Source organism: Pteronotus mesoamericanus, unplaced genomic scaffold (assembly GCF_021234165.1).
Source record: "Pteronotus mesoamericanus isolate MK-2021 breed Mesoamerican mustached bat unplaced genomic scaffold, CSHL_Meso_final contig_221, whole genome shotgun sequence".
Classification (NCBI taxonomy): domain Eukaryota; kingdom Metazoa; phylum Chordata; class Mammalia; order Chiroptera; family Mormoopidae; genus Pteronotus; species Pteronotus mesoamericanus.
The window spans coordinates 1,161,090-1,224,911 of NW_026555092.1; the positions used below are offsets into that span (position 1 = coordinate 1,161,090).

The following is a 63,822-nucleotide window of genomic DNA, read 5'->3' on the forward strand; positions in this document are numbered from 1 at the left end:
TTCAACAAGATGTGCAGAAAGGGAAGGGGGACCTGCTGGTGTCTGAAGAAGCTTCCCGGCTGAGGGAGGAGCCAGTGTGAGGACTCGCAGGCGGGAGTGGGCCTGGCCTTAGAGCAACGCCAAGAAGGCCAAGGTGGCACAACCGCATCAGAAGGGGAATAGCAGGGGGCGAGGTCGGGCGGAGGAGCAGCTCCTGTGAGGCCTGGCAGGCCACGGGGAATGCTGCAGACTGAACGTTCGTGTCCCCCACAAGTCACATGTTAAAACGGAAGCTCCAATGTGGTGGGGCCTCTGGGGGTGATTAGGTCATGAGAGTGAGCCCTCATGAATGGGATTATCGCCTTTATGAAGCAGACCCCAACTCGCTCCTTCTGCCACATAAGGACGCAGCGAGAAGATGACCATTTATGAACAAGGAAGCAGGTTCTTACCAGGCACTGAGCCTGCCGGTGCCTTGATCTTGGACCTCCCAGCCTCCAGAAGCGTGAGAAATAAATTTCTGTTATTTATAAGCCACCCAGTCAATGGGATGTTGTTATAGCAGCCCGAACAGAGAGCAGCCACTGAAAGGTTTTGAGTAGGGGAGAGACGTGATTGGACTTACCTTCTCAAAGGGGCCCTGTCATGAAAGCGGACTGAGCAGGACCCAGGGCACACGTCGGGGGAGCAGTGAGGAAGCCACTGTATCAATTCAGGGCAGAGTGGTTGGACCGGGGCAGGAGCTGTGACCTTGGCCCTAGATATACTCTCAGGTGGAGCTGATATGAAGGGGTTCGGATTGGTTAAGGGTGTAAGGAAAATAGAGGAGTCGAGATGAATGCTAACGTTCTTGGCCTGAGTAACTGGAAGGCTGGCATGGCCCTCCCTGGTTTGGTCATTTTCATTTTGAGAAGTTCATCTGACCTCCAAGTGGAAGGTAGGAAAGAGTCTGGCATTCAGAGGAGAGATCATCTACAGACGGCCTTGGGAGGCTGTTTGTTTATAAGATGGTATTTCAAGCTAAGAACCTGCGTGAGCTCGCCCATGGAGCGTGGGGCACGCCAACAGCTCCAGGTCAAGGAGCACTCGGCAAAGGAGCTTGAGATGAGTGGTCACTGGGGAGAAGGACACCAAGTGAGGACATAAAGGAAGTGTGTTCAGAAGAAAGGGGCGGTCGGCTGTACAAAATGCTGGTGGGAACGCCGGGAGGTGAGCACTGAGCATCTCCCAAGGGAGGCAGCGGCTTGGAGGTCACTGGTGACCTTGAGAAGCACAGTGGGAGCCAAGCGCGGATGTGAGTAGATGAGAGAGAGAGAAGGTATTGGACCCAAGGAGCAGAGAACACTTTTTCAAGGTTTGCTATAAAGAAAAGCAGAGAAATAAGCATTGGCTGAAGCAAGGATGTAAGGTCAAGAGGTTTTATTTTGGTTTTCGTTTGTTTTGGTCTTGTATGATGGAAGAAATCACAGCGTGTTTACATGCTGAGGATCCAAAAGAGAAGAGAGGGCAACTGACAACCCAGAAGAAGTGCCGGAGCCCTCTGGGGTGAGACCTTGGGGAAGGGCCCAGGGGTGCGCTCCGGGCTCCCATGGAGGGGCTGGCTGCGGGCCGCCGGTCCCTAACGGGGACAGGGAGGCCGCGTGTGAGCCCTGACGCACGTGGGCAGTGGCTGCGCTGCTGAGGCTGGGGAAGTTCTCTCCTGTTGCCCCAGTTTTCCTGGGGGAGTAGGAAGCAAGAGCATGAGCTGAGAATAAGGGCAAGGATGGAGGCATGGGGGTCTGAAGAGAGAGGAGGAGGTGTGAGGTCAGCACGTGGGAGGGAGGGAGGGTGAATGGCCTGGGGATGGATGGTAGACACGCCTGGTAGTGCAGGGGTTTGCTGGAGGCAAGCGGCTGTGAATGGAGACCGACCCGTGGCTTCTATGTTTCCGCAGCCAGACTGAGCTGCACGGTGCCGGCAGGGGGAGCGGGAGGGGAGCAACTGGGTGAAACGGGATCTGGGGTTTTGCTCAGGTTGGTAAAATAAACGGGGGGAAAAGCAGTGCACTTCAGGGGTTTGTGAGAGGTGGAATAATGGTGCCCCCAAAGACATCTACAGCCTAATCCCTGGGATCCCTGCATATATTACATTACATGGAAAACAGGAATGAGAATTACGGTTGCAGGTGGAATTAAGGTTGGTAATCGGTTAACCATTAAATGGGCAGATTATCCTGTAACGTCCAGATACATCAATGTCGTCCTGGGGGTCCTTGTAAGCGGCAGAGGAAGAGAGAAAAGACAGAAGCAGAGAAATGGCAGCATGAGAAAGCCTCAGCCCAGCATCGCTGACTTGAAAGTGGAGAAGAGTCGATGAGTCAAGGAATGTGGGGCGGCTCTCAGAGCTGGAAAGGCAAGGACGCAGACGTCCCCCTAGAGCATCAAGAAGGTACAGGGCCCTACTGACAGCTTGATGTCAGCCCAGCGAGACCCATTTCCAACTTTGACCTCCAGAACTGGAAGAGAGTAAATTTGTGTTGTTTTAAGCCATTACGTTTGTGGCCGTGTGTTATAGCAGCAAAGAGAAACTAACAGGGATGTGCAAGGAGGTCCTGGATTGGGGAAGGAGCCTGAGAAGGATGAAAAGGTAGTCAGACCCGTGAATTGGAGGACCAGGTAGGGTCAAAGTGTTGCTGTACATGGGACACACCGGAAGGTGAATTCTTATCCCGTGGGGTGCCTTAAGCTGACATTACGAAGGGGCTGCAGTTATTGGTAATGGCAAGGTCAAGGGGATGAGGGTGGGAACGCATGCTGAGATGCGGTGAAGGACAGGATTCTCGGAGAATGAAGTAGGGGCCTGGAATGTGGAAGGATTGTTTTTATGGATACTGAAGTCAGCAAGAATGAAGGAGGAGTGGAACAGCAGGGCCAGCAGTTAGATCTTTAGGAGAGGGGGCCCCAGACACTGGGAGGCGACCGCAGCAGAGAGGAGTGGGTGGCACGGGACATGGGGAATTTAGGGAGGAAAATAAGATTTTGGTTTGTGAGCTGTAAAGGGCAATGGCAAGGATGTCCGCCCCACTGCAGACGCAGCGGTTTAAGGGGTGTGGGTCAACAGGAACCAGCCGTCCGGTGAGAAGGCTGCAGGAAAACAGCGCATGGAAGGGCCGTCATTTGACCCCTACTGAGCCATGCTGTTAACCAGCCTCCCAATGCCGCTCAATGACCCCAGCGACCAGCACTCACAGCCTCCCACACAGGCTGGATCAGGGCTGGCTCCATGGGACCCATACAATGTGGCAGAGAAACACACTGAGACTTGGCTCGCTCACTCAGGGGAAAATCAGCTGCCATGCCACAAGGACACTCAAGCAGTCTCGCAAAAAGAAACCAAGGCCCCAGCCGATAGCCAGCGCCATGCAGGCATGTGCGTGAGTCACACCCGGGTGGACCCTCCAGCCCCACTTGACCCTTCAGATGACCCAGCCCCAGCCAGCACCTGCCTGAAACCTCATGAGAGACCCCAGAACTGCCCAGCTGAGTTGATCCCCAATTCCTGACCCACGGAAACCATGAGAGGCAATTAAACAATTGTCGTTTGGGGATGATTTGTTACACGTGGATAGCTATGACACTAGATCTTTATTTCATAGTCCCTCCCCCGGCAATGCCTCTAAGTTTCAAACAAAATGACTTCCTCAGGCAGGTGGCCTCTGATCCCCTTGACTAAATTAGGAGCACCACACACATCATTAAATAATCATTTGCCTAATAGTTTAATTGTTTCATGTACATTCCTGTGACACATAACTCTCTCCTAAACAAGACCGCAAGCCCCAGAGTAGGGGGACCTCACACACCTTGCTCTCCTCTGCACTCTGTGCCTGCTGCATCTCCAGAGCCCAGAAATCATCTGTTGAATGGCTGCCTGAATGAATGAAGAGTGACCATAGGCGGTTACATTCCAGGCTCAGGTGCAGGGATTCCTGCTGGGATCAGGGTCAGCACAAGAGGGAGGCAACCCGGAAACCCCCTCCGCTGGCCCTGTCTTTGCTCCCCCTGCCCTGGCCCAGACCTGGTGGGCAGCCGGATGTCCTCTTGCCTGTCCCATTACTGACACCCAGCAGTATCCTGACGCTGGCCTTGGTTTAGGCTGTTCTGCTTGTTATACAAACATGATTTTGCTTTGAACCGGACTGTGATTTGATGGATGTACCAAGGGCTTATCTGTCAAGTACAGGCACACTGAAAATAACATTTTCATCCATCACCTTTGCTCATCTTTTACATTCAAACCTTTCAGTGACTGGGAATCTGATTGTAGACTAATACTATTCTGAAGTCTCTTTATGCTTAAAATACTTCAGAATGAGTAATCATTTTTGTCACATTCCCCCTTTTTTTTTTTCCTTAGTCATGAAGACACAGTTTTTCCAAAGGTCAAGAGCATGCCAAACTGATTTTAGCTGCTGTTCTGCCAGTTGCTAGCTGTGTGGCCTTAGGGAAGTTATTTAACCTCTCTGAGCCTCCTCTCAGTCCCCACACCTGTAAAATAGGAATCATACTAGTTCCTACCTTGCAAAGGTAATTGTGAGGACTGGCTACAAATAAAGGGAAAGGTTTTGCATAATTCCTGGCATATAGCAACTTTTAAGTAAATACCAGTTTGTTATTGTTAGAAATGAATAGAACCAAATGAATTAGAAGTGAATACAGCTTCAAACAAACCTGCAGCAGAATTGTGGGTTCATGAGCATTCTAGAGCACACAGACTCTTCTTTAAAAAAAAAAAAAATATATGCACAGCCCTGGCTGGGTAACTAAGTTGGTTAGAGCATCATCCCAATAAGCCAAGGATATGGGTTTGTTCCCCGGGGTGGGGTGGGGGGCACACATAAGAATCAACCGATGAATGCATGAATGGGTGGAACAACAAGTCAATGTTTCTCTCTTTCTCTCTCTCTCTCTCTCAAAACTAATAAATTTTTAAAATTTTGAATATGCACACACAAAGTATACCAATCTAGCACCAAAAGGCATACATATACACCTATAACTAATACATACCCTCACAGTAAATCATAGTTCATTTCTAGTCATCACTTATATAATTACTTACAACCACCTGGATATTAAGAAAATTGTACTTTAAGAGCAGTGAAAATCTTGCCAAAATCTTTCTAAAAGAAACAGTCCCCAGCCTCCAAGAGAAGCATTGTACCACTTGCTATCTACATTTTTCAGAGAGGACAGGCAGGCAGCCCAAATGAGTCACTGTCGGAAGCGAGACTTTTTTCAAAAAATAAGAGTGTATGTGCTGTCCTTTAAGAATAATGTACTGACCTGCCGTCAATTAGGGGCTTACTTCAAGCTGCTTGCCTGTGGTGGAAAGGATGAAGACGGAGTCAGGAGGCGGAAACACAGCTCAATCAGCTACTCGGCAAAGCTCTGAGCACCGACTGGGTTCCAGATGTTGTCCAAGGCGTGCGGACTCGACAGTGTAAAAGACAGATGCATCCCCTGCCCTCAGAGTGCTTGGGGCTCGGGAGCAGAGGACACAGGCACTAAATCAATGTTTACACAAATAATGAATTGACTACAATTCTGATGCTGCTGTGAAGGGCAGAACCCAGGGAAGTCGGGAGAGGTCAGGGAGCCAGCTCCCTAGAGCAGAGGCAGTTAAGCACTGGCTTGAAAGACGAATAGGCTAGAAGAGGCAGGGTGGGGACAAGAGGGAACAGCATGTGGAAAGGAGCAGAGGCAGGAAGGTGCCCAGTGGCTGGAGGGACTGGAAGGGGGGACAGGGTGCGGGCCATACAGAGCTCTGGGGGCCGGAGTGACAGATTAGGAGTTGTATCAGTTACCTAATACAAATTCTTCCAAAGCTTGGTGACTTGAGACAACAGTAAACATTTACCATCTCACAGTTTCTGTGAGGCAGGAATTTGGGAGCAGCTTGGGTCTCTCATGAGGCTGCTGTGGAAGCGCCGGCGGGAGCCATAGTCACCTGAAGGCCTGAGTAGGTCAAGCTGGGGTTGGAGGGCCCACTTCCACGATGCCTCCCTCACATGGATGGTAACTGGGTGCTGGCTGCAGGTGGGAGGCCTCAGCTCCCTGCCATGTGGGCCTCTCCACACGGCTCGAGTGTCCTCTGGATATGGCAGTTGGTTCCTGCCATAGCGAGTGACCACGAGAGAACAAGGCAGAAGCCCCAATGTCTTTCATGGCCTAGCCTCACAATTCACATGATGTCATTTTCACACTATCTTACTCATTACTTAGCTCAGCTGTATTCAGTGTGGGAGGGGGCTATACACAGGCAGGAACACCGGGAGGTGAGGACCACTGGGCGCCATCTTGGAGGCTGCCTGCAACGGGAATGCCTTCCACCTCACTCTGTCCCCACAGGGTCCGGTTTTGAACTCAGCACCCACTTAATTAAATGGCTCAAACCAGAAGGGATGAAGGCAAATTAGCCCAACTTCCTCATTTGTCAGAAAAAATTTACTGAATAAATGCATGGATAAATATGCATTAATTTATCCATTGATATGCATTGAAGTACATTTACATTCCCAAGAACAAGTGATAATGAGACCATGTGAACATGATATATGAATCTTGAGCACAATTATCAGTCATTGGAAAAGCACCGAGGAGAGATTTCTGTTAGACGTGGAAAATTAAGATAAACTCCACATCCCTTCCCCAAGCCTCACTAAAATGACAGCAAAGGAATAGAGGTGGCATAAACTGACAGGGGAGAGAGAGAGGAGAGACGATGACAGCAGCTGAGAGGTGTTAAAAACATTTTGGAGGATGAAGGGCACATAGAAGAGATGGAAACCCAATGAGAAGCAAGCCACAGCATGCTGGGAAGCCCCGGGGAACCCAGGAATTCCAGGCCCCAGGCATCTCTGATTATAAGGGTGCAGGTGGTACATACACATGGAAGGTCGAATGAGACTTGCAGTGAGGCTCCCAGATATCCTCCCCTCTCCTCAGCACCATGAAGATACCCTCCCCACCCCTTGCACCCCCGGACTGAAGCTTTACTCTGTGGGAAAACTGACCCAAAGCACCTCTGGACTGAGGACCCCAGGCACCACCCAGGGTGAGGGAGACCCCAGCTGAGCACAGAGTGGCAGCCGGCACACTGATCCGTGAGACAGGAAGTCCCGTCTCCACCCACTCCCGGAACGCTGGCACCAAGACCTGCATGGCCCTGTCCTCATGGGCAGGAGGCATAAAAACAGCCCTGGCTAGTGTGCCTCATGGACTGAGCGCCAGCCTGCTAAATGAAAGGTTCCTGGTTCAATTCCCAGTCAGGGCGCATGCCTGAGTGATGGTCCATGTCCTCAGCTGGGGGGCATGTAAGAGGCGACCACACATTGATGTTCTCTCTCTCCCTCTTTCTCCCTTCCTTTCCCTCTCTCTAAAAATAAATAAATAAATAAAGTGTTTTAAATAAAATCTAAAAACAAAAAACAAAACAAAATAACAAGTGCTGGCAAGGGCATACAGACATTGGAACCCCTGTGCAATGTAACATAATGCAGCAGCTGTGGAAAACAGTATGGTGAGTCCTCAAAAAATCAAAAACAGAATTACTATATGATCCCGCTATTCCACTTGTGGTTCTATATCAAAAAAGAATTGAAATCAGGGTCTCGAAGGGATACTTGTACACCCATGTTCATCACAGCATTATTCACAATAGACAAAGGTGGAAACAACCCACGTGTCCATCAACAGATGAATGGACAAACAAAATATGTTTTATATATACATACAATGTATTATTATTCAGCCTTAACAAGGAAAGAAACTCTGACACATGCCACAGCATGCAGAAACGCTGAGGACATTGCGCTAAGTGAAATGGGCCAGCTACAAAAGGACAAATATTGTGTGATTCCACTTATATGAGATGGCTACAGTGGTTAAATTCATGGAGACAGAGGGTTGAATGGAAGTTGCCAGAAACTAGGGAGAGGGAGAAGTGGGGAGTTGTTGTTTAATGGACGTAGAGTTTTGATTTTGCAAGATGCAAAAGTTCTGAAGGTGGGTTGCAGAACAATGTGAATATACTTAATAATAGGAACTGTATGATTAAGAAGAGTTAAGATGGAAACTTTTATTTGTGTATTTTACCACCATTAAAATTAAAGCCACTATAGCCCTGACCGGTGTGGCTCAGTTGGCTGGGCATCATTCCACAAAGTGAAAGGTCGCTGGTTCAGCTTCCGGTCAGGGCACACGCCTGGGTTGCAGGTTTGGTCTCTGGTCGGGGTGCATACAAGAGGCAACCGATCAATGTTTCTCGCTCGCTTCAATGTTTCTCTCCCTCCCTTTCTCCCTACCATCTCCTCTCTCTAAAAATAAATAAATAAATGAAATCTTTAAAAAAAATTAAAGCAACTATAATTAACATTCTTAGAGATATTGGAGATAGTATCGTGTCTGTGAATAAGATCAGGATGCTACAAAAAAAGAACAAGAAATTGCTTTTAAAAGTGAAAATTTATTAGTTGAGACATTAAAAAAAAAGTCTAATAGAAAAATTGGAAGGTTAAGTTGAGATTATATCCCAGAAAATAGAACAAACATTTTTAAAAATTAAAAATTGGAAAAAACATTTAAAAAAATTAAAAGATCACTCCAAGAGCCCCAATAGTCAACTAAAATAGAAAAAAAACAAAACCTGAAAACATAATGGAGGAAATGTCCCCAAAATTGATTTCCAGCTTAAAAGATCTACCAAGTGCCCAGAGTAAATGTACATCATATTGAAACTTTAGACCTCTGGAAAAGTCTAGAAACTGCCAGGGAGAAAAATCGGCCCACACGTACAAGATTAGGTATCAGAATGCCATTCGACTTTTCAACGGCAACCGTAAATCATGTCCTCACGATTCTGAGGACACTTTATTTCCAATCTAGAATTCTACACCCAGCAGAGCCATCAATCAAAGCTACTGGACTATATGCTCTGCCAAAACAAGGAAATAAATCAAGGGGGGGGGTGGGGGCAAGGGATCCAGAAAACTGGCTCCAACGCAGGAAAGAGGCCAAAGGAAATTCCTAAGATCGTGGTAGAGCAAAGTCCCGGGACAACAGCTGTGCAGGTCTGTAGGGTAGGCAGTCAGATCGGAGCCCAGGGTGGAGGCTTCCAAGAGGGCAGGGGGTGGGGGATTGTTTTCCTAAAGGTAGACCTAAGAGATAACCTGGTGTGTCTTAGGGGATGAATTAGTAATGAGTATGTCAGGAAGGTTTTTGGTTTCTTTTATCAATGAGGTAATTCATATTTCTGGAAAAGCACAAAGGTTGTCCAATAAGGGAAGCAGAATCGCAGCACACTTCAAGGCCAGTCTTTGAATATTTGCACAGTCATGACAATTGAACAGCGAATACTGATGGCACAGCAACGAAACAGTCTACCTGAACGGGGGAGAGGAGGGAAAACGTGTGCGATAAAAGAGGTTAGGCGGAACGGCAGTAAGTCTTCATCTTCCATAGCAGGGAGGTGACAGATAATGTCTTAAAAAGTAGGAAATCTGGATTAGAAGTGTTATTTAAAAATAAGGAGACATATGACAAACGTGCCATCTGAAATGTGCAAAAGAGTGGGTGTCTTTGGAAGTGAGAACTGAGACCAGGGAGGGGCGGGGCAGAGGATTGATACACCATATTTTACATGATGTCTCCTGCAAGCCAGCTATTTGACTTTTTAAATAATACAAGTACAATAGAAATAAAAATTAAGTTGAAAAAAGAAAAAATCCAACTGCATGCCAGCCTACAAAGTGGAGGTGATGGAAGCCAAGTTGGGTTCCTTTCCTGGACTGGAATAAAGGGAAGGGAGGCTGAGAGCGGAAGACGGCCTTGAATTCTGCCTGGATGAGTGGGACAAAGCAGGCTTTTCTAGGCAGCTGAGCAGGAGAAGAGCAGCAGGCCATGCCCAGGGTGTGTGAGGAAGTCTGCAAAGTGAGGCGGGGTCCCGGCGCTGGGAGGGGGTCTGGGAATCCCTGCTAAGGAAGCCAAAGTGAGTGGCGAATAATGTCAAATATGGCTTTGAGGTCCAGGGCAGTTAACATAAAAATAGACTATTGCACACTGTGATCTGACACAGTCCTGGGTGACCTCCCCTCTGCCCCCTAAAAAGGATCTTCCAAAAGCAACGGGAACAGCACAGAACCAGGACTAGGGGAGCGAGCCTCAGGAGGCGCTCAAGCGCAACACCCGTCTGTCTGTGGCTTCTTGTTTTTTCTTATTCTCTGGTAGGCAGGAGACTTCGTTACCAGATAAAATATGTGCAATACTTGGGACATACCTAAACTGTTGTTTATCTGAAACTCAAATGTAACTGGGTGCCCTGTGTCTTTATATGTCAACTCTAGCGACCTCGGGAGGCTAGTCTTGGACAAAAGTTTGGAGCTATCTCAACCTTGCAAATTGGGACTTTGCTGTGGGCTACTCCCACCAGCCCCCTGCCATTTGTGGGGGAGGGGAACCCCAAGGTAGTAAGGTCCAGAGGGTGAATCTAGGCAACCCAAGGCAAGAGACAGCAGGATTTTTCAATGAATTGTCCTTCGTGTCAAAAAACGCCCCACCTCCTTTCTGTAAAGGGAGCTGGTTGAGTTATGTCTTCATGAGCCCCCAGAGGCAAACCTGGCACCATGAAAAGCACTCAAATGATCACTGTGCTTCTCAGAGCCTGTTCTCTTGTGGACAAGTGAGGTCACGTCTACACCTGCGGGGTGAGAGCCGAGGGAGGCTTCCATGTCCTTCTTGTGCGATTGTTACCACAAGCACATATCACTTTTAGAATCAGCAAAAGGCACTAAAGACATTTCCTATATTGGAAATAAAGGAAGGCTGCAGTGGGCCAGAAATCTGTGTGGCCCTTCCAAAGATAAGACTCTGTAATTCTATGTCATTTCTTGCTCTTTATTTGCACGTCATTTCAGAAGCATTCAGTTATGCAGCTTTTTTGTGGGCTTTTTGTTTTTGCTGCCCAGGGACTGAGCCTCGCTGCTCACTCACTGCTCAGGCCCTCTGCTCTGACCGTTTGCTCTGCCCCACTGTGAAGCACAGCCCTGCCCCCCTCTCCCGGGGCATTTGCTTTGATGTGGCCAGGTCCACGACTCTAGGACCGACCACTCCTGGCCTGGGGGCTCCACAGATGACCTGTTCTGAAGCCAAGGAAAGGGCTTAGGTGAGAGCTCACTGCGGTGACTCCTGGGCCCCCAGCAGAGCGGACCTTAACAAATCCTACAAGGGGGAGGTGTGTCCCCACACTCAGGGACAACTGTCTCTTTCCAAGCACTCTAGACCCTCTCCCTAACAAGAGCACCTCATTGGGAGGTTCCCAGGGAGGACGGATAATGCCCCATCCACATGCAGCATAAGGTGGAATCCCAGGAGAGAGAGGGCCCACCCCTGGGTCACCCAAGTCTACTAGGAGCCCTCGTACTACCTCCAACCAGCCTTGGGACCTTGGGCAAGTCACTTAACTGAGGCCAGGCTGTCCTGAGGATTAAATGAGATAATGTCCTCTGGAGAATGGACAGAAACGAGCTTTATGGAAATTTTCTTTCTTCCTTTCTTTATTTTTAGAGAAGGAGAGAAACACCAAGGCCTGAGAGATACATCAGTCGGTTGCCTCTCTGAGGCACCCAGCTGAGGTCGTGTGCCCTGACTGGGAATCGAACCAGCAACCTTTCAGTAGGCAGGCCAGAACTCAACTCACTGGGCCACATCACCCAGGGCGAAAGGAGGAGCTTTCATCTGCTATGCTCACAGACCCCTTGAAGTGCTGTGGAAGTCTCCCCACCCTCAAAGGATACCCTCCCTGCTTGGTGTCAGGCAAGGAGTATTACCAACTGCTGGAGCAGTGACTTGGCCTCCCAGCTCAGGCAAAGCTGCCTGGCCCACGACCTTGGAAGAACCTGGGAGAAAGCTTCACCAGGCGACAGTACTTTTCCACTGCATTGCTCAGGCCACCTCAGCTGGCTTTCTGCTGTGCAGACAAGAGGCAAAATGAGCCAGGCTGGCCCCATCAGGAACCCACCCAAAATCACTCTTAGAAATGGGGTAAGGACATATCGTGCTGAGTGGCAAGGTGGAATCCTAGAAAGAGAGGAGAGGGGTCCCTACTGTGGCGAGGGGAGATTGGAGACCACCGGTGAGGCCAGAGAAATTTGCATTGGCAAAGCCCTCCGTAGATTTCAGGAGATTCCTATCTTCGCCGCCCCTTCCACCCCCACAACTCCAATAATAATGATTAAACCCGTTCTACCGCGCCTGTGCTAGGTCTTGGGCAAGGAGCAGCGCTAGCCTGCGAGGGGGAGGAGGGAGAGGACGACAAGGGGAGGGGACAAGAGAGCTAGCGGTCCCGCCCGGTGATGCAGGCAGCTCTGGGAGGTGGAGCCGCGACGCCTGAAGGAGTCCCCACCGCAGTCGCGCTCTCTGACTACCCCACGGAGCAGCCACCCGCCAGCCCCGGCTCCGGAGACCTCCCTGACGCCTCGATTTGGGCGGCGGGGGCCGCGGGATCCCCTCTCTTCAGGCCTGGGGGCGCCTCCACCACGCCCAGCCCCTGCCCCTCCTTGCTTCCCGGACGGCTGAGCGACTCCCTGGGGAAGCTGTTCCTGGACTCTCGGCCGCCGCCCGAACATCTCGGCTGCCAACCCGGCTGGGCGCAGGGCATCAGTGAAGCTAGCCGGCACTGGCATCTCCGCGCACTGACTGTCTCCGGCGCCGCCCAGCTTCTCGCGACCCCGGAGCCGTGGACTTCTTGCCCTCCCCTCCCCCGGCCGCTGGCCAGGACGCCCGTGAGCTCCCGGTGCCCCCAGCCTCTTTGGCCGCTGCCGCTATGCTGCCTTGGAGACGTGACAAATTCGTGCTGGTGGAAGATGAGGCCAAGTGCAAGGCGAAGAGCCTGAGTCCGGGGCTCACCTACACGTCGCTGCTCTCCAGCTTCCTGCGCTCCTGCCCGGATCTGCTGCCCGACTGGCCCCTGGAGCGCCTTGGCCGAGTGTTCCGCAGCCGGCGCCAGAAAGTGGAGCTCAACAAGGAGGACCCGACATACACCGTGTGGTACCTGGGCAACGCCGTCACCCTGCACGCCAAGGGCGACGGTTGCACCGACGACGCCGTGGGCAAGATCTGGGCGCGCTGTGGGCCGGGCGGGGGCACCAAGATGAAGCTGACGCTGGGGCCGCACGGCATCCGCATGCAGCCGTGCGAGCGCGGCGCAGCCGGGGGATCGGGGGGCCGCAGGCCGACGCACGCCTACCTGCTGCCGCGCATCACCTACTGCACGGCGGACGGGCGCCACCCACGCGTCTTCGCCTGGGTCTATCGCCACCAGGCCCGCCACAAGGCCGTGGTGCTGCGCTGCCACGCCGTGCTGCTGGCGCGAGCGCACAAGGCGCGCGCCCTAGCCCGCCTGCTCCGCCAGACCGCGCTGGCGGCCTTCAGCGACTTCAAACGCCTGCAGCGCCAGAGCGACGCGCGCCACGTGCGCCAGCAGCTCCTCCGCGCCGGGGGCGCCGCTGCCTCGGTGCCCCGCGCCCCGCTACGCCGGCTGCTCAACGCCAAGTGCGCCTACCGACCACCGCCAGCCGAGCGCGGCCGTGGGGTCCCGCGCCTCAGCAGCATCCAGGAGGAGGACGAGGAGGAGGATCTGGACACGGAGGAGCGCCAGGAAGGAGCCCCCCAGTCCGAGCGGCCCGAGGTGCTCAGCCTGACCCGGGAGCTGAGGACGTGCAGCCTGCGGGGCGCTCCAGCGCCTCCTCTGCCCGCACAGCCCCGCCGCTGGAAGGCCGGCCCGAGGGAGCGGGCAGGCCAGGCGCGCTGAGAGCGGACGCCCAGGACTCGCGGCCCCAGATCCGGCCGGCCTGACTTACAGCCTCCAACCCCGGCCCTGCCCGCTTGGCTCCTCCCCGGTCCCCCGGCCCCTGCCTCCCTTGTGGTCTCTGTCGTTGTCTGCTCTGCGCCTCATCCTGGCTCAGGGTGATGCCTGATATGCCCTTGATTATTGGGGGACAAATTGGGGGGAGGAGTATACAGTGTTCGCCTCTCCCACCCAAATCCGGAGTTTCTGGGCGCCCTCCGTTGTGGAACCGCCTCCTACGCTTTACACCAAGTCTCTTTGATAGACCCAAAACATCCTCTCAGAAGAAGGGGGGAGGTTTCCAGAAACCCAACAGGGTGGCCTTGGACCTTGGCCAGGTGGAACAGTGGCCCTGCGCTTGGCCAGTCTAGCCTTTCTCCCTGGGATGAGACCGACCCTGGCGTGGCCTTCTTGTAGGGGGAGAACAGTGGCCCTCGAGAACTGAGGCCAGGCTCAGGGGGGAAACGGAGTCTGCTGCCACACAGTAAGGAAGAATTCTCAGGCCCTATGCCTGGCCCCTCTAGCCCTTGGAGGACTTCTGGGACTCTATTGTTCGGCCTCTGGAGACGATTAGGATGGTCCTACCAACCCAAACAGCAGGTTAGGCCAGGTAACAGTTCTTTGCATCAAGCCTGTGCCCTGGCACCTGGCAACCCCACAGGACTCCTCATCCACCCCCTCTCTCTGCAGGCAGGTGTGTGTGTTTTCCCTCTCGGTGCCCCACAGCCAGGACCGGGACAGGGCCTCCAGAGGAGGTAAGGAAGAGCCTTTGGCAGGTGCTTGGGGACACTGGCTACCCAGAAAGTGGACACAGGAGGGATGGCCCCACGTCAAGGTTTGTCAGAGCAGGAGGGTCCCAACAGCAGCTGGATTCTCAAAGCAGGATGAGGAAGGAGGGCACATTATCCCAACAGAGGGAGCGGGCCCCTGCCCAGGTGTCTATCAACAAGGCCACAAAAAGCCCAAAGATCTATGTGTCACCAACTGATCATTGTAAATAAAGTGGACCTGCTTTTTCAGCCTTGTCATCATTCCTGTGTTGTGTTTGATGCCAGGCCTACTGGGGGTGAAGAGATTATCATCAGGACCCTAAAGGGAAGGAGGAGACCCCAGGGAGAGGCCCCTTTAGCAGCTGGCATTGGATCCCAGGGTTGGGGAGGTAGGGGGGCTGCCACCAGGAAGCTGTTCCCTTGATGTCAGGAAACGGGACAGTAGCAGGCGCCTTGTCTGCAGATCACATGTGTCAAGCCCTGGAGGGGTGCGACTGTCTGTCTCAGTCTCCCAGGATGTCTCTCCTCCTGGCCACTCAGATGCAAGTGTCTCTGGGACATTTGGCAGAAGAGAGCGCTGGGCAGGGGGCTTCTCATCGGCTCTGCATCTTTGAGAAGATTCCTGCGTGTAGCAAATCCTGTGTTATATGGTGTGTCTCCTCGGGCCTGACAGGAAACAGAGTGTATAACACGTATTCTTTTTCAGAGGAGCTGGAGAAATCTGTCCAGACCTTTGGGACAGTGTGCATCTTGAGCTTGGATATCTTCTTTATTCTGGTGCTGAGCTGGGCACTGATCCCAGAGTTATCTGGAGCCCAGACGAGTGGCCTCTGCAATCACCAGTGATGACGATTGTCCTGTCTCCGGGAGGTGCTGGAACAGAGGGTGCCACTGCGCCTTCACCTGCTGGAACCCAGGCAGGGTCAGGGGACTTGGAAGGGAAAAGCTGGGCTTGACTCCACATGCCCAGGGTGGGGAGGGGAGGCAAGGACCCACCGCACAGGATGCCCTGCACGGTCCTGGCTCCCCTTTACTTGCTGACAGGGGTTCTGTCGGTGCTTCTCCACATTTGCAGGAGAAAAGGAAGTGGTGAGATGTCAGACCCAAGAGGGGAGGATGGGCTGTGGGCAAGCCAGCCATGGTGTCTGAAACAACCTCGCCCAGAAACAAGGTCACAAGCATGCTCTCGTTAATCAGGCTTGTGCCGCAGATACTTAGGAGGTGCCTGCCTTGGGACAGGCACTGAGGTAGGCACGGGGCCAGGGGTCCCTTCCTTGTGGCTCCTACAGTCTCAAGTGACATGCATATGATTAAAGGAGCAGTTCCGTCAGATCATTCCCAGCCGTGCTCCCAGCCCCAGCTCCTGCTCTCCACTTTTCTCTGGCGGCCTCCCCAAACACACACACAGCTACACACACACACAGCCACTTCCCTCCTTCTCTCACTCACCCAATGCTCCATAGTCCCCAAGTTAGAAGGCTCGGGTGAGAGGATTGTCCGCCTCCTGCCACCTGTGTGACATTGAGCAACTCACTCAGTCTCTCTGAGCCTCACCTTTATCAATGGTAAAATGGGGAGAATGTCCGCCTTGCAGACTGATTGTAAAAATTAGACCAAATTAGCCTTTGAAAATGCTTTGGTAAATAATAAAATGCCCAGCACACGTGGAGAACAACCCTTTTACCCAGAGAGCCCTTCTCTGTAGATTAGAATTTTATGGTGCCTTCTCCGGACTCCCCGCTCCCTGGTAGCAGGGGACCTGGTCCAGCTTCCCTCCCCCAGTGGATTGAGAGTGAGATAAGCCACCGGTGAGCCAGCACAGTGCCAACCGCCACCAGGCCACAGAGCGGGGTGTTTGGGGCTGCTTCATCCACCAGGCCCTGGGCACCATTGCTACCAAGAGAGGGGGGACCGAAGCCGGGAAACCATGCCCACCACGATCTCCACCCTTAGTCTGGTTTTCTTCCCTGATCTTAGACCAAAATCAAGAGCCCTGAACCATTGGTCAGGAAGTCTGGTCCTCTTTTGTCTCTTCTCCTGGCTTCGGATTCCCCACCTGTAAAAGGAAAACTGGGGGGAGGTGGACCAGTGGTTTTCAAACTGTGTTCCTATGCATCCGAGATTCCCCAGGTGCCCTTGGAGCTGCTGTGGGAGCGATGGGCGGTGGAATGAGGGCCCCTCAGCCTGCTTTCAGTGCAGCAGCTTCTCCGTTTACTCTTTGGGGTTCCTGTAATTCTCTTTAAATAATGGGATCCTACAGATATGTCTTTTCTTTTAAATTTTTTTAAAGCTTCATTTGTGTGTGTGTGTGTGTGTGTGTGTGTGGTTTTATTTATTTAGTTTTAGAGGAGAAGGGAGGGAGAAAGAGAGGGAGAGAAACATCAATCCGTGATTGCTTCTTGTGTGCCTGCTAACATGGGAACCTGGCGTGCAACCCAGGCATGTGCCCTGACTGGGAACCAAACCGGCAACCCTTTGATTCGCAGGCCGGCACTCCATCCACTGAGCCACACCAGCCAGGACTAATTTTTTATTTTACTTTTTAGAGAGACGGGAGAGGAGGGAGAAAGGAAGAGAAATGTCAATACACTAGAGAAACATCAACCGGTTGACTTCTGTAGGCACCCCAACCAGCGACCGAACCCGCCACCCAGGCATGTGCCCTGACCAGAAATCTAACTTTTGGTTTGCGGGACAGTGCTCGATCAACTGAGCCCCACCGGCCAGGCCAGATATTCCTTTTTAAGTTTTAATCACTGGGTGGCGCGCTCTCTAAACCTCCCCTCCAGCCCTGATGCCATTTGTGTTTAGGTTCATCGGGCTGACGGCCTGAGATAGAATGTTGGAGGGTGTAACCATGGCAATGGAGGGCTTACCAAGAACAGTGGGCAGTGCAGGACAATGCGGGAAGTGTGTCCCTGACTAGGCCAGGCACTTGGGGTCAAGACTCTTCCCCGGACCTCTGGGGCCAATTTTCAGGTTTCTTGATCCGACTCCAGAAGGGCTAGGCTGTGGCTGGTGCAACCTGAGCTGCAGCGCACAGCTCACAGATAAAACCGGCTGGCCCGCCCCCCAGCGCCATCCTGGCTCCCACTGCTTCCCTTCACACGGGGACCTGCTCCCAGTTCCCCAGACAGTGCTGTGTGCTCCGCTGCTGGGCTTGTGCTATTCGATGACCTGCAATGTCCTTCGCTTTGGCTATGCATTGTCAAACCCAACCCTCTCTTCAAGGCCCAGCTCAAATTCCGCCTCTGAATCTTTCCTTAATGCATCCCCCTTCTCACTCCTGCCAAATTGGGGGATGACCCCTCCTCCCAGACTCACACAAGATGTGGCCTGTGCTTCCCCCGTGGTCCTCATGTTTCACCTGGGATGACCGTTTTTATGTAAGTGTTTCGCCTCTCATACTGATCCGTCTTCATTTTCCTACCCCCTCCAGTACCTTGACCAAGGCAGGGCAGAGAGTCGGTGCTCAATAATTTGTTGAATGAATATGTGAATGAATGAGCCAGATGGAAGGGCCGTGATGAAACAGGAAAGTAAGTGGGTGGAGGAGCATTCCCTCTGCCAAGCTTCTGCCTGGAGATGCTGAAGAGCTATCCTCAGACGCCCTGTTCAGAGGGAGGGCTATTCTTAGGGAGAAAAACCTATGACCTAAGAGACGAGGCCGGGGAGGAAACTGAGGCCTCTGTCCGCAGGGTCGGTTTGGGCATTCCAAAGCCCCAGGACAGGGCCTTCCCACTCTCTGAACTTGTCCAGCCCCCAGCACAGGGCTGATACTCAAAGTACAGAGCAGCTCCTGGCAGTGACCACCCTCCAGATGCACAGCCAGGCAGCAGCAGGGCCGCCCGACAGCTGCAGCCTCTAACCCTCAGGCGGTCTGACCTGGCTGGGCTTGGGCCTCAGACAGACCTGAATGCCGGTCCCAGCGCTGCCACTTGATGGCTGTGTAACTTTGAACAGGCTTCTGAAGGCCTTGATTTTCCAACTGTAAAAACAGGGAGAGATGAGTCTAGACCTTACACAGTTATTTGGGAGAATAAAGTAAGGCAATGCATTTGGATAACTGATTTAGCCCAGTGCTTGATGCACCCTGTAGGGGACAGCTGCTACTGTTGTGTTTGTCATTATCATTTTACCGAGAGCTCCCCTAACTGACAGCTCTGGGATGGCAAGATCGGGTGCCTGGTCTCTGAGACGCTAAATATGTTGCTTGTTCCTGCCCCAGGGTGGCCATGTGCCTGAAGTGCCATTCATGCTCTAAATCACGGTCATAGATGCAACTACGGGTTGTCTTATTTTTGTCTCTAGTTGGTCAACTGACCTAAGCCTGATCACCTTAACACTACATTAGACCCAATATCTTATGCTTTTTGTACATCCTTTGCATTTTAGCACCCAGCACAATGCCTGGCACATAGTAAAGCACCCAGAGGTGAATGAATGAATGAATGAATGAATGGCTGCAATGTTGGCATATCGCCTCCCCAGCCCAGGTCTTCAGAAACCTGGGATGCCATTCCTTTGTGAATGATGGATCTGCTTCCCCCTCGCCCCTAGCCCTGCCTGCCTTTAGCTATAAGCTATGGAGACAAGGAAGATGCTGCTGGCTTAGGGACCAGCTGGTCCCCAGTGAAGGACAGCTGAAAAGGATTGAGGGGGCTGACATACAAATCTGGCGAGTCTCAGAGCCAGAACTGTCCTCTCTCTCCTTCTGTGCCACTTCCGGCCTGTCCATAAAGCACATATAGGTTTGTTGACTGAGCAAGAATAACTGAGTTTCATCACCACTCAACTAAAGAGTGGGAGGGACATTGGGTGGGTGCGGGATTTAAGGGGAAGCTGGAGCTCAAGCCATCAAAGAGGAGACCTCAGCTGGGAAGACTGGGTCGGCACTGCTCGTGCTGGAACCCTTGACAAGAAAGCTAAAGGGGCTGAGCTGGTCTGGGATGCTCAGGTAGACCTTGTTTTTGCCTGTCCAGCACCCATTCCTCCTCCCCCCACTTCAAGGTAGAGATTGCTTCCTCTTCCTCCTAAGCACACAACTCAACTCTCCCAATCCCCCCCCCCGCACCCCGGCACTGAGGTGTGGTTGTGTGACTGGCATTCCCAGGCTGGAGCACACAAAGCATAGCCTTCGTTTTATTCTCCTGCCTACCTTCTAAACATCCTTGGAAGCTTCGCATTGAAGAGGGCAACGCCTCCACCCGTCTGGGTCCCTGAATGGCCACAGGAAGTAGAACCCCACCCCTGCCACGAAAGGGAGCAAGAAATAAAATGTTATTGTGTTAACCACTGACAGGGCTGTTTGCAGCAGCCCATGGCTTACGCTGGCCAACACACTCTCCTTGTGACCCACTGCCCTGGTGCTCCTGGTGAAACCACTGTTCCCCACTCTTGGTTCCTGAGATTCTAGCAGAGATGACGTGACATACATGGACTGCAAGGGAGGACATGTGATCCAGGCCTGACCAACCCCATCTCCTCAGCCCCAGAGCTTGGTTCCAGGATGAGCACACAAGGTGATGTGAGCCAGTGGAACCTAATTCTGGGACTTTGCTGAAATTCTTGGGAAGAGAGACACTTACTTTCTGCTGAAGTTGCTGAGAGGTGGGGAGTACGTCTGCCGTCACTGGCAGCCATCTTGCCGCCATGAGGAAAGGGGGTCTCAGAGGCCAGCACAGTGAAAAGCAGAGCAGGATGTAGAGAGAGCAAGACAAAGTCCTATGACGTTGCTTGAGCCCTTGGATGCCATCAGGTCTGCCCAAATCTGCCCCTGAAGTTTTCAGGTCATTGAACAATAAATTGTAGCTTTTACTTAAGTCAGTGTGAGTTGGGCTTCTGTCCACTGAAACTGAGGAAGCCCTGGCCCTGCTGTCGCTGCAGCCCCCAGCTCTGGAAAACGTGGGGGAGTCCTTGAAAAGCTTCAGGGTCTGTTACAGGGCCCGACTGTGGGACATCCAGCCTGCTCATGGGATCCAAAAGTCTCCAGGTCCTCTCCCTCCCTGGGCTACCCGGCCTTCTACCCTAGCTGCCTCTCGCACACCTCCCTCCCAGTCTCCTGTCAGTGGAGTGGCTCCCTGCCCTGTTCACAGCACCTGTCCCTGTGCGCCTTCGATCAGCATGTGGCTCTGTGCCCAACTCCACACGCTTCTTCAGTCTAACCGAAGCCTCTGGCCTTCGTTCAAGAGCTAGAGCCCAAGGCCGATCAGTGTGGCCCAGCCTCTGGGTGCTCACCCCAGACCACGAGTCCACCTCGGTCACTCAGCTGCAGTTGAGAGTGGGCCCACTAGATGAACTATGGTCTCCTAAGCCCATTTCTTGGGAGACCTTCAGTGGGGAGGGGGCGCTTCTGACAATGGATCATGGGCTGAGTCGGCTTATCTTGGAGGCAAAGGCCTGGAACCACCTTTTCTTTATTCTGGGATGCTGGCGCGTCACTCACCTCCTCCAAATCTCCATTTTCTCTGCTAGATGGATGTAATATGCCCAGCATTCCCCCCTCAGGGGGCTATTCTAACGGGCTGTTCAAATGGAATGATATTCGAGAGGGCTTTGAGAAGCCTCAAAAACGATGCAAAAGCCAGGGTCCAACTGCTTCCTTATTGACACTAAGACAAGAAAGCTGGAGGGAGGTGGCTCAACACCATCCAGGTCCCGGGGCTCCTGTGTGGAGAAAGGAGCCCACTGCCCAGGAAATGAGCACAGACAGCACTAGCGAGGCTCTAAATAGACCTCTGCGGGGATTTCCTGGAGGAGAGAATGACAGGACCAGGAAACAGCTTGTGCTGCTCAAACAATGAGCCCCCCACACACACACCGCCCCCAGGGTGGGCCTGAGGGATGAGCGGTGCATCTCGTCTGCAGTCAGAGACAGGGCCCGGATACCCCAGGACCTTGCAGCCGCAGCAGCCCTGAAGCTACAGCAGGCCTGGGAAGAGCAGGCTGGAGCAGGCCTGGGAAGAGCAGGCTGGAGCAGCTGCTCCTTGCACTGGGATTGTGCGTGCGGTGTCGTAGGCACAGGCCCCCGACAGCTCCAGTGCATCTCCAGCCACCGAAGCTGGCCTCAGAGGTGACCGTTTGGCAGCCTTTGGAAACAGGAAGGACTGTCCAATAAGATCAAAGTGGGCACTCACTCACTCAGTCTCCAAAGGGCCGAAGACTCGGGGGCCTGAATCGCGCCCACCACTCTGCCTAATTCCACTGACTTGCAGGCCAGGGTGGCAGTGTGACCCCAGGGAAGGCTCCTGCTGTCCTTAGGGGAAGCACAGCCGGGGCTGACTTGCCGCGGCGTCGAGCAGTCCCCACGGAGCTGGGCCCGTTGTCCGTGGAAGGAGGTGTCTGCAAGGACGGGTGGCCTAGCAGTCTGGCTTCTTAGAGATGTATTAAATTCTTCTTCCAGGGTCATAAAAGCAACACATTTTTATTTGCAACCAGTGAAACAACAAAGATATAAGAAAAAATTAATACTCTTCCCTAGTACCCCTCTGTTCTCCCGTCACCTCAGCACGCACACACTTCTGGGTAACTAGTGTTACAGACTGGGGTTCGGTCTCTCCCTCCTGTTGCCTTACTTGTGAAATAAACCAACCCGCATACACACATACAGAGATTTTGTCGTTTGGTTTCACAAAAATGGAGTCATTCTCAATTAGCAATAATCGCGCCTCGGATAAACCTTATTGGCTACGATACTGCCACTGCGCAAAGCTAAAGTGGAATCATTCTCAAACCCACTCTGCACCTGGCTTTATTCTCACTTACATCGCATGCTTCCCTCCCGCTCAGTAGACGTAAACCTAACTCATTCTTCTTTTAACAGCTGCATGATGTATATGACCATCCTCTGTTAATGTATGTTTGGGTTGTCTTGTAATTTTTATAAAGATTTGTTTAATTTACTTTTGAGAGAGAGGGGAAGGGAGGGTGAAAGAGAGGGAGAGCAATTTGATGTTGGAGAGAAACATCTGTCAGTTGCCTCTCGCACGCCCCCAGCTGGGGACCTGGCCCACAACCCGGGCATGTGCCCCGACTGGAAATTGAAGTGGTGACCTTTCAATTCGCCAGTCGGCGCTCTATCCACTGAGTCACACCAGCCAGGTCTGTCTTGTGTCTTTAAAAGCATCTGATAGATGCTTGCTTTACACAGATCTCCAGGCCACACCGCCTGGAAGAAAAAGCAGAGGTATGCTGAGCTTATCCACATGTGGGCTGAAAACAACAGGCTCGAGAGGAGCTGCATGAATTCCTGGTGCTGGGATGTCTCAGCAGGAAACCCGCTGAGACTTGTGGTCCAGTCCCCTGGTTTACAGATAAGAAGGGGGATTTGTCCAAGGTCATACAGCTTGTTACTGGAAAACCTAGGGCCATAGTTTAGGTCTTCTCATACCCAGGACAATGTCCTCTCCTTTCTACAAAAGCTGTTAAATAGCAATAGATTCAAGAAATGTTTATTTAAACTCAGAGATGCCCAAAATTTGGGGATGAAACAAGGAGATGAGATGTATTCAAATCCCAGAGAGAATTAAAGGCAAAGGGAAGGAGGCTCATTTTACATCCTGCCTCCTGCCCTGGGGCTCCCCAAACACTCCAATCTCATGTCTGCCTCAGGGCCTTTGCACCTGCCATTTCCTACACAAGAATCTCGCTCCTGTCAGATTTTTGCATGGCTGCCTCCTTCTCACACACAGATCTCAGCTCAGATGTCATCTCTTCAGAGAGTCCCCCCTTGTTTCCTCACCCGCCCCCCCAATTCAAACTAATGTCATCTGTCCCACTGCTCTGTCTGTTCCCTTCACAGTGCTTGTCATTATCTGAAGAGACTCTGATCGTGTGATTGTTTACTTCTTCAATAGCAATCTCCCCCATTAGACTAGAAGCTCCCTTCCAAAGGGTCGAGACAAACCCTTTGCCTGCTGAGGGCAGTGCCGGGCATGTAGTAGGTGCTTAGTAAAGATTTTATTTCATGGAGCCCTGGCTGGTGAGGCTCAGTGGATTGAGCTCAGCCTGTAGACCGAAAGGTCACCAGTTTGGTTCCTGGTCAGGGCCCCATACCTGGGTTGCAGGCTGGGTCCTTAGTTGGGGGCATATGAGAGGCAACTGATTGATGATTCTCTCCCTCTCTATCTCCCTCCCTTCTCATCTCTCTAAAAATAAGTAAATAAATAAATAAGATTTTCCTTGATGTAGCCCAGGTCCCCTGACCACCGGTCCACTGATTGCAGCATCCACACCAGTCGGTACCTCTGCTACATCGGGGCCGCAGAGGCTGGTGGCCCTGGATCCCGAAGAGAGGCCGGCTGCCAGCTTCCCAGAGGTCGGGGAGAGGGTTGGGGTCCTGTAAGAATTGAAACGACTCAGGTGTGACAAGTTAGGATGTTCTTTTTTCACCCTCAAAGGCAGGACCAGAGCCCTTCTCTGGACGCTCTCCCAGACCCCTCAGGCCACCGCCACCTCTCCCTGCCGCCTCCACCTTCCCTCCGCTTGACCCCCACTGCATGTTTCCAGCTGGAGCTCAGAGTGTCCCTCCTCCTGGACCCTCCGCCCTGCCCCAAGTCACCTCTTCTCAGCAACTTGTGCCCTGGCTGCCCACTCTCCTACCCACGGGCACTCCTGGTGCCTGGGATGTGGAGCCCTGGCCGGAAGTCCTGGGTCGTCGGAACACTGCGCAACCTTGGCCAAGGCTCTACCCCTTTGGGCTTTGTCTTCTCCTCTCAGCAACGAGGTATGAGAAGGCTACGGAAGGCGGACGGTCCTACAGTGGGCACATTCGGAAGTCGTTACCTGACAATTGTGTGTGCCCCTCAAAATTGGGAACAAAGAGCGAGGCTCCCTTCTGTGTTTTTACGTGAAAAACAACCAAGTCCTGTGTGGGAAAATGGACTGGGGCAGGCTGCCCTGGGCATGAGGCCAGCACAGGGCACAGGTGACAAGGCCACGATGGCCTCTTGTCCAGGGGAAATCACCTTCTTGGCTGCAGTGGAGTCAGGGCCTCATCCAGCTGAGTCAAGAATTAGGAGCAAAGAAAACGGTTGCTCTTTTAAACCACTCAGTTTAAGGTGGCCTGTAACGCAGCAATAAGTAACAGATGCGATGACCTCAAGGGGTGTTTCTGAGGACTGAATGAGAAAATGCACAGTAAGCATTTAGCATCTTGTTTGGCTCAAAATAACAGCGCAAGAGAATCTGGTCATTATATTATTATCATATAATTTGTAGCCAAGTTTCTTTGTTGTGGGAGCCCTTCCTTTTGGTTTCTGTAGCTACTCAAGTGTGAAGTGAATTGATATGAAAGAATTCTGTGAGGTCGCCTTAAATCTGCCTGCAGTGGCTGCATGCAGCCCCGGGGAGGGGGAGGGCCGCCTTGGGGCGACTTTCTGCAGACTACCTTAAAATGGGGAGGAAAGGAATGTCAGAGAGCTCAGGTGACCCCAATGGGGAGTTATTTAATGTCAGGCATCCAAGAGGGCAACTCTGTTAGGGGTCTCGGTCAGGTCTCTTCTGGAGCCCCTGAGTTTTCCCTGAACTATACCTTGAGGGCTCCAACCCACCCTTCCACGTGTGTTTTATTGATCCTCTGCTGTGTGCTGGGCACTCATCTAGGAGCCCAAGATACAAGGTAGACATCCACCTGCCACTCTAGACAGACAGACAGGAAAATGGTAACTAATGTCATCAGATAGTGATAAGGGCTCTGAGGGGAGTGAGCAGGGTGAGGGGAGAGAGTGCTGTGCAGATGCAGGCAGGAAAGGCTCTCAAAGGAGGTGCCACTTGAGGGCCCCAGGGAAGAGAGGCCCAGGAGCAGAACAGCCTGTGCGAAGATCCACTGGTGAGAACAAGCTTGGCAGGTTTGATGGGGAGGGCGGGTGACAGGACACTGGCAGGGCAGGAGGCCAGCGAGGTGGGCAGGGCCATCTAAGTCCTGGTGGAGACTTTGGCTTCCATCTTAAGTGATGGAAACTTCTGGAATGCTGGTGTTTTCGGAAGCTCACTCAGGCCACCCTTGAAAGGATAGAATTGGAAGAGGAGAAGAAGGAGAACTAGTTAGAGGTCCAGCTAGGGACTGGTGGTTTCTTGGCAAAGAGTTTTAGTGGTGAAGGTGGGGAGAAGTGGCTGAATTCAAGAAGTTTTAAGTATTTTAACGGTATCGCAGAGCATGGTGACAGAGCGAATGGGCGGATGCAGGAAAGCCAGGCCTCGTGAGCGCGTAGATGCAGAGAACAGACTGGGGAGTGCCAGGTATGGGGGCAAGGGTGGAGCAGGGCAAAATGGGCAAAGGGAATCAAAAGGTACACACTCCAACTCTAAAATAAGTTCTGGGCCCTGGCTGGTCACACTCAGCGGATTGAGTGTCAGCCTGTGAATCAAGGGTTCTCCAGTTGAATTTCCTTTGGGGTTCCTGCCTGGGTTGTGGGTCGGGTCCCCAGTGTGGGCCCTTGAGAGGCAACCACACACTAATGTTTCTCTCCCTCTCTTTCTACTTCCCTTCCCCTCTCTCTCAAAGTGAATAAATAAAATCTTTTTTAAAAAAGCCCTAGGGGCATAATGTGCAGCATGGTGGCTGTGGTTAATACTATATTGCATTTTTGAAAGTTCCTAAGAGAAAGATCTTAAAAGTTCTCACCACACAAAAGAAAAAAGTGTAATTATGTGTGGTGAGGGATGTCAACTAGATTTATTGTGGTGATCATTTCGCAATATATACAAAATCAAATCATTATGTCATATATCTGAAACTAAGAGAACACTCTATGTTGAGTACATCTCAGTTTTATAAAGAGTGGGGAAAGACAACAAAATAAAGTACAACAAATTAGTCAGGGTTCCATTGCAGACAAAATATCCCACCTGGCAGATTTAAAAGGTAAATCGGTAGGTTTCCGACTCTTTAGGAGGGATGAGAAGCAGGTTCTATTCCAGTAATAACCCCCCAAAGTCCAGGAATAGCCCCTCAATGTCATTGCGAAACTTGCCTAAAGAGAAACTTCTGCCACAGTTTCCACCCCTGCTGACTCAGGAGCCTCCCTGTCCAACTTGCAGTCAGGAAAGGTGCCAAAGTAGGAAGCGGCTGACATTCCTCCTCAGCACCAACAAACTCAGAAAGGATCTGGCACTAGGGCTTCCACCACAGCTGCCTGAGAGAACCGAAACACCTCCACCAGAGTGCTTCCAGAAGAACCATAAAACCACCTCCTCCCCGCGCTCCGTTCTACCTGCCATTGCTGGTTCAGTTGCACATTCCTGGCAGAAGCCAGGTGGCATGGAAATCCTAGCTGCAAGAGAGTCTAGCCATCTAACTTCTAAAGTAGAAGCAGTTATGATGGAAGGGGGTTTGGAGGGGTGCTGAATAGGCTTGGCCTTCAGTATTTGCCACAGTTCACTCCTTAGTTCCTCAACATACATGCCCATCCTACGTTCCATCTTAAACTTCCAAAAGCAACCACAACATGTTATTGCCCATCCTAATGCAAATGTATCTCAATCAAATAAGAATGTTCTCATCCTTTTCTTGAAAACAAAAAACCCAAAGCCCCACAGTTAACTTCATTCAGCTCTTACCCCTGGGAGTCTGGCTGATGGTCACTTCTGTAATCACAATCCCATCTTGATATTCTGTAATCCAGGTACTAAAATTGTAAAGATTACCAGAAACACACTACCCTATACAAGTGGTAGAGGAAGAAAGAGGAAGAGCCAACACCATCAATATATGTATGCATGATGTAGCAAGATGAGCACTAGAATTCTCATTTCTGCCACAGGACATGAGGCATTTATAAGAGCTTTCTTCTACTAGCCATTCCATTTTCCCTTTTCCTTTAGCAAGAACCTCACATGGCCAGAGGCTTCAACCCAGTGGGATCACCTGAGCTTCCTTCAGAGGAAGCTGAACCCATGGTTGTCCTGCTCATACTGGGTTGCCATGAAATTAGAAAGTAGCCCAGAGGATTTCATGGGATCCAGAGACACGCTCCTCCCCATTCCCATTGTGCAAGTGTACTTTCCCCTCAATAACCAGAATCGCTCACTCCAGCCAGCTCAGAACCACCCCCAGCTCCTTTTTTCCTGTTAGTCCAGGGCATGGGGAGCCTGCAATGGCCAAATGTCTATCTCAGTTTCCTTATCAGTGGGACCTCTGTGTGAGCCCTGGTAGAAACAGTCTTCCTTTACATACTAAGACCTCTAAATTAGCAGAACCCAAAGTCTTGGGTAGAAGAGCAAAAATTCTGTAAGCTCTACAGCCCAAGATTCCCTGATCCATTGATTCTGGAGAAGAGAAACATCACTTTGCATTGGTTTCTGATTCAGAGCATAAGCCAAGTTTAAGGCCAACACTTCAGATTCACACAAGGTTGGCTTCTAGATGATACTGAGTCCCAGTAGGCCATGTCGCCAACCCATACAGACAGATGATTCTGGTAATAAGAGTATGTGGCAAGACCAGTAACTCTCATGCTCACCTGCTAATTTATTTACTTCTTTGGCTGAGAAATGAAGTCTCTGGTCAGAAGCAATGCTATTTGGACTACCACGGCTATGAATAAGACACTCAGTAAGTTCACTGGTGATGTCGCGGGGAGAAGCGTGGCAGTGAGAGAATGCAAACCCATAGCCAGGAGAAAAATGTCTGCTCCAGGGAGGACAAACTTAGGCTGCCTCCACAATAAAAGGAAGCCAATGTAACCAACCTGCCACCAGATGGCAGGCTCGTCCTCTCCAGATCAGGTACCATGTTGAAGGCTCAGAGCCACCATTTCTAACAGCTAGGCACTTAGCTGCGATGGGAAGACTAAAACGAAGACTGCTAATAGCCATTCAAAATTCATTGTCCTTTGCTTACTTATTAAAATGACCTTGATTTTATTCAGGCCATGGATGTACCAGGCTGAAAGAAAACATTTCCCAGCTTCCTTTGCCACTTGGTGAGACCACATAATTGAGCTCTAACTATTGAAATGTCAGTGGAGGCACACCCTTCATATGCTTCCATCATTCTTAAATCTTGCTGTTTAAGACGAATTTGTGAAGGCGAGAGCTCCCACAGCCATCCAGGAGCACGAGATGGACTTGAAGATGGTAGTTATGAGCTAAAGAGGTAGAAACGGGGTCCCTAATGATGGTGGAGTCCTAGACTAAAAGAGAAATAGATCTTATTTAAACCCACTACAATCTGGAGTTTTCTATAAGTCAAACCTAACTCTAACTGATATAGTGATAAATCAGGTTGCAGGGTAAAATCTAAAATATAGCAATAATTATAAAAAGTATAAATGGGACACTACTACAATAAGTGTTAAAGACAAAGACTCTCAGAATAGATTTTTTACCCAGTAATATGTAATTTATAACTGGCTCACTTACAACAAAAGAACAAAAGATTAAAAATAAGACAAGGGCTCTTGTCTTGAGTCTTTGGATACAATTCAGCATGTTCATGAACTTAGAAGGAAAAAATATGTCTTTATTTTCACTATAGAATTAAAATATAGCATTCCTGTCATTTATAAAGGTTGGCAAGTCACAGAAATATAAGAGGAACCTGTGACTTTGTCACCTGTAAAAATTATAAATATTTTCTCATCACCATGTTGCATTATCCCAAAATATCTTTCACTCCTATCACTACTTCAAAATCACAGCAGTCCTATTAGGCTTACTGTTAGATCTTATTATTTAATCCATTAATTTAGAAGTACATATAAAATAATATCACAAATATTTTAACTATTCTCATAACTATTTCAATATAATTGGTTTGCTTTATAACTCTATGCATTTGAAAACATTGTTCTGAAAAGTGGTTCATAGGCCTCATCAGGCCATCAAAGAGGTCTATGGGCCAATAAAGGCTAAGAATTCCTCAAATAAAGGGATCCATGGGCTATAAACATTAATCCCAGAAAAAAATACAAGTTTTTTAATCATGAGAAACAAAAAGGAAAATTATATATTAAAACAATAAACAATAAATCAAAATATGAGGTCTGTCTGGAAAGTCCAGCCATTGTTAATATAACGAGAATGGTTGGTGTGACATCAATGTAACCTGGCAGCCAAGGAGAGTGGACCAGAATGTGCATGCATGAACAATGATGACTTCACTGTCCTAATCATTGAGGGCGGTAGATGCCATTGAGTGAACATGTGTACTGTGTAGCCATTGCATTCAAAATAAGGGAGTAGAGGAACGAATCTGCATCAAATTTTGTGTTAAACTTGAACATTCCTCCGCACAAACTATTCAAGTGATTCAGAAGGCCACCACAGCTACGAGCAACTGGTGATTGGCAGCTTTATCATGACAACGCACCCACTCAGGCATCACGTCTCATGCATTACGTCTCATGCAGAATTCTTTGGCAAAACATCAAATCATCCAGGCGACTCAGCCCTCTTACAGCCCAGATTTGGCACCCTGCAATTTCTGACTTTTCCCAAAACTAAAATCACAGTAGAAAGGGAAGAGATTTCAGACTATTGATGAGACTCAGGAAAATACCACAGGGCAGCTGATAACAACTGGGAGAACTGTGTGAGGTCCCAAGGCACGAACGTTGAAGAGGACTGAGACATCATTGTTCTATGTACAATGTTTCTTGTATCTTGTATCTTCTTCAATAAATGTCTCTATTTTTCATATTACATGGCTGGATACCTTCTGGACAGACTGCAATATATAATGATGGCAAACTTATTTGCATCTAACAATTTAGCTTTAAAAATATAAAGCAACAGCTGATAATAATACATGAAAAATATATATGTAATACACACATATATAAAATGAACAGTTGAATTGAAGATTTTAACCAACCTCTCCCAGAAATGAATAAACACAAATAAGAAAGTCAATGTTTTTGAAGAGCATGATTAATAAGTTCTATATATCATATAGAACTTAATGCTTAACGAATCTAAAATACACAAATTTTTCTGAACCTATGGAACATACACAAAGATCAACCATATGCTAAGTCACAAAGGTTGATATATCAGGTTTTTCAAATATAATAATAGAATACCTTATATAACTTTATGTCAACAGTTTTGAAAATGTAGATGAAACTAACAAATTTATAGACACACACACAACTCATTTACTAAAATTAGCTCAGAAGCAATAGAAAACCTGAAAACCTGAATAGTTTTATAATATTTAAAGAAATTAAATTGATAATTTAATATTTTTCTTAAAGGAAAACACAGGCTTGGGATGATTTTTCAGGAAATTTCTTCCAAAACATCAAGGAATAGATTATTCCAACCTCATATAATTCCTACAGAGGCTAGATAAGAGAGTTTTCAGAGGATATTGAAAAACTGATCCTAAAATGTGTATACAAGATCAAAGGCCAAAGAGGGATGGGGGAAGGGTGAGGGTATTTGGACTAAAAAAATCAATACTTATTATGAAGTTATGATAATAAAGACAGGTGCGGTGTGGGTGTAGAAATGGAAAAAAAAATCACCAGTGGAATATAACAAAGAGTCCAAAATCCTACTTGTATATAAATGTAAAATTCAACACAGCTGGCATTGTGAATAGCTAAAGAAAGGAAGGGATATTTGACTGGATGCTTGGACATCCATAGGGATTCCTGCCTCACACCAGCATTGATAAAATTCCAGATGAATAAGAGATTTAAAAGTGAAAAGAAAAAAAAAACTTTTCAGAAAATAACATCATATGAATCCTCTTACAGATACGCGTGAGAGTATCTCTGTTTATCTAGATCACTGGATCACTAGGTACAGGGACGTCTAATTTCTCCAAGTCCTACAGCATTGCTCTCCAGAAGGCTCTACTAGTTTGACATCCCATCAGCAGTACATGAGGTTTCCACTCTCCCCTTGCCTTTACCAACTCCTATCATCATTCTTTTTCCTTTTTACCCTTCTGATAGGTACAGTGAAATATCTTGTTTTAAGTTCATTTCCGTGACTGTAAGAAGGTTGGGCAAATACTTCCTGGCAATTTCTGTTTCCCCTTCTATAAAGTGCCTGTTCATATCCTTTGTCCATCTCCCTGTAGAGTTTACTGACTTTTTCTTGTTAATTTGCCATGAGTTCTCTGCATAGTCAATATACTATTCATTTGCAATTGTTCCAGCCATTAAAAAGATTTTTTTCTTTCAGTCTTTTAACTTTCTGCTGATTTTGTCTACAAAGTTCTTACGTGAACAGAACTCTTTAATTTTTGTGTGGCCAAGTTTGGAGACTTGAATATTTGTAGAGAAGTTCTTCCTACCCCCATTTCTTCTGTAAAATACCTGTTCTAGTCTTTTGCCCACTATCCTGTTAAGATGCTTGTCTTGCCCTGACTCCTGTGGCTCAGTTGGTTGAGCATCAGCCTGCAAAGTGATGAAGGGTCACTGGTTTGATTCCCGGTCAGAGCACATGCCTGAGTTGTAGGCCCGGTACCCAGTAGGGGTGTGTGCAAGAGGCAACTGATCAATGTTTCTCTCACATTGATGTTTCTCTCCCTTTCTTTCTCCCTCCATCCCCTCTTTCTAAAAATAAATAAATAAATGAAACATGCTTGTCTTATTCTTCATGATTTTAAAAATTCTTGATATATTATGGATCTGAATCCCTCTAGGGGCTGATAACTCCCCAGCATTTCTAGCCCACCCTCTGCATGGGCTGAGCACACTCTTGTGCCAAGGGTAAGCTTACGGTAGAAAAGCCATGGGTATGTCCAGGATCTATCCACTAAAGCTGGAGGTGACCTCTGGGTGGCTCCCTGTGTAGGGGAGACACGGACAGTATTTACTATACCCACTGTATTCATTTCTTATGCTACTGCTATAGCAAACTGGGTGGCTTAAAACAATAGAAATTTATTTTCTCAGAGACAGAGGTTGAAAGTCCAAAGTCAATGGGTCAGCAGGGTTGATTTCTTTTGAGGGCCATGAAGGAGAATCTGTTCCATGCCTGTCAGCTACCATCTAGTTATAGCCAGCAAGCCTTGACGTCCCTTGGCTGGTAGATGCATTACTCCACCTTCGCATGCCATTCTCCCTGCATCTCTGTGTCTTCTCGTGACCACCTTCTTACATGGACACCAGTCATATCGGATTAGGGGCCCACTCCATTCTAGCCTGGCCTCATCTTTTTTTTATTTTTTAAAATGTCTTATTTATTTATTTTTTTAGAGAGGGGAAGGGAGGGAGAAAGAGAGGGAGAGAAACATCAATGTGTGGTTGCATTTCGCACCCCTTGCTGGGCACCTGGCCTGCAACCCAGGCATGTGCCCTGACTGGGAATCAAACCGGTGACCCTTTGGTTTGCAGGCCAGAGCTCAACGAACTGAGCCACACCAGCCAGGGCATCATCTTAACTAATTACGTTGAAAATGGCCCTATTTCTAAGTTAGGTCACATCCTGAGATTAAGGCTTCAACTTTTTTTTTTTTTTTTTTTTTTTAGATTTTATCTATTGATTTTAGAGAGAGGGGAAGGAAAGGAGAATGAGAGGGAGAGAAACATCAATGTGAGAAAGAAACATCAATCAGTTACCAACGGGGGACCTGGCCCACAACCCAGGTATGGGCCTTGACCAGGAATTGAACTGGTGACCTTTTGGTCCACAGGCCGGCACTCAATCCACTGAGCCACACCACTCAGAGCAAGAGTTCAACATTTCTTTTGGGGCAGAGACACAATTCAATCTATAACACCCACCTTACTCACTATGAACATCATTTAAGACTTGTGAGGGAGGAAAAAATATTCCTCTATCTTTCTAGTTTCTTCCAGCTAGTCTAATAATTAAATCAACATGAGACAGGTTAACAAGAGAAAAATAACCAAATTTAATTACGTATATACCTATGGGAATCCCACATGTATGACAGAGTCAGAGACCCAACATACATGAGAAGTTCAAAAACAGACAGGAAAATGAGATATATATGACATCTTGAGTTAAGGACTAAAGTTTGGCACGTGTGTCTTCAGAAGGGAGGAGGGTCATTCACAGATGGATAAGAAGAGCAGATGTTCAGTGATTAGATGTTTGCCTTGCCTTAGAGACAGGTCATAAAAAGTTATTTCTGGTGATAACTTTTATTGTGGACAAGGTCCCGCATTTGAATTCTTAAAGGGAAAGGTTCAAGTCTCCCTGGAGCTCACAGGGTCTTAATTGCCTTCAGCTAAAAATAATCCACGTGCCAAAGCAGCACATCTTGGGGAGGCCTATGCTGAACCCCTTCAGACTCCTCTCAGCCTCCTGCAATCTGGGAAGTTTTCCCAACGACCAACCCATCACTCCCTCCAGACGATTAGTTTTCAGTATTGCCGTGGGACCCAATACCTCATCCTGTGTCATGGTTATTTTCTACTTGTCTATTGACTTGTCTGTCTAGTTTGAGTTTCTCAAAGGCAGTTACCAAGTCTCATTCTCCTCTGATTCACCAGTATCCCATGTAGGACCTGGCACAGAGTATTCATTATAACAAGAGCGTTAGCACGTGTTGAACATTTATCACGTGCCAGTCCCTGTGAGCTTTACATATGTTATCTCAGTAGATTTTGACAACTATCCTTGGAGGTAGTGTGTTCATCTAGATGCCACAGAAACAAAATTCAAACAAGTTTAAGCACGAAGTGAATGTATTGGCTCAGTTAAAGGAAAGTCTAGAAGTGTGCCTTCAGGGATGGCCAGATCCAGATGCTCAGAGAGAAATCAGGGTTCTTTAACCTCTCATCTACGCTTCTCTCTACGTGGCTTCATTTTGCAAGCTGGGTCCCTCTACCCAGAGCACAAGCTAGCTGTCAGCAATAGTCACATTCTCTTAGCTTAGCAGCCACAATGGGGAAAACCAACACTCTCACCAACTCAGCAGACAAGTGAGGTCTCTGACTGGCCATTTTGTGCCAGTGTCTCAACCCAACAAGGAGTGAAAGCACAGTGATTGGCAGCCCACCAGAAGGTCTCCTCTAAAGAAGACAAAAGAAAGGAAATGGGAAACCTTCCTGAGCAGAATAAACTCTGGTCATCATGAGCCACTATGATTGGGTTAGTGCTGTCCATTATACAAATGAGGAACAGGGGGCACAGAGTGATGTGCTAACTTGCCTAGGCACCCAGCTGGTAACAAGAGGGATTACACTGCTTGGTCTGTGCCAAGGCCTGCATCCCTGCATGTCCATTCTATCAGCTCCCCGTGCGTTCTGGGATGGGCGAGAGCCTGGGGTTCCGATGGAGGCAGACAGCTCGGGTCTGAGATCTACTTCTGATTGCCATGAGCCCACGTGTTCTCATCAGTAAAATATGGTGATATTGCCAGTATCTCCCTTAGGGTGAAGATTACATGAAATAATTCGAAAGATGCATTTAGCACAGTCCCTGCACGTGGAAAGATCTAAATAAGAGTGAGCTATTATGAGTAATAGTTCATTGAATGAGAAAGCAAATGAGTGGTGTCTGAGCTCCAACACGGGGACTCTGGGTCGTCCTCCTCACAGAGGAAAGGCCTGGGGTGGGGATGAGGAGGGCTTTGTGGCCTTGACGATCTCCACCACCACTCAAAACACCTTCCTTGAATATTCCTGTTCTTTGAGCTGGTCAATGAATTTCTTAATTTTCTGCAGAGTGGAGATTAAAGCATGTTCAGAAAGTGTTGTTACTGTTACTGATTGATAACTTAGCTTTAAGCAAGTTTCCAGGCCCACTCTCCCCTTCCCTCCTGATGGCCCAAGCCCCTTCTATGAGGATTCTGGAACCACTGCTATCTCTCAAGCTCCATCCTGCTGGGTTGGCAATGGTGATGTCCCGTTTGTGACCATGTGCAGGGAAAGAGCTCTGAAGATGCCAAGGGCCATCATTAGCCTGAAAGTGACTCAAGTTCTCCAGGCGCTATGGAGCCAAGGAGTTCAGCGCCAGGCCTGGGCAGGGCCGGCTGAGTCAAGGCAGGGTGGGGACAGGAACAGGACAAGCCTGGCCAACCAGCAGGGCCCTAGAACCCTCTTCCCAGTTGTCATTATACTTGGTGCCCAAAAGTTTTAGAATTATTCCCATGTCAAGTGGGCACATATTGTCCCAGGACAGCCTTCACTTTTTCTCCTGGAGCCTCAGGGGAGAGGCCTGTGGGATACCTGGGCAGTGCAGGGCGGGGGGTAATCCCCCTGGTTTCTCTGCCAGCCCTGCCTCAGATCCAGGGAACTGGTCTAGATGCCGAAGGTACAGGTACAGGAAGAAAATGCAAGAGCAGGGGGAACCACAGTGAGATTCCACTTTGCACCAGTCAGAATGGCCATCGTAAACAAATCAAGAAACAACAAGTGCTGGGGAGGTTGTGGGGGAAGGGGAACCCTAGTGCACTGTTGGTGGGAATGCAGGCTGGTGCAGCCACTGCGGAAGACAGCATGGAATTTCCTCAAAAAACTAAAGATGGAACTGCCTTTGGGCCCAGCAATTCCACTGCTGGGATTACACCCTAAGAATCCCAAAACACCAATTCAAAAGGACCTATGCATGCAAATGTTCATAGCAGCACAATTTCTAATAGCCAAGTTTGGAAGCAACCTAAGTGTCCATCAATAAATGTGTGGATCAAAAACTATGGTACATTTACACAATGGAATACTATGCAACAGAAAGAAAGAAGGAACTCCTACCCTTCGCGACAGTATGGATGGAACTGGAGAGCATTATGCTAAGTGAAATAAGCCAGGGGGTGAAAGACAAATACCATATGATCTCACCTATAAGTGGAACCTAATCAATGAAAAAAACAAGCAAGAAAAATATAACCAGCAACACTGAAAGAATAAAACAAACCAGCAGTAACCAGAGGGGAGGAGGGAGGTGGGTAATGGGAAAAACAAGGGGAAGGCTCAAGTCAAGGAACATATATAAAGGACCCATAGACAAAGCCAAAGTGGGGGAGGATTGAGGCTGGAAGGTGGGGGTGGGTGGGGCAGGAGAGAGTGGTGGCAGGAAAATGGAGACAAATATATTTGAACAATAAAATAAATAAATAAATAAATAAAATTTAAAGAAAAGAAAATGCAATAACAAGGGGAGCACCAGCTTTCTTCAAACCCCCAGGATGTGAAAAAAAGAAGGGGGTAGGACTGGGAGGGGAGGAGAAAATGAGAGCAACTCGTCCAAGTGCGCAGAGCCCCAGCTGAGCCTCTACATGGCTGAGAGCTCCAGGCCCGGAGCACGGATGGCAGCATACAGGACGCGGGGATGGCAGCATACAGGACGCGGGGATGGCAGCATACAGGACGCGGGGATGTTGCCTCATTTCCCCCAACCCACTGCCTTTCTCCCTTCCCCTTCCATCGCCCCTCCCCCTCCTCCACCCTTACCCAAGCCCTCAGAGAAACCACTGATTCACTCCTGTTTGCTGCGGGGCTGGGGACATGTGGATGCCTCTGGACACCCTAACTGGTGTTCTGCTCTTCCTATGTAATCCTGGCCAAGTCACTGAATGACAATAATCCAATTTTCATGGAATCACAAAGAGTACTCGTGTCTCGTGTCCCAGGATCCGTTTTTACTGTACACACATCTCATGCAGTGCTAACAACAACTCTGCAAGATGCTGCTAGTGCATCCAGTTTAAAGATGGGGAAACTGAGGCTTCGAGAGGTGGCATTGACTTCCCAAGGTCATATGGCTAATTAACGGCGGAACTGGAACTCAAACTAGGGTCTGCTAAATGCCAAGGCTAGAGCTCTTCTGTCATTTCAAGACAGAAAATGGAGATTATCCCTATCCCCACATAGACAGAAGGAAACTGGCACAGAGAAGTCAAACAATCTGCTGACAGTTGTACATGTGGAACATTGGCGGAGCCAGGATATAAACACATTTCTTGTATCACCAACCCAATGTTTGTTTTGCCTGAGAGACGATCTCAGAAGTTCCCTCCAGCTAAGATTCTTTTTCATTCTGGGTTGAGACAGAGATGAATGGGAAGGAGAACAGGTAAAAATAAAGAAGTTGCTTGATCTAATTCCCTAAGGAGACCAGTGTAGCTGCTCCAATCTTGCCCTTTCAGCTTCATCCCTTCCCTCAGTGAAGAAGAGAAAAAGTCATTCAATAAACAGGGTTTTGCAACCTTTGGAACTTGGCCTTCCTAGACCTCCACAGACCCCCTCAGCAGCTACTTCCCTGAGGAGGGCATGTCCACAGTCACCGCCTACACAGTGACACCAGTCTCCTGACCCACCCGCCCATTAGCGTGTTAGAGCCATAGCGGTCCCCAAGGGAGAGTGCAAAACACATGTGGGCACAGCCACATTCTTCCACATTGAAAGACACACCCATCCTCTGGCCCCAGGCCTGGGGGAGGGGGGACGCTCCACTCCCGGGCCCGGCCCCGCCCAGCATCTCCACAGGCGCACCGGGGAGCTTTGGGCAGGGACACACCCCCGGGGAGGAGCTGCTTTCGTAGCGGGTCTCAGCCGAGCCTCGCAGCGGGCTCCCTTCTCTGCTCCTCTGCTCCTCTGCTCCTCTGCTCCTCCGTGGGGACTGACATGGCCCAGATGCATCATGCCTGCGTCCTGGATCCCAAGTGCGTCCAGAAGCTGGTGCTCAGCTCCCACGAGGCCAAGAAATTCGCCTACTGTCCCTACAGTCACTTCCCCGTGGGGGCTGCTGTCCTCACCAGGGACGGGAAGATCTTCTCCGGTAAGAGCAAGGGAGGGCGTCGCGGGGTCCCGGACCGCGATAGCTTTGGGGGTGAGAGCAGGATACTCGGGATGGGACAAGAGTCTCCAGAAGAGACGAGTTCAGCTCTGTCCCCTCTTAGCTGATTTCCCCTATAATGCCATTTGCCTCTACCCTGACTGATGTCCCAGACGACGATGAAGGCACGGCTCGAATCTAGGGGCTTCAGAGTCTCGGAAGACTGGGAAGCAGGAGGTGGGACGGGAAGGAAGTTGGAAGGGAAAGTCGTCAGTAAGGAGCAGGGGCAGTGCTGTGCGCTAGGAGGGTGAGCGCTAGTCCTCGGCGAGTCCTCCTCTGGGCCCCGCCGCTGCTAAGGCTCCCGCGGGTTATATCAGCAAGTCCTCACCTTCGGCCCAATGCCCAGCTATCATGCCCATTTCTGAGTGAAAAAACTGAGGCCCAGAGAGATGACATGACTTGTTCAAGGTCACATGGGGTGCTGGAGGCAGAACCCAGGGCTGGAGTCCCCCAAACCTTGATTTCTTCCTGCCACCCACAGTGTTGGGGGACGGCTGGGAGGAAAAACAAGCAATCCAGATGGGCCGACTTGTTAATGGGGTGCAGAAGGTCTTGGAGGTAAGAAGCCAGGAGCGGTCTGAGTGACCAGCAATGAATGCCAGCCTGGGGAGGTGGGGACCACAAGCTGAGCTGGCACTCATCTGTCCCTCGCTTTTTCCTTGGTGTGTTGGTTTGATAGAAAAGCTCACTTGAACAAAAATGCAGGCTTGTTTTCGCTAAACGAGGGGCCTTCTCTGTCAGGACACCAGGGAAGGAGGTGTGGAGGTGGCAGGGAAGACATGTCCTTGACACCCTTCCTGCTTCTACCACCCTTCCTGCTACCACTGGGAGGGCAGATGAGAACTGGCACCAAGGGCTGGGAGGAAATGCCCAGCCCTGCTGCCTAGAATTCCCCTGCTGCTTGCGGGGAATTTAAAGGACCAGAGGCCCACACAGGTGCATCTGTCTAGTCAGTAACGCCCGGCCGCCCTGGCCAGGGTGTGAGCCCCTCGTCCGCTCCACCACTCAGCTGTGGGTCCAGCTTGGGCCTGACACCCCCTCTGTCGTGTCTCTTCTGGGCTCTCCCATGTTATTTCTTGTCTTTTGAGTTTCTAGGTGGGTTTCATGAGTCACCTGGGTCTTAAACATGTTTGAGTAGGAAAAGTAACCTTGAATGGGTGCTGGTAAGCGAAAGGAATGTGACGAGTGCTATCCGTCTCCCACTTAAACTCTCCAGGACAGTTATAGCACCACTGTGCAGAGAAGGAAACAGAGGGTCACAGAGGCCAAATGCCCGCGCGCACAGAGCGGGGGTTCAAACCCAGAGCTCCCCTGGTCCTCAGATTCTGCTGCTCTGTAGAGAATAAAACGCCTCTGAGTGTCCTGTGGACATTTAGGCAGGCCTGGTGGCTCAGATGAGTATTAAACATTAACCACCACCACAAATAACATCGCCGCCCTCACTGACCCGTGACACCAGGGCTGCGAACATGGAATCAGCCATTGGTTTGTTCCAACGCCTCCACATCCCCTCTTCATCTGTGCATTGGTTCATTCATTCAACAAGTATTTGCCAGTTATGTGCTAGTGATGAACCAGGTGCTCGGGACAGCACAGTGAGCAGAAACGGCAGAGTCCCTGCCCCCGTGGAGATCCCCGCCCCTCGCACAGGCTCAAAGTAGGAGCCACAACCAGTGAGCGTGGGAGCGAATAAACGAGGGCAGCGGAATGCTGCCTATTTAAATTGCAGGGAAGGAGCCGGTGTCCCTAGAGCAAGGCTTGTGCTGTGGGAACTGAGGGAGGCCCTCTGGGATGGGCTGACGGCTCTGGAGTTAGAAGCTCCTGGACTGGAATCTGTTTACCAGCCGTGGGTCCCTAGGCAACACACTTGACCCTTCAGAGTCCTGGCTTACATTTGTACATGGGGGACTATAACGCCCACCTTTTGTGGACGGGGGGCTGGGAACAGCGCTGGTTTGCCTGGCCCAGTGGGGTGGGGCAGCCAGGGTCCTCTCCTAGTGCTGGTGCCCCTGCTGCGTCGGTCACTGACTGCGCTGAGTCTCACCCCCAGCGGTGACACTCTAAATAAGCTGATGCCTATAAAGTGATTGGCACAGTTTCTGGCCCACAATAAGCGTGTCATAAATGGTGGCTGCTTCTACTGCTACTAGTAATGGTGTGATGAAAACGAGGATGGGATGATGGGAGGTGGACCGTGGAGGACTTCCGAAGGCCGCGTAGGGACATTGGGATGTGGTGAGGGAGGACACGGGGAGTCAAGGAATGTTGTTAAGAAGAGTAACATGAACCTGGTATTTGAGGACAATCAGTCTGACAGGTACTGCAGGACTGCTGGGGCAGAAAAGGGGGCGTCAGGGGACCACATCTATCTTGTCTGCTGACCTGGGCACAGTGCCAGCATATTGCCTGACCTAGAATAGGTCCTCAGTTGAAGTTCGGTGGACACACCAATGGGAGGCTCAGACTAAAGCAGTACCGGGCGGGATGAAAAGGAAGGAACGATCTGGAAGCTACCATGTGGGACAAATGCGGCAGGCCGGGGATGGGCCATATTAGAAATACAGGAAGAAATGTGGTGCTGGGACTTCCAGCCACGTGGGCCAGAGGAGTGATGAGGCACTGACTGAGGCAGAGGCTGAAGGCAGAGCTGGGCGTGCTGGGGAGGTGGCGGCAGGACCAACGGCACCACTGGCAGGCACGATGGATTCAGTATGCATTAACCACTTGACAAGGAAAATCTCTTAACATGTCATAGCCACCACATGGACGATAAATGTCACCTGCATTAGTCAGAACACTTTAGTTGTAAATGACAGAAACCAACCAGAACTATAATGAACAATGGTAGGTTTTGTCTCAGACACAGCTGGGTCATGAACTCAAATGTCACCGTCATGAACTCAAATGTCACCATGCTCTTCTTTATCCTTCTGGGTTCTTGCTGGTTTCTTTCTCTACTCCTGTAGGTGGTCTTCCTCCAGGCATCAGAGCCTCTGGTTTACATTCTTATAGCCTCAAAAATAGAGAGGAAAGAAATCTTCCCCACTAGCTTGAAATGTAAAAATTCCAGGGAAGGGCTGTGATTGGTCAATTTCCAATCACATGCACATTCCAGAGCCAACCACTGTTGTCAAGATGGGGCAAAATGACTGGGCCAGCCGATCCACAGATCCCATCTCTCTAGGGGGCGGGGAAAGCGGGACAGAGGTCTGCTACCATTAGAAGGAGAGAGGAGGTGCCAAGCAGACCAAACCAATAGCCAAATGTACCACATTTTATAAATGAGGATGTGCAGAAGAGGTCAGATAGCTGTGCTGAGGAGAGGGGGACAAATGAAAGGCACTTCCCAGAGGCCTGGAGTCTCGTTATTGAGATGGAAAGGGAGGGTGGATGGCCCTGAGGCAGAGCCTGGAGAGGAAGGGGCCTGGAACAACCAGCGGAAACCCATCACGGGAGGAATTAGAGAGGATCAGGAGGCACAGAGGGTGCAGTTGAATTAAGATACTGGGTTTAGAGCTTATAGTGGGTCAAGTCTGCCCAGTTCTGTGACTTTTTCCAACTGCACAAAAGACTTGCCTGTGGAGTTTCCACCCTCAGAGGCTGCCGGTGTCCCATCCAATTCAAAAGCAATGCTGGCTGCACAGACAGCTTTGCTGGCATGATCTCATAGTGACCATTTTCTCTCTATTGCCTCCAACGCTGGCCAGGGCCTTGTGCCCCTTGCAGATGGGCCACCAGGAGGGCGATTAATGACTACACCAATTACCTTCTGCGACTGCTGTGGGAGAGTGGCGGAGAGAATTGGGGTTCACCGGCAAGGAAGAGCTGCTGAGGGGATGTGGGTCAAGGACACAAGGGGAAGTGTTAAGATGGGACAGAGGAGCTTTGGGCAAGGGAAATGGAGTCAGCACACGGGGGCACTCCAGGGGGATGCCAGGTGGGAGGTAGCGGAGAATCGTGGAGGTCTGCTCTTCGCGGCACCACCCAAGGGCAGGGGGGCTTCCCTTCTCCAGCTCATGGGACAGCGGCCTGTCTCTCTCCTTTCCTCCCCTCTCTCGAGGGACTTCAGCGCTCTATATGCGTTGTTGTCATTCGGGGAAAGCTACCTCATTGGGTCATCTACGATGAATTCTGGGAGGAACAAACCATATAAAGAGAGACCCTTCAGGATGTCCTGGTTAACTGCTGAATCCTTCTTGCCTTGGCTTAACGCTGAAAGCTGGTCCTTCGTTCATCTTCCCCCAGATCTGCCCCTGACATCCTGGTTCCCTCCCTGGGCTCTCTTTCTCCTTCGCGACCATTTGCTTTATATCGCCCCCTCTCCACAGTGGTTGACCTAGTGCAGGTCCCCACCCCAAACCCCCAGCCCCCCCAGCACTTTCACATAAGTGGAAGCAGGCTTCCCTACCGGCTTTTTCTCCTTGCAGCCCTGCACACCCACCACATCCCGCATCCCACTCTCTCCACCCCTGCGAACCCCAGGCTCATCCATTGGCTCTCTCCACTGTCAGTCAAAAGTGGCTCACTACAACGAAGAGCTTCACTCACCCCGCCCCCCCCCCACCTTAACCCTATAGTTGAGTTAGAACATGATTCCTACATAAAACTGTGCGTTACATTTGTGGTATAGAGGGAGGCAGGAAGATGAAGAGAATGTAGTGTTTCTTCAAACACATGGACATGACACCTTCCTAGTCCGGTGCTTCTCAAATGTGGCCCCAGAACCCCCATCCTCAGCACCTCCTGGCAGCCTGTTAGAAGCTCTAATTCTTGGGTTCCAACCAAGATCCACTGAAGCAGAAACTCCAAGGGTGGGGTCATAAATCTATTTAAAGAAGTTCTTCCAAAGATGCTGATGTAAGAACCACCATCTAATCTTAGCCGAGGGCATGGGTCACGTGCTCTCTGGCACTGCTCTCTTTGCTTGACTGGGTCCAAATCGCCTCACTGTTTATGGACTTCTTTCCTTGCTGACATCTTGATGATACCTGACCCCAGCCTCGCTTAAGCACCAAACCTCAATACATGGCCCCCCGAAATGGCATAGAGAAAAAGAAGGGACCTTTTTATCTGAGAGGCAGGTGGGGATACGAGTCCTGGATCCTCGGCACAAACCTCGGCTTTTACCTTTTGTGGAAAGGGATTATAACAGTGTCTGCCTTACAGAGTTGTTATAAGGATTAATGATACAATGCAGATAAAGTGTTCCAGTGAGTGCCTGACTGAGGCAGCAAGGTCAAAGGTCAGCAGAGGTGGGAGGGGAGAGAGGGGTGGAAGTGGATGAGACAACAAGGGTTTGTTGACAGTCATTTCAGGTCCAGAAATGACCAGAGGGTCCAGGACCTGGCTGGGAAAACTAATAGGGAGCAAGAGAGACTATTCATTGCACCTCAAAAGCAAAGCAATAAAAGACAAGAATAAAGGAAAGCAATTAGTAATAATATCACTATTATCATAGTATTATTTGAGTCTATCTTGTAATTACGGATTCCTCACTGGGCACCATACCAGCCTCTCCATGTGCTTCAAATTAAGAAAAGGCAACATCAGGAAGAAAGCTGGTTCATTTGGTTAGGTCGCGGCCTGTTTTCCGGGCTTAAGGGCAAAACAAAATTGCCTGATCTTTCAGGATTGTAGTACCTGGCCACAGGCTGTCTTCCTCTCTCTCTCTCTATCTCTTTTTTTTTTTTTTTCTTAAAGCAAGACTTAAACTTGCTAGAGGCCCCAGATACAGTTATTCCTTTGTATCTCAGAGATCTAGCAGTGAAGTAGGAAATTGTACCCATTTGTTAATAAGTAACTGAGAGTCTCACTGGCCTTACTGCTCCAGGCCCTGGGCAAACTGCAATGCACAACACAGACAAGTCCCTGACCACAGAATTTTACTCTGTCATGGGGGACATTACATAACAATAATGACTTCCATTTCAGGGAAGTGTTACCTCCTGCGGAGAAAACTAAAGCCCGGTAAAGGGTTTGAGAGGATTGGAGGAAGTGAGGGCAGGAAGCAGTTTTAGATAGGCTGATCAAGGAAGGCTTCTCTGAGGAGGTGTCATCTGAGCAGAGTAAGGAGAGCACTGCGCAAAGAGAGAAGAGTTTCAGGCAGCGGGGACAGCCGGTGCACAGGCCCTGTTGCAGGAGAGGACCTGGCACCCTTGGGGAACAGCTGTAAAGCCAATCGGCCTAGAGAGCAAAAGGAGATGAGGTCTAAGAAGTAGGCAGGGTGGCAGCGGATTACATACAGCCTTGTTATCATAGAAAAGATTGCAAAGCTCCCGAAGTACAGAAACAGAGTCACTGTCACATGTGGTCTAAAAGAAGCAAAAGCTCAAGAACACAGGCCTACCACCACCAAAATCTTGGCTTCCACACAGTTCATAACAGCAGCTAGCAGCTGCCACCCCCTACTCTGTGCACGCTTTATGCCAGGTGCTTTACATGCATGATCTCAGCTCATTTTCATTAGAGGCCTATGAGGAAGGCACTGTCTTTATCATTTTATAAATGAGGACACTGAGTCTCAAGGAGGTTCAGACTGTTTTCCATATTCTCAGAGCCAGTAGGACACAGGGTCCCAGGGCAAAACGGAACCTAGGGGTTCTTACTACACAGCTCTGTTTGAGCAGTGAGGTACGTGAGTACTCCCTTCTAAAACAACCTCTCTCTCCTTAACTGGCCCATTGCAGTTTTTACACACGGTGGAGGAACATTCCTCCATATGAGGGCATTCTGAGCATCACGCACAGACACGAGCAATTGTCCTGAGACACCGGACCTTCTGCAATCTGTCCATTTGCTTTAACTGCACATCTTCCAACCCCAATAGAGAAAGTCTCCCTGAGTCAGGGATGAGGCAGGGCCAGGAGGCTAGGCAGGCTGGCGGGGATCTTAATTTGGGGAGGCGTAAGTCAAATGCAGTGATGTCAAAGGTCAGCAAAGTTGGGAAGGGTGGGAATGGATGGGCAGGCCAGAGTGTACAAGAGAGTATTTAACTTTTTTTCCTATTTATTTATTTATTTATTTTTAGAGAAAGAGGGAGAGAAACATCGATATGCGAGAGATATATCAATCAGTTGCCTCTCTCGCACTCCCAACTGGGGACCTGACCTGGAACCCAGGCATGTGCCCTGACAGGGAATCGAACCAGCAACCCTTCAGTTCGCAGGCCAGCACTCAATTCACTGAGCCAGACCAGCCAGGGCTAACTTTCACTGACCTAGCTGAGAAGCTGAGCAATATAGTGCCTGCTATCCCAGCTACAGTAACTCACAAGTGAATATGAACAAATGCTGGGCCGAAGTAAGTGTTCAATAAATGTTAACCACTGCTTTCAGGGTTGCAACTCCCTGATCACTTCCTATCCCATATCCCGACTGTATTCACTGATTTCTATATGGTTGCAAATGATAGAAATGCACATAAACTATTTTAGACAAAAGGAGGGCGCATTGGCTCCTATGACCTGTGGAAAGAGTTGGAATGTAGCCGGACCTCAGGGACAACACACACCAAGCCGGACTCTTTTGTAGTCATCTCCCATCTCATCTCTCATCCGTTTGTCTGAGCATCCACTTCACTGAATGCTCCATAATGAATGGAAGCCGGACGGTCCTCAGGGCCCAGGCTCACACTCCTAGTTTCAGAAAAGAGCTTTGATTGGCCCCGTGTGGCTCAGGTGCTCATCCTTAGACTAATAAAAAGGTCATGTGAGAAAAGATGGCAGCTTCCATTGGAACTCCATGCTAGGGAATGAAGTGAGGGTCCTTCCCCAGGAAAAAAAGGAGGAAGAGGTGCTAGACTGTCAAAATAATAGAGTCTCACTATAGCTTACCCTTTGGTGACCAGTGTGCCTGTCTGCCTTTTTCCCAAAGGGAGGATTCCAAACCTGTCCCCACCTAACACCACACAGCCATTCCCGACACAACTGTCAGTGAACACTCACCCTCAGCCCAGCAGGGGACTTGCTGCCAAGGCCCCCCCCCGCCCGGGGAGCAGGCTGTCTACTGACAGCCATTCCTCCCCATCAATTGGACGTGAATGCCTGTGATCCTGAGAATCATGATAATAATTAAAGGTTTAAGTGATTAATTTAACTCCTCCTAACTTGTCAGTGTAAATAATGAAGAGACAGGAAACTATGTGAGGAAAATATATGAAGAGATAATGGCCAGCTAATTTGCAAATTTGTTGACTACAGTAGGAACAAAATGCTGCATAATCACAATGAAGACTCAGACTTAGGAAAAGGGAGCGTGGTAGATACGGAACAGAATAAGCAGGGACTAGAACAAGATGGCTGCTTATTTCTCTCTCGGGTAGCAGACCAGGGGTGGGCTAGAGCCCAGAGCGTTTGAACTGCTCTGCTCTGCAAGATTCCTTCCTGTCTCGTTGTCCTGCTGTCCCCCGAGCGGTGTCTTAATCCACATGTTCAAAACTGGCCCACCCCATCACATCCACCTTCCAGTCCCAGGGAAAGGGAAAGAGGAAGTGGGGGGCAAGGAACGTTCCCATAAAAATGTCATCTTTACATCACACCCATTACTTCCGCTCACACCCCATTGGCTAAAACTGCAGGACTACATGAGGCTTCCAGGGAGGCTGGGAAATGTAGTCCCCAGCTGGGTAACCACGTGCCCAGCTAAACTCCAGTGGATTCTATTGGAGAGTGAACACTAGGAACAATCTTTGCCACAGGACCCCCTGTGGCCCTCAGGGAGCTTCTTCCTTGACCATTATCACTCTTGGCCATGCATGTGAAATGGGTGTGGGAGAGAATGTCCGCCTCGGGGTCATACAGCTCTCAGCTTGCTTCTGAGGGGGGAGTAGGAGGGACCAGGCTGAGGGGGCAGTAAGGGATGAATAATCACAGGCTTTTTGGAGACCAGCCTTTTGGCTTCTTTGACTATCCAAGTCTATTAAAAATTTAGAAACCTTCTGGTCTGTTTGCTTCCAGTCACCTTCATACAGTACAATCATACCCAAGGGTCCTTTCTGGGCATAGTCCTTAAGTTGCCAGCCATTTCTTTTACTGACTGGTTTCCCTGCCTGGCCCATCCCTGCTGCCTCATTTTCGTGGTGGCTACCTTGAGGCGCCCAAAGCAGATGAGAAGTTGACCCCCTTAATCAGACACCTTTGCCACAGGGCTGACTCCCGTTGCCAAGTGGAGAAACCTTGGTGGTAGATTACATTTTCTGCCTTCCAGCATATTGCAGGGTGGGGTTTCACAAATGACATGTCACAGAGGAGCCAGGGCACCAGCTTTCCACCTTGCTGTGTCTGTAGCTGTTTCATGCTGCCCGCCTGCTAGGCCAAAGCCACATGTTTTAGGGTTTTTGTTGTTGTTGTTGTTACAGCTGCATCTCACTTTCAACATAAATTTCTGTATTAGTTAAGTATAGGTTAAGCTGCTATAAAAAAAATCCCAAAATACAATGACTCAAACACGACAGAAATCTTTCTCTCAGGTAAAAATTCAGAATATGCAGTTGGTCCAGGGCAAATAGGCAACTCAACTCTGCTCCAAATTCCTTCGGTGTTTGTTTTTCCATCCCTATAGCAATAAGCCACGTGGTCACAGGTGTCCCACCCCATCCCAGCCTGTGGAGAAGAAAACAAAATAAAGGACAAGCAATCTCCTTACAAAACAAAAGTGATCCAGATGTTTCCTACTCCCTTTGGGCCACATCTCACTAGCCAAAACTTTGTCACATGGTAACACTACAATACAAGGGAGTCTATAAAACACAGTCTCCACTATATTGGAATGGGAATCATTTGTATTACTTAAAGGGAGAAAGGAGAAATGAATACTGGGGAACAATATCCCTGACTCCAGGAGAAAAGCAAGCTATGGAGAGTGATACGTCCTGAGGGTCAGGAAGGCCCCGTCTCTGTGCCATTTGTTTGTGGTCTCGCAGCTTCCTTGAAATGGGGAGTTTCTTAGCCAGCCAGCCTGGCTACACCATTGTTTTGTCCATTGTCCTTCTCCATTGTCCCCCATTGACCAGGGACACCCATGAGAAGAATGGTAGGGAAAACTCTCTTCCGGTGGGCTGTGCCACCTTAGTGCGCCTCCTCCCACTGGACAACTGGAGGTTGCTTTTAGGCTTGTGCACTCGCAGACACACATTGTACACAGCTTGCCAGTATTTTGTAAGTTTGCTGGTGCTGACAGTTTGTTTTGCGACACTGCTCACAGAGAACCTTGGCTGAACCCTGATGGCTGGTAACCAGCAACAATAGTGTTGCACAGGCACAACCTTTGAATCAGAGGCCCTGTCTGCCACTCCCATAGCCCCACCGCCATGGCTTCCGTCTCTTAGATCCAGGGCTTGGGGCTGTGCTCCCCTTCTGACGCCTCAGCATCTCCCTTGGCCTTGACCTCTGCTGGGGAGATGGGGCTGGGTTAATCTGCCCTGTTTTCCTGCCCCACTCCTAGGCCGTGCTTCAAGATGGGGGCATTGGGCTCTGGCTGGTGTGTCTCAGTGAACTGAGCCCCAGCTGCAAACCAAAGGGTCGCTGGTTCAATTCCCAGTCAGGGCACGTGCCTTGGCTCTGGGCCAGGCCCCCAGTGCAGGGCACACAAGGGACAACCATACATTGATGTTTCTCTCCCCCTCTCCTTCCCCTCTCTCTAAAAATAAATAAATAAAATCTTTAAAAAAAAAAAAAGATGGGGGCATTGGGTAAGTGATGAAAATGAGAGGTTCTTGGGGAGGGCCACCGTGACACAGCGGGTCACAGAATTTCCCAATGGTTTGGGTCAAATTACCCTCTCCTCCCCACCTCATTCCTAGTTATACATCCTTCCCCGCACCGGAATGGGGCAAGCCTCTTACTCAGCACATGTAATAAGGAAGTGATTCTGCTGGAAATACCACTGTGTTCTCCTTTCTGCTCAGGATGCAACGTAGAAAACGCCTGCTACCCGCTGGGCATCTGTGCAGAACGGACTGCTATCCAGAAGGCCGTCTCAGAAGGGTACAAAGAATTCAGGGCCATTGCTATTGCCAGGTGAGTGGGGAAACCGTGTCACAGCTATATTCATGCATCTGCTCAGCCGTCGTCCACTGTGCACATGTTCATTCACTCATCTAACATGTTTATTCTATACTTCCTATGTGCCAGGCACTGTAGAGGACTCTGGGCTGACTGCTGGGGATAAGGAGGTAAATAAGAAATGGACTTTGCCCTTGGTGAGCCTACAGAGCAGATATAGAACCAAGGCAACTCTAAGACAAGGGCAGGTGCTTTGAGTTCCAACAACAGCACAAAATGCAACAGGATCCTTCCAAGATGCAAAAGAAAAGCAGCATAGAAACCTAACACTGGAGGAACCTAAAAATTTCCTGGCCACCTAGACTCCCTGGTCTCTACCTCCATTTTACAGTTGAAGGAACTGAGGCCCAGAGAGGCTGAACAACTTTCCTCGGCGTTAGTGGCGGAGCCAGGACAAAACCAGATCTCTAGGGTCTCACCCCAGGGCTCATTCCTTGTGCCACACTGTGCCAGGAAATCAAACACTCTTCCCTGCCCTCCTTGAGCTGACAGTGGGATCCATCACTATGCAGGTTGACTCCTACACTTGACAGCACTCACCTCTGAGTGCCAACAACCAGAATACAAAACAACCTGGTGGGATGACAGCCAGGTATACCTGGCTATTATTTCAACTCACGAGATCCTTGTGCAGATTCTGGCGGAACAAGAGCGCTAACCAACACCCTCTACATGCCCTAAACACACATATCCACGCTCCCGGAGCTCATTGAGCTCTTGTCAGCCCTGGACCCGAACTCATGGTTTTGGAATTTGAGCACGTGACTGGCTCTTTGATTGATTTGGACCCCATTATTCTTCTGATTTAACGGCAAATTGCTCATGTGTGTACCTTTGCACTGTCTATGAGAGAGAATTTTCTTAGCAAATTAATGGTGCAGGGGCAATGACATGGGAGAGAGACTGCATGGCAGACCAAGTGCTGGTCCTTTGGGATGTCTGGCTGCACGGGTCATGCAGTGGGGATGAATTATCCCTTCCTCATGGCGAAGCTGCTGGACCTTTCCGGCAGAAACGTAAGGACCTAGAGCAAGGACAGTGGTGGACGTATGACAGAAACAAACCCCCATTTCTTTTATAAGATCCTAAACTTGGCCTCGGTCTGGCCCCAAGGTGAACCAGGTTATTGAAGCTTTTCCTCCTGAGTAACGGGAGCCACGGATGGAGAAGGGCCCCACTTCCCAGAGCCACCCTGGGACCGAGGTTTCTCCTGGCTCCCCTCGGCTCCGGGAGGAATAAATGAGGCTGCACTGGGAACATTTTGTGCAGATGAACAGAATATGAAGTATATGTTTTGTTTTTTTTTTTTTAAAAAGGAGGAAAATAACTCAATTTCAAAGCTGACCCAAGAAACTAATGATATTCTGGGGAAAAAGAGGCCAAAGTCAACAAAAGGTTAATAGCATGGTAGCCTTGCTCTGTTTAGAATGTTCCCAATGAAAGGCATTTTCTTTTGGTCATTATCTGCTTTTAAACATGACTGCGTATTGCTAGCTACCGATGAGTAAATGTCCTTATTCACATAAAACCTGTATTTTTCTAGCACCCAACTGCTCTACTCCGGGTATTCAGCCTGCACCAGCTTCCCTGAGCTAGAAATACAGTCATTATTACATTAATGATTTGTTAAATTGAGGGCATGGGTTTAGAGAATGAATGGAAAGTGCCAGCTTCCTTGTTAACGCTGAGTGTGAACAGTCTAGGAAAGCCCCTTCGGGATCTGTAAGCTAGAGAGTGCAGAGCCCAGAATGGGATTTTGCTAATGGGGAGATAAGCCGGTCCCACTGGGGTCCTAGCTGTAGTCATCAAAGTCAGTAAGTTCCCAGCCTGTCAGGTCTGATAAGCGTGGCCTCAGTGTGTGACGAAGGCCAGCGCAAACCACAGGGAACTCTTCATACCAGCACAGGCAGGAGAGGAAGAAGGAGTTTGGAAAAGCTAGGAATAAATGTTCCAAGGCACCCAGCTCATTCTGGGATGTATATTCTTTTAAGTTTTTCTTACTCTTGGCAGGAATGTTGAATAATGGTTAAAGGCCGGAGCTTGGGCGTTACTGAGACCTGGTCTCAAATGCAACTCCATTAGCAGCTTCAGGCATGTCGTTTCAGCAACCTGAGCCCGGCTCCTCATCTATAAAGTGGAGGAGAGTAACACCTACCTATTTCCTGAGGACTCGGAGTGACTTCCATAAAGTTCCTGGCACAGAGTATGCAATAAATTAAAACTTGTTTGAACGTGATCATTATTCCTTCTGCAAGCTACAAAACTACCACAGGCAGAGTCCACAGGTCCTGGTTCAAGTCCTGGGTCTGCCCCTTACCAGCACTGTGACCTTGGGCAGGTCACATCACCTTTCATGATCTGTAACATGTGGATAATAAAAGTACCTACAGAGTCCCTATATTATAAGATTGCTGGGGGATCCAATGAGTTAATGCACATAAGGCCCTCAACGCAGTGCCTGGCACAGAGATTTGCGGTGTTAAGTGTAAGCCGTTATTACCATCATGCTGTCTCCCATTTCTCAGGAATGTGCTGCCTGGGTGCACCATCTAGTGATTTTTGAACGCTAGGCCAATCCCAGCTTCCCAGTGGAACTCACGTTTACCCCGCCGCCTTGAAAACCCTAATGCGGGTCACCTTGTCCAACAGGCTGTCCATCGGACAGTTGGCCATGCATGTCACCAGGTTGGGAGAAGAAGTGGTGAGCTTAGCAGAGGCCAGATCATACAGGGCCTTACAGGCCAAGGGAGGGAAGCCGAATTTCACTCAGAGCACCTCTCCCACGGCCCTAACCAGTCTGCCCATGTTACGGCCTTTACAGGCAGATTTAGCTCCCTTTCCAGATGGTAAGACCCCTGAAGACAGGGATTCTCCCATCGGTCCTTGTTGCCCCTCCCCCGTGCCTGCTTAGCACAGAGCAGACTCTAGGTCAACATGTGTGGAACAAAGAAAAAATTAGCGAGAGTCCAACCTCCAAGACTCGAAGGGGCTCCAGCTGCAACACCCATCACCTGGTAGTCACAAGGGTTGTGTGGCTTAGTGCGCATCCTGGGCAGGACCCCCCCCACACACATTCCTATGCGCTTTTTTTCTGAAGCTGGGAGGGAGTGTGCTTAGACAGGACCCACCTTTCCATGGAGTAGAATCTTTCTTTAACTGAATCTTCACATATAAAAGGGAGTTATCGTGCGGATTAAATAAAGCAGCAAGCCACCATTCTCTCTCCTCTTAGCTGCTTTATTCAATTCATGGCATCTGTAGCTCCATTTGATACACGTTGGTTGGTTGGTTGGTTGGTTGGTTGGTTGGTTGGTTGATTGGTTGGCTTGCTGGCTAGTTGGTTGACTGGTTGGCTGATTGGCTGATTGGTTTGCTGACTGGCTGGCTTCTTGGCTGGTTGGTTGTCTGGCCCCCCTCACTAGTCAAAAACTCCATTGTGCAATGCATTTTGCCCGTTTTGTTCACTGCTATATCCTCAGCAATGACAGTGCATGGCCTTTGTAGGTGCTCAATAAATGTTTGTTGATTAAAATGAAATAATGCAAATAAAGTGCTTTGCAGGGTGCCTGGCACATTCTGGACATATATTAAACAATATGATAGTTATTATTAATATATCATAAGATAAATTAATTATAAACTAGAATATAGAGCACACAGTATATAATAAAACTGCATATGATAAGGTACTGAAATTATGACGGAGCTTAAAGGGACACATGACTGTTAATTAGTATAGGCAACATCAACATGTGCATAACATCCTAAAGTTTCCAAAGTCCTTCACGCACCTTATCTCTTTTTATCTTTTAGCATTCCTACAACGTGGATGACGTTAATCCCCCAGTTTTACAGGCAAAGAAGCGAGCTGTGCATGGGTTACAATAATTTGGTCAGTCACATGTAGTTAGCCAAAGGAGGAGCTGACCAAGAACCAACTTTGGAATCCTGTCACCTGCCAGGGACATCACAGAGCTGTGGGTCCGGAAAAGCAGGGATGACAGTGGCTGCTGGTTGAACCTCTGGGCCTCCAGCAGGCTTGGAGTTTCCTCCAGTTAAATCCACTTTCTGTGAGCACCATCCTTTGTACTGCTCAGAGCTGGGGGACTGCCCGTAGGTGCCTTAATCCTGAGAGACAACACCTTGTCTGTAAGCTTCTCTTCTCCAGACTTTCTCAAATGCAAGGAGCCCAATTTTCTCTTTGACTCACATGCATTTTACTCTTTTATGCCTCAGGGCCTTTGCACATATTATTTTCTTGGCCTGCAATATAGGAAAACCAGAGCTTCAGAGGAACACCTCTGTTACTCGATCTCACTGAACCTCTTTCCTTGCAGGTAAAATTCTGACACTCAGGCTGTACCAAGAATTAAATGAAATAATTATTTTGCATGCCTGATACAGAGCATAGTAGGTGTTCACTAATGGTGACTTATGAACTCCACACTTTCTCCAAGGACCAGGCCAAATGCCACCTCCTCTGTAAAATATTCTCACTCCATAGGCAGAGATTGTCTTCCTCTTACCATGCTTTCTTACTGCAGTTTGCTTAAAATGACCGTTTTCTATGTCACGCATCAGGCTGAGCAATCTCTTGAAGGCCAGAGACAAATTTTCCTTAACCTTTGTGTTCCTAGGGTGCGGTGACAGTAAGTGCTCACTAAATGTTTGTTAAATGCACTAGTAAAAGTAATGGTTCTCGGTGGGGCGGGGGTGGGTGGAGGTGGAAGAAGGTAGGGGGGATACATGGTAAGGGAACAAATACCAAAAAATTAAAAAATGTTTTTTAAAAAATGGTCCTGCCCGTGGCCTTGCCTCTTGCAAGTATGAAAAGCCACCAAGCACCACGTCTCAGCCTCTAGGGCAGGGTGCGTCTGTGACTCAGCAGCGGTCCTCGTTTCTCATGAAACACTGATCCTTGTTTGATTCTCTACTTCCCCAGTGACTTGCAAGATGATTTTATTTCGCCATGTGGGGCCTGCAGGCAAGTCATGAGAGAGGTAAGCAGCTCTTTTTTTGGGGATGTAGACTGGATGCCTCCCTGCTTTCCGCAGGCCATGTGGGCAAAACCATGAAGCGGAAACCACAGCTACCATCCTGTTTGCTTGTCTGGGTGATGTCAAAGGCCTTCCCAAGCTTGCATGAGTCACTGGAAATTGTTCTTTCATTCAAAAAATATTTACTGAGTGCCCCGTCATTCTGGGGAGATAGCTGTGAAGAGGTAGGCCAGGCCCTGCCCTCACAGAATATATAGTCTAGCGCAGGAGAAAAGCAATAAAGAAGGAGCAAAACAAATAAACAGTAGAGTTTCTGAGAGTGAGAAGGGCTATGGAAAAAAGAATGCAGAAAAAGGAGTCATGAGTGACAGAAGGAGCAGCAGGTAATACTCTCGATCAGGGTCAGAGGTCAGCAAACAATAGCCCATGGGCAGATCCAGCCTGCAGGTATTTATTCTATTAAACAGCTGTTAAAGGTTTATTGGCACGCAGCCTCTCCCTGTTGATTCACATAGTGTCTGTGGCTGCTTTGGCCCGATCACAGCAGAGAAGAGCCATTACAACATAGATCTCATGGCCCACAAGACGTAAAATATTTACTGTCTGGCCCTTTATAGATAAAAGTCTGCCATCTCCTGCTCTAGATGACTGGGAAGGGCCTTTCTTTGAAGATGACATTTGAGTGGGGATATAAATAATGAGAAAAGACAAAGCAGACAGAGACCTAGAGAAGATTTCCAGGAGGAGGACCCAGCAAGATTAATGCCCATGCACTTGGGGAGTTTGACAAATCACAAGAAAGTCAAGGAGGCTGGAGCACAGCGAATGAGGGGGAAGTGAGTGATGGGGCGTGAAGTCAGAAATGGGCAGGGCCAGATCACACAGGGCCTTCTAGGCCGTGGGATGGAGGGTATATTTTATCCCAAGAATAAAGGGAACTGAACTGTAAGCTTTAAAATGGATAAAGTGATCCATCTTACGCTATGTGTATCTTAGGCCATTAAAACAAAAGTTGGAAAGGAAAGAATCAGGGAATTCATTGGATGTTTTTAAGAAGGGATTGAAGAGACCTGGTGTGCTTTTTACAAAGATTGTCTTGAGGGAAGGCCTGGATTTTTCCAGCTCTAGAAACAAAGGGATGGGTTCTTAATCTGGACTCAGCGGGAGTTTCCAATGTGTACATGTGCACTTGGGGGAGACAGATGTTCAGGAGCTTCCGTGGGCTCTGAAAGAGATCTGTGTTCTCCCGAGTCCCAAGAGGTTAAAGCCACCAGCTTAAAGAATCCCACAGGCCCCTGAGCTCCGATGTGACATCATCAGCCCCCCTAAACACACAGCATCCCTTCTCCTCCCCACGCCACCCACAGCCTAGGAGGGACATGTGGGTCCTTATCCCCATTCCTCAGAGAAGTGACATGACCTTGCGAAGGACGCAGCGGAGCAGTGGGGAGCTGGCAGTCACAGCCGGCTCAGGCTCACAGCAAAGCCTGCCCCACACGGCTGACGCCCTGCCTTTACGGTTCTATAAATGGGACAAAGTCATTTCAGCCATGGACGAGACATAATAGTGCTTTGCAGAAAAGGAGCTGCTTTTCCACCAAGACTTCTGCTATTGAGGCTGTTTAAATCTGCGGGGAGATGGGGTTGTTTCCATTTTGTTTTTGTGCCTTCGGGTTCCAAAGTGTCTGTTGAACATGCAAGCTCCAGCTTCTTGCCTCAGTCCAGGCAGTTAGCAGAACCCGCTTCCCAAATCTAGATGCAGAACGCCACAAGGAAGGCACTGGCTTCAAAATTTGGACTCCATCTTACGTTAGAGGGACAGAGATCATTGCCCAGCTCTACGCCAAGTCCAAGGCCATATAAGGAAACCACATCAGGACGTCAGCTCCCTGGCTCCTACAGCCTGACTTGGTCCAGTTGCTCATTGCTGTTTTCTCCCAAAAGATTAGATGTTGGCAAATGAGAGAAGGCAAATGAAAAGGCTCCTGTGGGGACAGGCAAAACTGAAAGGAAAGTGCTAATAACGAGAGATGAAGCTTGGGGGCCAGGGGCCTGGCACTTAAACTCACTCAACTTTCATCCATAAGACCCACCAAACTTTCATCCCTCCCCTCAGGCAGAGCCTGCCAAGGACACTAATTTTAAAAAAGCAGAAGACTGATTGTGCCTGGTAATGACTTGGAGACAGGCAGAAGCGTGCAAACAGCAAGCAGGCTGCACACCCGAGCAACTGCTAGCAACCAATATAGGACTGGCTTCCGATAACTGAGCATTTACCATGTGCCAGGCACTGTATACAGGCACTGCATACAGGCACTTTACGCCCATCATCTGTGATTCTCACAGCACCTGGCCAGGTAGAGCCTTGGTCCATCGATTCCGACTACAGGACGCTTTCCGTTTTTCCACGGCTGATTTAACTCTCCCCCTGTCTTCCTTCCTGCCTAGTACATTCTGTCTCTGAAACCATTTCACAGGTGAAGATACCCAGACCCAAAAATGGTAGTCATTTGCGCAAGGCCACACAGCAAGCAAGTGGTAGCTCCTGATAGTGTAAGAGAAAGATGGGGAGATAGATTTGGGCTAAGATCCTGCTTTGCTGATGTTACCCAGCAAAACCTCAGTTTTCTCATCAGTAAAATGGGGATAATAACAGCACGTACATCAAAGGCTAGACAATGAAATCATGCAGGTGCACTATCTGGTGTGCAAGGAAGCAGGCGTGCAATTTCTCCTGGCTTTGAGGCTAAACGAGATGCCGTAAGGAAGGGAAGCAGGTATTAGCTGTTCTTTGTCATAGCAGGAGAGGTACAGACTCAAACGCAGGTCTGTCCTAGCCCCTCTGCCACGCTGCCTCCCTCACGCTAGCTTTGTCTCCTTTCCAGTTTGGCACCAACTGGGATGTCTACATGACCAAGCCAGATGGCACGTATCTCCTCCGCACGGTCCAGGAGCTGCTGCCTGCCTCCTTTGGGCCCAAGGACCTGCAGAAGATAAAGTGAAGAATGCCTACTGCCTGGGAAAGCTGGGTCCCCACAAGGGCTTCAGGGGACAGCTGCCCGGAGAACTTCATGAAGACGTTCTCACAAACCTGGGTCACCTCCCGCTGAGCCCCAACCCCACAGGGGCTGGGCAAAGATGACTTTTCCAAATGACATTCACGCACTGCCATCTCACACCAGCCTGTGCCATAACTCCTCCGGTCACCCATCCTGTCCTCTGCAGACGCGAGCACCCCATTCCCTCCTTTCCTTCCTGCGGGCCCACCTTCAAATTCCAGCCAAGTCTGGAATGCTTCCCCACTAGCCTTCCTGAGGTTCTATCCTGTTCAAGTGACTTTTCTAATTATAAACATCACAGCACATCCTGACACGGAAAGGCACGTTTTGCTCTGTCTCCATCATTGCTCGCAGCTCCTAGGAAGGACAGGGTGATTTGTCTTTATAGAAAGACCTGGGTGCTTTCTGCTGGGAGAGGAAATGGGCCCCTTGGCACTGTGTGCCCATCGGTGCGGAGAGAGAATGTGTTTAGGCTTCTTGCCCTGTGTTCTCCAGACGGGTGGCCCCCCAGGGCTGGGCCTGTTGGCGGCCATGTCTCATGTCTGCTTTGGGCTCCTCCTTCTCACAGATGACCAGGCTGGGCTTCAGTGGGGTCAGGTAACGTGCTCTAGGGTTGTGGCAAAGGCAGACTGGAATCCAGGTCCCGTCACTCCCACTGTGGTCTAGAAACAGTGCATGCCCTTTGCTGGGCACTGTGCTGAGCTGTTCAACATATATGAACCCATTTAGTCCTCACTTCTCAGGCTCAGAGTACATTGCCCTCACTTTACCAATGGATAAATCGAAGCCCAGAAAGGTTAAGTCGCTTGCCCAAAGCTGCACAGCTAGAACATGGCAGACTGGAATTTGAACCTTTTTTTTTCCAGTCTCCTACGGCGAATGTCTGGCAGCCTTTAGTTACCTGAGAATCATTTATGTGGCAAATTCTACAGAAAGAAAGGCATCTCTGTCCTTGAGGGACTTGCAGTCTGACAGGGAGAAAGAGGTGCAAACAGACCTACCGCACAAAAATACTGTGACCCAGGCAGGTCCTGAGTATAAGGTAGGTACAGTGGGGGCCATGCCACCTTCCGGGGTGTGAGGAGAGCCAGGAGGGGACTGTCTGTCCCATCAGTGCATTGGTTCTAACACATTCACACTCACACACAGTTAGGAAAGTGAAGACTGAATAAGGGAAGGACCCAGGCAGGCCCGCTGAAGAGGGTGACAGCTCTGGGCATCCGCCCTGGAGGACATGGCCTCGGGGCCAGCCCCGGAACCAGGATAAGAACAGAATCCAGAGCATCTGCAGGTGCCGCGGTCTGGGGACACCGGCTTCTCCACAGCACATGCAGGCCGACCTGCTGCGCCTGGCGAGGTGCAAAACTCCGCTCTGCCTTTCCTCAGAAATGGTTGTTGGGCGGCCGGGGTCTTCAGCACACTCTGCTGCTGCATGTTCTTACTCTGGGGCGGGCGGCGGGGAGAAGAAAAGGTAATGCTGGAATTAAAGAGGCCAGAAGGTTAACATCAGGTAAAATCCTGCTCAGTGGGGATTTTTTACTAATTTTTTAGTACTTTTTTTTCTTTGTACGTATCTATATTTTTCAAACTTCCAAAACTCTTTTACATGTAATAAGGAAAAAATGGTATTGCATCATGGTGAAAGATTTAAACTTTGGAGCTGGACAGCCTTCTAGCTGTGTGACTTCGGGCCAGTTGCTTCATGACTCTGAGACCCAATGTTATCATCTGTAAAACGGGATGAGGGTGTCCACCCCGTGGAGTCGCTGTGGGGGTCGCGTGGAATACTGCACTACTGGCAGTAAGCTCTTGATACGTGCCGGCTGTTCAGGGTGGCAACTTTTGGTCCTTTAAACATGGATTTGATTTTTGCAAACAGGCAACGGTCTTTTAGAGCCCATCCATTCATCCATTTAACAAGTGTTTATTGAGTGCGTACTCTGTTCCAGCGCTGGGGCCAAACCCCGGGGATGTGGCAGCGGCGAGAAAGACAAAACCCCTGTCCTCACAGGGCTCTCGGTCAGCCTGCGGGAGAGGAGAGCGAAAGGATTCTAGACCTCCATGACAAGTGTCACTCGAGGGGAAAAAGGTGGGAACAGGGAGTGGAGCTTGTCTAAGAATGGGCAAGGCAGCCCCGAGGAGGGGACGTCCCAGCCAGGGCATAAGGAGGGTCACCCACTAGGGAAGGGGGCGTGGGGAGGGCAAAAGCATGAGGACGGCCCGAAGGGCTGCGCCCAGTGTGTTCTTGTGTGTCATGGAAACAATGCGGAGGGCAATTTGCAAAGAAGAATTCCAGAAAGTAATTAAATAATGTCCACTTGGAAGAACAACACTCCTTTGGCTGGAGAGAAGCTGGATATTTGTGTAAAACACACACTTCCATTTTGCAGGCCCACTGTTCTAAGCACCTGTGGTTTGGGAGCAGCATGCGCGCTGTTGTTCAGGGCTGTCTGCGGTGTTTAGGACCCTAAGGCTGAGTCCCAGAGTCCCATGGAAATAACTAAGAAGCATGCCTATCTCTGCTGCTCTTGCCAGCTGCTGCTGATCACTTATGTAAACTGCAAGATTCTTTAGGGTTTCATTTTGGCAGGCAAGAGGGCACAACTCTGACCGACACTAGGGGTACTTTGGGTGCCTGTGTCAGAAATGAAGCCAGAAAATGCTGTTCAAGAATAAGGAATGGGCCTTGGCCAGGTGGCTCAGTTGGTTGGAGCATCATCCTGTCCACCAAAAGGGTGTGGGTTCAATCCCCAGTCAGAGCACATACCCAGGCTGTGAGTTCGATCCCTGGTGGGGATGCGTTTAAGAGGCGATCAACCAATGTCTCTCTCTCTCTCTCTCTCTCTCTTCCTCTCTCTAAGTATATCATTGGGTGAGTATTAAAAAAACTTAAGAATAAGTAATGGATGGCCCAGTAAATCTCACACACATAATATTTTGTATGCGATTATATGAGTGCAAACCCAGGCATGGAAGGACACTCAGCCTGTTCACTTTTGAGGTGTATGGGAAGGGGAAGTTAAAGTGGTGGGGGTGGGGCAGATTAAAAACTCCATGACCAAACAGAAAAAAAAAAATGGCATAACGATGCCTTAATTATCTATCACTGTATAACAAATTATGCCAAAATTTAGCATCTTGAGACAACGGAAATGTATTATCTCACAGGTTCTGCAGGTCAGGGATCTGGGCAGAGCTGGGTCATCTGGCTCAAGGTCTTATGCCAGGCTACAGGTAAGGTGGCAGTCAGTGCTAATGTCTCATCCGAGGGCTCAACCGGGGAAAGGTCCACTTCAAAGCTCACTAGCGTGGTTGTTGGCAGGATTCAGTTCCTTGCTATGTGGGCCTCTCCATCAAGCAATTTACCACAGAGCAGCGGGCTTTCCTCTGAAGAAGCAAGCAGGGGAGCAAGAGACGGGGAGCGAGACCAAAGCCAGAGTCTCCTGGTAACCTAGTTATGAGGGTGACAGCCCAGCACTTTTGCCAAATTCTATTCCTTAGAAGCAAGTCCTTAAGGTCCAGCCCACAGTCAAGGGGAGGAGATTGCACAAAGGCATGAGTACCAGGGGGTGGGCGCTCTCCAGATGTAAAAATTAAAAATGTACATGGACGAGGAAAAGCAAAGAGAAAAGTAGGGAAGGGTGAGGGGTTGGGGGGCGTGGCTAGAGGAAGCAGGCAGGGTAGCCATGTTAGGGAGCCGACCCGATTCCCGCGGGCAGCCGTCAGTTTCAGGCAGCAGGGGTGACTTGGGCAGCTCTGTGCATTAAATAGCTCAGGTTGCCAAATCAAGAGATATTAGAGATCTGAAGGAAACCATGGAGAAAAATAGCTATAGGAGTAAAATGTTGCTGCATCTTGGCTTAGAAGGAGTTAGGACAGGGGATTGTTGCTTTTCATGATGAGCCTGTCTGTATATATTGTTAGTGCTTTTTAAACCATGTATACATATTACTTTTATTTAAAGGACTTTGCTGGGGGGAGGGGATATAAGGGGACTAAATGGTAATGGGAAAAAATACAATAAAGGTTAAATTAGGAAAAAAAGGAATAAAAAGAAGTCATAGAAAGGAAATTCATTTATCAATAATTCCTGTAAATTGCAGTAGGTGATTCTGTTGAGGGTGGGTGGTGAGCTATTCGATATTTCTGTGGTTTTCCTCTGGCTCCTTCTGGCTCCTTCTGGCTCCTCCTGGCTCCTCCTGGCTCACTGCTGGGAAGGAGGAGTGAGCCAAGTGAGTTTGAAAGGTTGCCCAGCCCCTTTCTCTCTCCTCCTCCTTGGGACTGAGCCTGCCCACTAAGGGTTTGTGTTCCCAGATGGCTCTCAAACAAGGGCTGGGTTCCAGAAGACCCTGTGCTGGGAGATAGGAGATCAAAGATTTAGAAATCACAGTCTTTGTGCTTACAGAACTCGCAGTTTAAAGAGGGAGACAGAGAAGGAATGTCTAGCCCAGTCTAGGAAAGGTCAAAGGAGACTTCCTGGAGGAGGTGACCTCAAGTATGAATGGGGATTCTTTTATGACAGGGGATCAGCCTGATGCTTGGGAAGACTGTAAGTAACTCAGCATCGCTGGACCACAAAGGTAGGGAAAGTGGACAGCAAGGAAGATGCTGGGGCCAAATAGCAACGGTCTTTCTGTACCTAGCTAAGGAGTGTAGGCTTTATCCTGAGGGCAACGGGCAGGGGCCAAGAGCCTGTGAAGCAGGTGACATGGCCACATTCGTGCTCGGAATCATCCCCACAGGCCAGCCAGTTTACTGGACTGCAGGAACTACAGATCAAATTTCTCAGCAACATGACATCTGCCCCCTCCACTAGCAGCACGTGTTCACCTTGTCTGAGTGAAACAGAGACTCTTCTTCCCAGTGAAATCTCACTCTCTGCTCACCGTTGTCTGATCCCAACTTCCTAAAACTACAGCCCAGGAGTGTCAAGCAGGCGGATTTTCATCTGGCAGCAGCTTTGCTCTGTCAACAGTTTTAGCAAAAACTCCTTCCATCTCTGCTTGCAATTTAGAGATAGCATTTCTGAAATGGGCTGTGGATAAGGGATGTTGCTGCCCTGGGAAAATGTGTCTGTCCCCTGCCGTGAGGAGACAAAGAGTCTTGAAATGGTGCCAGGAGAGAAGGTCAAAAAGCCCTTGATGGTTTTTTTTTTCCTTGTCTTTTTCCATTTTTACACTAACATCAGCTTTCCCCCCTCCCCCATGTCCTTTGGGGGAAGGTTAAATGATGCTCCTTAGGAATATTATGTACCTTACCAAAAACTGCACAGTCTTACTGCTTGGAAAGAAAAGAATATAATGAAGACAGAAGGGCGCCCACAGAGCAGAGCATACAGCAGAGAAGAACCCCATGGTCTCTCCGACAACCCCCCACCATTCTCTAATTCTTGTGGCTGAGCCTATCAAAGCCTCCCTGGTACCTAGCGATGTTTAATAATGGTCTAAGAATGAGCAAGACTCTCCTATAGACTATTCAATCTTCAGTATAAACAAATATCTCAGCAGAAAACCATACATCATACCCTGACTTCCCCTTCTTGAGATACCACTGAAGAGATGGAAGATGTTATCAAAGAACCTCAGGACTATCTCTTGAGACCTGAGATTTGGTGCCACCATGGAGTTTTTCTTCTCCAGAAAACAGAGGGAGACAAATGGAATCAGGACCATAATCCTCAAGAGAGGTAGCTGGGTGTTCTCCTATGATAAGGCTGTATCTCTGCCCTGAGAACGGAGAACACAGAACCCCTGAAATTCCTACTAGAAGCTTCTCTGTGTAGAAATGAACTCGCTTGCCCTGTCCATCCAGCTTCACATTGTGCTTGGTTCAGACCTTTCAGAGAAACTTAGATTTTTCTACAGAAGGAGACGTGAGCCAGTCTAGAGCTATCTTAATCGAAAAGTCCAGGGCTCTCTATTGAGCAAGAAACTACACAGCCTACAAAGGAGGGTTAATTAACATTGGTCGGGAGATTTCAGTTTCACAGGTCAGTGGGTTAAGCATCACAGGTCTGGTGAGTTTATCTGCACCCTACAGGACTAAATCCAAAGGCTGATAACAAACACACTCCTTAACTCAAAACGACCCATACAGTCTTCCTTTAGTGAGTAAGCTTCATCAGCCATGTACTCATCATGGTAAAATGCTACATTCCTAGAAGAGTGAAGAAAATCCTTGTACTTAGAACTAAAGATCTCAGAAAATCTCTTGTTCCCTCAATGAGCATTAAAGAGAAGAGCTGTAATGATAATGACATAGTAGGTGAGCAGATATAAACTTTAAATAAGACATTTGCCCCAACTAAACTTCCATGGGTGAGCCTGTGGTCACGGGACCGTGACGTTTCTGCTATCTTCCTTATTTTTCTCCAA

At 49.4% G+C, this 63,822-nt stretch overlaps 2 protein-coding genes and 1 non-coding gene across 3 annotated transcripts; 2 read left to right on the plus strand and 1 right to left on the minus strand.

Annotated features, from left to right (window-relative positions):
* Positions 1 to 12,837: 12,837 nt before the first annotated feature.
* FAM43B (family with sequence similarity 43 member B) lies at positions 12,838 to 13,824 on the plus strand. Its single transcript, XM_054571442.1, has one exon. It carries the CDS (start codon positions 12,838 to 12,840, stop codon positions 13,822 to 13,824), a length of 987 nt encoding a protein of 328 aa, XP_054427417.1.
* An 8,381-nt stretch (positions 13,825 to 22,205) lies between these two features.
* LOC129069512 (U4 spliceosomal RNA) lies at positions 22,206 to 22,342 on the minus strand. Its single transcript, XR_008529009.1, has one exon. It is a non-coding gene; the product is annotated as a U4 spliceosomal RNA (small nuclear RNA).
* Positions 22,343 to 38,046: 15,704 nt separating this feature from the next.
* CDA (cytidine deaminase) lies at positions 38,047 to 57,764 on the plus strand. The gene is made up of 4 exons (XM_054571443.1): positions 38,047 to 38,276; positions 49,236 to 49,347; positions 54,335 to 54,392; positions 57,275 to 57,764. Exons 1-4 carry the CDS (start codon positions 38,123 to 38,125, stop codon positions 57,389 to 57,391), a joined length of 441 nt encoding a protein of 146 aa, XP_054427418.1. The 5' UTR covers positions 38,047 to 38,122; the 3' UTR covers positions 57,392 to 57,764.
* Positions 57,765 to 63,822: the final 6,058 nt, after the last annotated feature.

Excerpts from the sequence above, each read along its gene's own strand:
- FAM43B (XM_054571442.1), top strand. The coding sequence starts at position 12,838 with ATGCTGCCTTGGAGACGTGACAAATTCGTGCTGGTGGAAGATGAGGCC.
- CDA (XM_054571443.1), top strand. The coding sequence starts at position 38,123 with ATGGCCCAGATGCATCATGCCTGCGTCCTGGATCCCAAGTGCGTCCAG. Across the intron at positions 38,277-49,235 it reads GGACGGGAAGATCTTCTCCG|GATGCAACGTAGAAAACGCC; the intron begins GTAAGAGCAAGG and ends CTTTCTGCTCAG. Across the intron at positions 49,348-54,334 it reads AGGGCCATTGCTATTGCCAG|TGACTTGCAAGATGATTTTA; the intron begins GTGAGTGGGGAA and ends CTACTTCCCCAG.